The sequence below is a fragment of the Centroberyx gerrardi genome, chromosome 1 (genome assembly GCF_048128805.1).
Source record: "Centroberyx gerrardi isolate f3 chromosome 1, fCenGer3.hap1.cur.20231027, whole genome shotgun sequence".
Classification (NCBI taxonomy): domain Eukaryota; kingdom Metazoa; phylum Chordata; class Actinopteri; order Beryciformes; family Berycidae; genus Centroberyx; species Centroberyx gerrardi.
The window spans coordinates 16383616-16448977 of record NC_135997.1 but is presented as its reverse complement, the minus strand read 5'-3'; the positions used below and the strand labels follow the sequence as shown (position 1 = coordinate 16448977).

At 41.5% G+C, this 65362-nt stretch overlaps 2 protein-coding genes across 2 annotated transcripts; one reads left to right on the top strand and one right to left on the bottom strand.

Moving 5' to 3' along the window:
- Positions 1-6523: 6523 nt before the first annotated feature.
- Positions 6524-21019, top strand: crispld2 (cysteine-rich secretory protein LCCL domain containing 2). The gene is made up of 15 exons (XM_071905341.2): positions 6524-6661; positions 9394-9809; positions 11125-11243; positions 11978-12110; positions 13765-13880; positions 14374-14474; positions 14592-14786; positions 14911-14971; positions 15117-15183; positions 15273-15403; positions 15570-15613; positions 15733-15805; positions 16104-16179; positions 17455-17585; positions 18970-21019. Exons 2-15 carry the CDS (start codon positions 9498-9500, stop codon positions 19019-19021), a joined length of 1611 nt encoding a protein of 536 aa, XP_071761442.2. The 5' UTR covers positions 6524-6661; positions 9394-9497; the 3' UTR covers positions 19022-21019.
- Positions 21020-46032: 25013 nt separating this feature from the next.
- On the bottom strand, positions 46033-55346 carry hnf4b (hepatic nuclear factor 4, beta). The gene is made up of 11 exons (XM_071905344.2): positions 55223-55346; positions 53596-53758; positions 52840-52934; positions 50807-50913; positions 49908-50063; positions 49574-49661; positions 48980-49132; positions 47994-48251; positions 47739-47840; positions 47214-47386; positions 46033-46089 (listed from the first exon to the last, which is right to left on the bottom strand). Exons 1-11 carry the CDS (start codon positions 55344-55346, stop codon positions 46033-46035), a joined length of 1476 nt encoding a protein of 491 aa, XP_071761445.2.
- Positions 55347-65362: the final 10016 nt, after the last annotated feature.

Below are 65362 nucleotides of genomic sequence, written 5' to 3'. Positions count from 1 at the left end.
CTGTGTTGCTCTTTTCGGACTTTCCCCTTCTCACACATACTTGGCCATCAATTAAAACGAGGTACACAGCTGGGAATAGGGCCCTCTCGAAGGTGGTTGTCCACTTTTCTGCTTCTGACCACAGACATGGTGCAGTGGGAAATAATTTCCCCCATATTTCAATAGCAGCATGTATTTAAGAAACAGGTGGAAGAACTTAATTTAACCCATCGCTTACTTTAACATGTTTTTACAGAGGGTAGAGGGATTAAGTTCAGTCCTATAAGAACTAAATTTAATTTTCTCAAATTGATTTTTTTTTCCATGGATTGTTTTTACCTCCCATCTGACATGACATTCTTTATTTGGTGCAGATCTATTTTTCTCAATACAGTTTTTTCTTGTGGGCTTGTAAAGTTATAAACCTTTCCCAGGTAAACCAAAGGACAACGTCATATTGGCCCTGCTGCCTTTCCTGCAATTAATATCCAAACTTTATTTTGCCCTTGACATCCAAGGTTTTGTTGCCATGCCTCATCACACAGTCCACACGACTCATTCCATACATGGAACTGAGATGTTCTGTTTAGATGATTGATACTCCTTATAACTTAAATGTTAGTTCAATTGTGCTACTGGCTTTGTAGTCATTTCTACACTCATTGTGACATTGTTGGTTTGCATATTTTCCTTTCCCTTTGAAGAATGTTTGGAAGTTGGGACTTTTGACATGGACACCTTAAGCAGTCTGGCTTTCTGTTGTGCACATTTTTATCTCAGTCTTTTCTTATGACTGGTCAGGAAATGTGCTGGTGAAATGCTTCAATAATGTCTTTCTTTTCAGTATGTGCTCCTAACACTATTGTCTGCTGGGACTTGTTGGGATATTGACCTGAAAACAAAATCTATACTGTCTTTTAATTTTAAGCCTCCAGCATTCTATTTTGTTTATTGTTCAAATAAAGGATTGTGCAAAAAGCAGTTTGCTAATGAAGTGTAGTCAGAAGACTACTTGGCTTTCTTATAATCCTCAAAACATCTGCAGTCTCTACACCTTGGACTGGCCTACAGAACAATGTGCACAATAAACCAAAACAAAAAACTGATATGCAGAGTCTTGTTCTCCCCCACATTGCTCATTTGTCTCTCTTGTCCTGTCAATGTACAGTATGAATAGTATTTGCAGTATGTTGTATCTCTCCCTCCTGTGGTCTAGCTGGCTGTCTTTAGGGGCAGTGGGCGAGCTTGCCTCTGTTTAGTTTATGGGAAGCAGGCCCATCATTGAAAAAATCTGCTAAGTAAGGGTTTTTCTCCCCTTTGGTATTCCTTACTAAACTATAGTTTGGCTATCCGCTGAGATGCAGAGTGCGGTTTTGCTCTCAAACTTAAACATATCATCAAGTGTAGTATTTTCCTTGTTAATGTCACGACGCAACTAAAAGATCACCTTTTTATAGGCCCACAGCATGGAGGGCAAATTACAGCCCTGGACACCCACTGATAGACCACCTATACTCAGAAGTATCTCTTTCAGCCACTCTGAGGAATGATGGACTGTAATGGTTGCTTTTGCCTTTTTAAGACTCTTGAGTGGTTGGGTCTAACTACGCAGGACATATTTCTCAACACAAGCCAGTAATTTCTAATGGACACATTATTGTGGTGTTCACCCAGGCATAGAACAAAGAATTCCTACAGATTGGGGATGACTGTACATGTTATCTTGCCTTTATACAAGCCCGTTATTGTGCCGTTTTAGGTGATTAAAGCACTAGTGATCAAAAGAATTGTTCACAAGGAAGATCATCCCAAGATTGAGTGCTGCTTTGGAGCCACAAAGTCATCACACATGTATGTACGCAGCAGACAGGAGAACAATGGTGCCTTGTCGCACTTGTACGGTTATCTGCTCCCCTATCAATTCATCCTCTTCCAAGTGTATTGCTCAGCCTATCCACTTTCATGACTTGTACATTAGAAGGCAGGAGACATCCGTTTTCGCCCTGTAGTAACCTGTTCAAGGGTACCAAGTCACTAAAACGGAGAGAAAGGCACATGGTCTCCCTTAAAAACATGTTATATATGTTGAATGGCAGTTACTTCTGCCACGATTGTTGGCTCAAGAGTATCTCGGCCAAACAACTGGCCTTGAAGCTGGAATGCCAGGCATGCGCTCCCTCGTGCCACTTTTACATTAAACATGTTCGCAGCCTTCATGCTATACTGGCCTCTCCATACTCCACCTTCTCCCTACTCACTCAGCTTGTATGCCTAACACTCAACTAAACTGTCCTTCCATAAACTCTCAATACTCACAGGAGTTGAACGTGTGCATTCCCTGTTCCATTACAATCCACCCGTTGATTTGTTTTATAATCGGCCGAGTACACCATATGGTCTTTTCACTCCATCTCCTCTTTCTTCTTCTGCCTCTCATTTCCTCCCAAGGAGCTTCATCAATTTTGTGCCTCTTGTTTAGGGGTTCAACAGCACTCCACAGTTACTAAGGGAAGTAAACATTATGGCAACCAGAGTTTCAAGGACCTCCATTGCCCCTGTCCAAATAAACAGTGCTGTATGGGGAACAGCCCTGGAGTGTGTGTGTGTGTGTGTCTGCGTGTGCAGGGGGGGATGTGTATTGGATGGTGGGCACACGTAAAACTCAGCCTGTGTCATGGTTGTGTCCTCGGACTTGAACTTTACAAAAAGAGCACCACCAGGGTCCCACCTGCTCATCCTTACATAATGACAAAAAGTGAAAACGGATGGTCAAGTTGTGTAATGCTTCTTCTCTTGTCTTAACCTTCAACAGAGACTAATTGCAGAATTGTGAGTCTTAAATTTCCATCAGTTCTGGTCTGAATTATGTCTGCAAGGTTGGTGGAGATGAGTAGATGAATTCTGCTTCAGAGAAGAACGCCCTCTTCTGGACATATGATGTATAGCCATCAAGTACAGTCAGCCTGAATGTACTGGAAAATCTTCAGTTGACTTTAATGATTGTTTTTAACCTTTGTCACACTGTTGAAAGGACTACTTTAGGACCAAGAAGTGCAGATAGTTGGTTTGACCGTGGTTTACCTGTCAAAGAATTTTGTCAAAAGCAACCCTGAAAATCCACTTAAGCACACCATTCTGGCATCTTAGGAAACACAGTCTCAGTTGTGTTGTGATCTCAGAATATACACACATAGAAGCATACGTACATACAAGGGCTGGACAAAATAACAGAAACCTCACATGAAAAGGGGCTTTTAACTTTGCGGGAAGTACATCAGTTACAGAGGCAGCTACACAGATGAGTCATGAAAGCCAAATAGCAGCGACGGCTTAAAAAGGTCCGTCAATCACCACTTCTGTGTATGAGTTTTCCAAACATGTTGCAAAAAAACAGAGTTCCAAAGAGGCCAAAAGTCGGTGCCCACATAGTGCATCAGTCACAAAAACTGTTAAATTATTTAATGTGACAAGGGGAACAATTTTGAGCATGCATGAGCAAAGAGGAATGCTGGTCGCTGGTCACTCAGCAACAGTAATAGATGGACACTTAACAGTATAGTTGACAAAAATCACACTACAGCCTCAAAAATGACCACAGAATTAAATCAACACCTCTGTGACAGTCTCTACAAAAACTGTACGTCACAAGCATCACAAAGCTGGTGTTTATGTATGGGCTCCTGTTCGGAAACCACTTGTATCCAAGGCCACTAAACAAAGACATAACCTTGTGTAAGGAGCACAAAACAGTAATAAATTATGTTCTGAGGAGTCATCTTTCACCCTTTTTCCTACATCCAGATGAGTTTACACAGAGAAAGCCAAATGATGCCTTCAACCCACAACATCTGCTGCCAACTGTTAAACATGGCGGTGGATCTGTAATGGTAAGGGCAGCCATCTCATAAATCATTAGGATTCAATGATTGTTCTGCATATTCTGCAAGGAATATGGGGCTATTTTACAGGACCGGGAGCACCCGATGGTGCAGGCTCTGCTCACTCATGATGTTCATACAGTCCAAGATAAAAATGCCTCCATACCCACTGCTAAACACATTCAAGAGTGGTTTAATGAACACTTCAAATTCCTTCCATGGCCTCCCCTTACACCAGATCTAAACATAATTTAACCTTTAAGGGAAATTCTGGAGTGAGAAGTAGATTTCTATTTCCCTCATCCCACAAAGAAATAGAGGCTTTTCTTCTTGAGGAATGCTCTAATATCCCACTACACACAATTCATGAGTTGTATGACAGTATGAGAACTGAAGCTGTTCTCAAGGCAAAGGATGGCCCTTCTTCTTGTTCGGTACTTGATATTCATATATTGTTACGTTTGTCCACCACATGTCGTCTCAGAAGGCTAAGGCCAGAGTATATTATTTCCAGGCTTTTTGCATAGCAATGTAGAGACTGACCGAAGGCAGAGCTGAGCATCCTAGCTTTCCTCTAAGGATTACAGGGATCAAAGACCTATTTTCTTGTGTCTCAAAGATAGGGTCGGTCTTTCCTCGCAGACACTGTTATTTTCCTATGAACATCTGTCAGTAGACCGTAGTTACATCTCTGAAGGAAATTCAAGAAAGAAAGCAGATGGGTGTAACTCTGGGCAGACTTCCTGTTAAACATGTATTTTGACTGACTGCGGATCATACACTGGCAAAGTCCACGAGAAAAAAAAAACTTTCTATGTGTAAGGGTTCAGTTGTTGGGATTCCTTTTGAGTGGATGTGTTTTTGTAAATATGTGTGATGTTTCAGAGAGATATGAAGCTCATGACAGATAGAAATGTAAACTATTTGGGTCACAAGACAGCTAGCCTTCTGCAAGTTAAGTTAGGAGACATGCCAGTGACAACATGATGAAGCCTATTTTCAGCACATGAGGATCCTTGGTTTCCTTGTGCCAGCTCTCTTCCCGGTCTAGCAGGCCGGCCTCATCCTTATCCGCTGTAACACCTGTCATAACCTCTGGTGTATACCCTATATTTATACCGTGTTCATTGATGGGCCTTTCATGTGATGCAGATCCAAATGCAGGCCTGTTCACTTTATCTGGCTGGCACAAGCAAACTTGTTGCTTCTTTTATTCTTACTGTATGTTTACATTGTCTTATCATGACCCAAGACTGGATCCTTACAGCCACACCTCTATCTTATTCCACAGGATCTGATATGATTAGGTCTGTTTTAGTTTGGTATGTACAGTAGAATATTGCACCCCAGGTGCCACTTGGTTGGGCAACATTATTTATGATACAGCATTAGTGCTGTTTGGCAGAATCACAGTGAGGATGATGGCATGTCAGCACAGCCGGTTTGATGCGGACCTGTGTGCACCTGTAGAATTCCACCTTTGATTCCCATTTGGATGGTAGTCTAGCCATCAAAAACATATTTATGGATTCCCCATTTATCTACAGCAGGGGTTCTCAAACTTTTTCACGTCCGGACCCCAAAATAGAGCCGTTTTAGACTGCAGACCCCCATTTGATCATAGTTTTTCCCAGGGACACCCATCTAAGATTTTTATTGTTTGTGTATTCAAGGGGTGTAAACCAGGTTCCATAGAGGGCCGAGAGTGTGCAGGTTATGGTGTTTGATACCCCTTTGTCTATAGTGTCAGTGGGGTGATAACAGTGGGAAGAGTGAATCTGGTCAGAATAGTCATTATTATACATTCTCTTATTGGACTATCTAATGAATCTAATGAATTAATATCTAATGAATACTAATGAATGAAATCACCATGAACTTAAACTATTCAAATTTTCCTCTAGACCCCCTGGAATAACCCATGCAAGTGATCCCAGGTAGACTATACTGTAGATGCAAAAGCCATTATATCAAATGTAGACAGTTCTAATAAAACATACAATCAATTTTCAGTCCTTTAAAATCTATTGCTGTCATGTTTCTTTTACTGAATTAAACTGCAGATTATTCCCATCATTCAGTGTGTTTTATTGCAGCCTAAGGGATCAATAAAAAACGTAGTCAACTTTAATAGCAATCGTGGTTCTTTATTGATCCCTGTAGGGAAAGTAGCATCGCTCCAGGAGCTGCTGGGGCTTCAGTGTGTTGCTCAAGGACACTTCAGCAGGGCGGATGCTCGTCGATGCGGGGGGGCTTGAACCCGGTCCTCCGGTTGAGGGGTTCACTACTGCCCCACTTACACGATTGTTACTGTATTTACTGTAAGTGTGTCCTATCTGGCTCTTTAGATACACGTCAGAGTAGCCTAATAAAAGTCACCCAAACGTGATTCAGAGCAGAAATCACCGCGCGCGCTGCTGACTCGTATGACACAGCCCGGTGATTTACGTTATTTGTGTTTTCCTGCCGACATTACTCGTCAGAGAGCTGCCTGCTGTTTGCCAAGAACATAGCCTACTTTAGGGAGGCTGGCGAGTGGGGGAGTGAGAGGAGACTGAGTAAGTTTTATTTTTTTTTCTCTCTCTCTTCCTGAGGGGGTCTCCTTCGCTATATAAGGCTCTCCAAGGCGCTCAGAAGTTACAGAGTTCCTTTGCCCTTCAGGAACACCGCCAACAGGCAGAACAGCTCAGCAGCAGCAGCCAGATCCTCACACAAGGGAATATACCTTTACCAGCGGACCAGAGGAGGACACTTGGTGCGCCGAAATACCCAAGCAACTGGATACTTGCAGGGCTGAGATAGAGGTAAGAAAGATAACACACATAACACAGTTTTGAATGTGATATAGTATTCTGTTGTGCTGTGCTGAATGGGGTTTTTGAGTATTTCTCTCATGAAACTGCAGCAAAAATGATAAGATGGTGATGCGATAAGCTGTGCTCTTGGTTGGTGTTGCTAACATTGCATTGTTGGCCTCCACACACCCTCAGAGAGAGAGAGAGAGGGAGAGAGAGAGAGAGAGAGAGAGAGAGAGAGAGAGAGAGAGAGAGAGAGAGAGAGAGAGAGAGTGTTATGTGTGAATGAGGCTAAACCTGCCATCTTTCATTTACAAGCAAGTCAACTTCCCCTCCTCTTTTATGAGAAGAACAATTTAGATACTTAAATAGTGGATTACAAACCATGCCATAGTAAAAGAAGCTGTTGGCAAGACACTGCCATTCATTGTGAGTCTGCAATCATGCCTCAGTGGGGAAAATATCAATGGGAGTCCAGTGTTACCATAATGGAAAATATACACCTAATAAGCTAGCCAGCAAAGCAGGTAAGTATTTCAAAATGTACCTGCTAGATTCTAAATAAACTGTATGTGCAATAAGCCATATTTCAAATAAAATTAAAAAATCTACATGCCTGAAGGTGCTTGGGGCAAAATCCTTTCAGATCAGGATCCTTGGCTTAATGCCAATTTCTTAAAGTGCTCATTGGCATGTAAACATTATGTATGTTAAAGTCAGAATATATTGTGTGACAGGAGTTGTGTTTACATGCCACCTTGTGGTGTCTTTGGGACTACTGGAGGTCAGTCTCTCTTCAGCCATCAGATCTAGATGGGAGTCCAGCTGTGGCAAGAAGGACTCTGTTCTCATGGGCAGGGCAACATGTGCACGTGCATTATGTGTGTGTGTCCGTGTCTTCTGCTCCGTCTGCCACTCTGGTATAAAATTCATGAGAGCAATGAGAAGGGCCCAGACAGAAAAAAGCGGTAGAGGTTGAGTGTGAAAAGGGGCACAGGGAGCAGGGTGTGGTGCCTCAGCTGCCGGCTGGCTCCCTGTGCCCAGAGCTGGCACAGCGTGTTGACACAGAGCCGGAGCCAGACCTCAAGCCGCCTTCTCAGCCAGAGGGAGAGAGGTGAAGGGATTCAAGGAGAGCAACCAGTGCTAGGACTTGGTTTATTCTTTCTTCTCTGATCTCATTGACCGGCTGCTTCTCTTCTCTGCCTTCCTCTCTCTTCTCTCTGTCGATACTAATCTATTGATTATATTTTCAATTAATTTATTAATCATTTAAACTATAACATGTCAAATCAGAAAAATGACAAATGCCCATCACAAATTACCAGAGCCCAGAGTGATGTCTTAAAATTACTTACTTAGTCTGACCAGGAGCCAAAAAACCCCCAAGGTATTCATTTTTAATGGTATGAAACAGAGAAAAACAAGCAAATCTTAGCATTTGTGAAGCTGTAACCAGCAAATGTTTGGTATTTTTACTTGATAAATGACTAAAACCCATAATCAATTATCAAAATTTTAATCGATTAATTGTCTGTCGATCGACTAATCGTTTCAGCACTAATCGATGCTATGTTCTTAACTTTGTAATTTTGTTGTTGATGATTTTATTAATAATGTGATATTTGATTGATCTCTGTTCTGTAAGGGAATCCTCTTTTTGCTTGCCCCCTCCAAAGAGAGGTCAGAGGTCAGAATAGGCCCAGTGCGCCTGGATGTGTTAGGAATGCAGTGTCTTGCTCAAAGACAGTTCAGCAGGGTGAGCGCTTGCCGACACAAGGGCTTGAACCCAGATCCTCCTCACTACCCCCCCTGCTGCCCAGCTTTGTCAGGAAATAATCAGAGAGAGTCTTTATAGATGATGATGAAGGTGTTGTCAGGAAGAGCTGGACAGTATTTCTCAGTATCTTAGCTATGCTGCAACAAGTCCTAAGCAAAGTCAATGCTATATTTTACCAGCTGGTCATATGCCTCAAAAGGCCTGAATACAGACAGAATTTGCATTTCATTAATACAATATAGAGTTTTTCTTTGTGAGCCAGTAACTAGGCATTAATAATGGAGTTCAGTTGTCTATGGCAGATTTTAATTAGTTATTCTTTGGGAGCATTATGGTCCCATGGTAATAGCTATATTATTACTGTGCAGCAAGGCTCTTTAAAAGGCTTTGACTAAAATGATGATAACCAGATACAGAGGGGTGAATAAACTGAGCCTTTGCCTGATTGTTCAAATCCTTTGAGACAGAGTTTATCTTTCGGATATGGGATAAAACTGGTGGGTTAATCGTGCCACCATTGTGTTATTTGGTGTTAATTGGAAGAGCTGTGAAGCTAATCTCATTTGAGTTCAAAATTAGAGAATGGCTCATTAAAAGTTGCACAGTCTTGCTATGCATGTCATGATAATAATGTGTTGTTAGATTTAATTCAGTGAGGTTCTATGCTGTGTCAGTGCAGAGACTGTATTTGTTATGATTCTCACTCTGGAAATACAAATGAGAGAGGCAGGTGACAGCCATTGATGGAAATTATTGCTGTCCCATGCTTTGTACAAAGTGTGTATGAAATTGCACATGTCTATGCATGCTTGTGCATGTGTGTGTGCACTAAATTGAGTATGATGTTTGAGCAAGTACTTCCGACGTTAGCTTAGTGATCTGTTTGGCCATGTGTTAAAATCTGTGCTCTGCCTTGTTGGCTCACACAGTGAGGGAAAACTCACAGAATGTTTCCTCCCTGCAGGTTGTGTCTGGGGCACTGAGCAGCAGCAGCAGCATTCACACGAAACTACTGTGTACTGCAGTCTGAAAGTCCCGTCCCGACATCCAGACAGCCAAAGTGTCAAGATGACCTCTGCTGCCATGGCCTGGCTCCCTGTCCTCTCCCTCTCCCTCTCCCTCTCCCTGTCTCTCCTGCTGTTGTGTGCCAGAGACTCGGCGGCTCTCTTGCTGCCTGACTCCAAAGAGCTCAGGCAGCTGCTGAGCCGCTACCAGGAGGAAGCGGACCAGAACAGCACCAGCAACAGCAACAGCAACAGCAACACAACAGGCAGTAGGACCCGACGTGCCATCCGTTGGTCGGACCGCGAGGAGATCCTCCAGCTGCACAACAAGCTGAGGGGAGGAGTCTACCCCACTGCCTCCAACATGGAGTACATGGTGAGACATGCCCCTCTACCCCTGTTACCTTATTTTATTTATTTATTTAGCCTTTATTTTACCAGGAAGTCCCATTGAGATTCAAAATCTCTTTTCCAAGGGAGACCTGACCAAGAAATTGCAGCAGGGGTTACACAATAAACATGCAATACAGTAGAAAATACAAAAATAGTAAAATATGTACAATAAATATAATTAGGACATATTAGCATCAGTCTTTTGCTACACCTCACTGAAGGTCTGAATTTATTTTAATGTGTCAGCAACATTGAACCCAAAATGAGGGTTCGATGTTTGATATTCTACCTAAATGAGGGGTGCTGCTTTAATAAAACAACATTTCTCTCTGCTGGAAACATGATCTCATGATGGCGAGCTATTGCCAGCCTGCTGTGCTGCTTGCTCTTTTACAAGGGAGGATAATAACGCTGACTCGATCCTACCTGCAAGCAGCGCAGCGCTGGAGAAGAGAGCAAGGGAGGGAGGAGAGGAGGGCTGGGTCAAAGGAGGACAGGAGGAATAAGACCAGACAAGGAAAATTATAGGACTACGTGGCACATTAATGGGTGAAGTAGGAAAGGGGATTATCTTTGAGACACAGAGAGGGATGCTGAAAAGCACTGGGTCCAAAAAGTTGAGAGGGGCAGTGGTGGAAGAACTGGGGAGGAAAGTGTCTGAAGTTTTACTCTGCCTATAAATCTCAGGGAACAAGCTGTGTGTGTGTGCTTGGGGTTGCGCTGGTGTCTGTGCGAGTGTATGTGTGCATGCTTTAGCGACCACCAAAGGGCTGGAAATTTACTGAGGTGATGTCCTGTGAGGGGCCATGCTGTACTGAATCCTCCCTCCGTAGCGCCCCCTCCCCCCCTCCTTCTCATCCCTACGTGGTGAGAGTCAGGTGTCATCTCCTCTTTCCACCCTCCTCTCCACAACTGTAAAGAAACCCACTCAGGAAATGTGGATAATTCAGCTGTGATTGCTGGAGATTTGTAGTGGACCAGGGCCAGGCGCCAGCTGCTCCACTCAAATGTCCCCCCGTCTAAAGTTAATGTTGTACTTGTATCCAGCTCAGTTTCAACTCCTTGGGAAGGCAGCGCAGGAGCGGAGGCCTTGAACAGGTTGCGGTTAGGTAGCTACTGAGTCAGAACAAGTTGTGGATTATACAGCTGCATAAGGCCGTGCATAATCTCAAACCAACAGGCAGGTGAATACTGAAATGTGAAGCATATCCAATATCTGTTTTTACCTTATAAGTGAATTCCTTTTGATATCCTGGATGATGTGTGTGAGACGTTGTGTTGTTTTGTTATGTGTCCAGGCATGGGACGATGAGTTGGAACGGTCTGCCACTCACTGGGGGGAGCAGTGTCAGTGGGACCACGGACCTCAGGACCTGCTCATGTCTATTGGGCAGAACCTGGCCGTGCACTGGGGCAGGTGAGGTGCACTAACACACCGTTGGTCAGCTGTTCTATCTGTGAGGTGCATGCAGTGGGGAGTTCTAGTCTGTGCAAGTCTGTCAAGGTTGGTCTATGTGTGAATAAGTGTATGTGTGTGTGTGTGTGTGTGTGTATTGGAGTAGATACTGGACACCGCTGTCTGACAGTAGGACTCTGTGTATGACGGCGTGTGCCTACCTCAGCAGGTGCCCTTCCAGGAATCTGCCCTCATTCTCACAGCCCCATCCCTCCCTCCCTCCCTCCCTCCCTCTCTCCCTCTCTTTTCCTATGCCAGCAGCCCCGACATGGATTCCTTTTTTTCCTACTCTCCCCTCGACTGCCCATTTAGAAGCTCAGCACTTTTCAATACCGTAAAAAGAGATGTTTACAATAAGGGCTAGAATTGATTTGTCAGGCTGCGGAGCCATGTTTAGGTTTGCTGTGTGTGTGTTTTTTTTTCAGCCTGATTTGATTTCCCCTGTTATGGAGGGGAACAGGCTGCCGTTTTGTGTGCCAGGTCAAAACCAGACTCATCATTTGAGGCCTGAGGGAAGGGGAGGAGCAGGGAGGCTCGTGCAGTGTGTCTCAAGTCCAGCCAAAGCACCTGGCAGCTCCCTCCCTATTTCCCTTTTGCCCCTGGTACCTGGTCGGCCTGAGACTGAGTCTACTGTTTGTCTCTGTGTATGTGTGTGTGTGTGTGTGTGTGCGTGTGTGTGGGCATGCGCCTTACAGATACCGCTCCCCTTCCTACCATGTCCAGGCCTGGTATGATGAGGTGAAAGACTACACCTATCCCTACTCTCATGAGTGCAACCCCTGGTGTCCAGACCGCTGCTCAGGACCCATGTGCACCCATTACACCCAGGTGAGACAACATTAAAGGAGGAGAGTCAGTGAAAATAAAGTAATGGAGCTCAGGAGAGATTTTTTTACAAAGAGAACAAAACAGGATCAAAGAACTGCTAATGATTGAGTTATGAGCTTACTCTTAACCTGGTCAGTTATCTGTCAGCAGAAGGGAAGTGTGGCTCCCATGTGGGTCTAATTTTACCTTGAATTGTATTTTTCAAGTTCCCTTTGAACCATATAATTTCAACTATATCTATAACAGAGTCTGTGCAGTATCAGGTCATGTGTTTTCTCCTCACCTGTAATGCAGAACATATGTCACGTCACAGGTGTTGCTGGGTGCTATTTGAAAACAACATGTGCGGTGCAGCCTCTCCTTTTGGTGCATGATGTCACACAGCAGTGAGCAGACCCTAGATTGTGATTGCACTGGGGCCACAGTGGTGGAGGGACAGGGGGGTTAAATGACAGGCACAGAAATTGTAACTGGTAGAGAAAGTGAAAACCGGGATGACAAGAGTGAGATGGACAGAGAGGGATGAACAGAAAAGGAGAGGAGGGTAATGGAAACACAAGGGAGGGAACGACAGAGAGGGGATTAGAGGAGCGGAGGGGGAGAAACACGTTAAGAAGAAATGGGGACAAATCGGAAGAACTGGCCTCTTCTTCCCATAGACTTTACTTTGTAGCTGGGATGAGTTTGTGAAAACAACCCTACTCCTCCCTCTGCCTTCACCCTGAAACCCGATCACTGGCATCTGGTAGTCATTTCCAGACACACCAGACATCTCACTGCTTGACCTGGATTCCTTTGAAGATGCTGCAAAGAAGGGGACGATGCCAGACCTGAGCATCATCACCTCGCTTCTCTTTCGTTTACTGGAGATACTAATGTATCTGTGGTCCGGTCAGTCGCACTCCCCAACTACCTCTGCAGGGATAGGCGAGACCCTTTGGAGTTAGACATTACATTGAGCTTTACTACCAGCACTCAACACACATCAGAGTGCTGCCTGTGCTGACTCATTGCTTCCAGTGGCCTCTCACTGTCCCAGGAAAGAGATGAACATTCCTGAGAAGGGAGAGAATGGATGTTTGAGAGTTGGGAGGAAAGTGAGGAGGAGTTTTGGAACATGCTGTGTTATATTAGGTGTTGGATGGCACATTATTCATCTGTATCACCAACATCACTGGAGTAGCTTTTCATTTAATAAGGCTTTTTATTTGACGGAGGACAGTGTTGGGCTTACCCAGACTTCCCTTTGTTTGATCTAAGATCTTAAAAACTGCCATTTCTTTCCATTCGCATTTCTGAGTAAAAGGGAGTGATCATCGTGGTGTCACAGAAAGCAAACTGTTCACACTGTTCTGATGTGCATCTCGGACTGGGGCAGAATGAAAGACCAGACACTACCAGAAGCCCCTGTGTCCCCATTAATCTGACTGCCATTCCAGTTTGGGATATGCTTCCTCTGAAAAGACAGACAGATAGATAGATCTATGGGGGTTGAGAGAGGTGAGGCAAGAAGATCAGGGTGAAAGGTCTGTAGTTTATGGTGCTTCCTACTCTTTTCTGACTGCTTTTCTCACAGACATGCAGAACCACCTCATTCAGCAATTTTATTTTGTGCTAACACTGGCCATTTTTTTTTTAACTTTCCCCTTTACAGCTGGTCTGGGCAACCACTAGTCGAGTGGGCTGTGCTGTGCACGTGTGCTCAAGGATGAATGTGTGGGGAGACGTATGGGAGAATGCCGTTTACCTTGTGTGCAACTACTCCCCCAAGTAAGATCGATATTTCTCCCACATTCCACCATTGAACAACATCTCCGGTCTCTTGATTCTTGTTTACATTCTCTCTCCTTACAGTATTGACATATGCTACAGTGTGTGGGTACCTAATATAGCATTAGTGCAGATATGTGGTGGGGGGGTTGATTTTTGCCTGTCCAGTGTTCCTGTTCAAGTGTTTGTCTAAGAAGTATGTATGACATATTGGGGCCATTAAAATTCCACAAGAAGTCAGAATAGAAAAATAATGAAGGAAGGGGAAAGAAAAATAGGAGCTGAGCAGGCCCTTGTTTTCCAGATGGCCCTCAGGATTTAATAGCCGGAGAGACAACAGGGAGTGGTTTTATTAGTTTGTGGGACTAATGGCTATTAAGAGTGTTGTTCATATGCAAAGGGTGCTGGAGCAATTGCAAGGCCATGAGCGCAGTGACGCTTGAATGATGATTAATATCCACCCGGTCAAGCTGTCAATTGTGATCTTGTGCAGGGGCAACTGGATCGGTGAGGCCCCATACCAACATGGCCGCCCTTGTTCCCAGTGCCCTCCCAGCTACGGAGGGGGTTGCAGGAATAACCTCTGCTACAAGGGTGAGCAAACCCATATGGTTTTCATTCAAAGACACTAACATCGAGACATAGGTGTGAGATTTTCCTTTTTGGCGGGGCATATTACTGACCCGAACCCCCTCTGTTTTTCCTCTATAGACTCTCAGCGCACAGAGACAGAGGATATGAATGAGGTGGAGAAGCCTCAGGTTCCGCTGCCGCCTCGCACTACCACCAAGCCAGCCCCCAAACCCAAGCCCTCCACCCCGAAGAAACCGGCGTCCAGGCCCTCCACTCCTAAACCCACCACTTCCAGACCCTCTACCCCCAAGACTCCCAGCAACACCTTCCTGGGTAGCTACAGGGATTCTCACAAATAACCCCAAACTTCCTTATTTGCCTTAGTCTTTTTTTTATTTTTGCCTGTTTTGCACTAATGCTGTTAAATGTTTTGATTTCTTTGCTTTTTGTCTTACAGCTCAGAACATTAAGTGTGAGACTAGAGTGCGAGATAAGTGCAGAGGAGCAACCTGCAACAGGTAAGGTTATTTTAACAACGGTTCTTTATTCAGTTTCTATGTACATTATGTTCTTGTGTCTATTCATTCTTAGTCCAGTGTCCACACACTTCCTATCCAGAATCAACTCACTCACTCATGTCTCCAACTCATTCTCCAACTGCAGATATTATTGTCCTGCTAACTGCCTGAATAAGAAAGGAAAAGTATGGGGAACTCTCTTTTACGATGTGGTGAGTCTGTCCAACGTGAATCAAACATCTTACACCATACAATTATTTATAAATACACGTTTCTAACTATTCATTTTTTATTGTTTCAGCAATCAAGTATTTGCCGTGCTGCTATACATTTTGGCGTCATCGATAACAACGGGGGTTTGGTCGACATCACAAGAAAGGACAAGTTTCCATTCTTTGTCAAAGCCACAAAAAATGGCATTGAATCTTTCAGGTAGATGTTTGGTCTCAGTTAGTCACCTATGTTGAAATCACATTTACTGAACCAATGCTGATGAAATACACATTTCCCTGAAACCATCGTTCATGTTTTGTGCAATTGTGGATTTCTTGAAAACCAATGGTTTCCTGAGTCCTAATTACTGTGATGTCTTTTACAGTAAATATAAAGCGAGCAACGCATTTGTGGTGGCCAAAGTGGAAGGTAAGTGAAGCACTGTTTGTCGAAATTAACTAGAGCATGGATACTTCAAATGTATGTGGATTCACAGACAGTATATAGCTTCAGTCAAAAATGTATTAAGTGTCCTCTCTCTGTAACAGAATTGTCTGCTGACTGCTATACCACAGTGGCTGAAATCTGCCCTTTCAAAAAGCCCTCTACCAACTGCCCAAGGTGCCTTTTCCCATCCACCATGTTATCTCTCACTACAGCATGTAATAATTAGATAATCAAAGGTTTTGCTTTGTAAGACTGTCTTATAGCATATATATATATGTATATATACATATGTATATATATATATATATATATGAATTAAATATTTTAAAGCATTTACACTATAAAATCACTGGAATCTACGCATGCAACCATTAAAGTAAAAAACAGCTATGAAAAACATAACCTATTTGCCATTAATATGACCTTTTAATTATTTCTGCAAATTCATACTAATGTCCAATGTTTTCTTCAGAGTCTTCTGTCCAAACAACTGCAAGAATCAGCCTTCTTACTGGTCACCTGTGGTTGGGAACAACTTCTACACAGATGTAAGTACTGTGCTGTCTCCACACTGAGTATGTTCAGAATGAGCCTTTACATGGTACTGATCACTGACCACACTCCAAAGGTCAGAGGTCATCTTGATAGAGGCCATCCACTTCGGTCTCATCTTAGTAGTTCAGACAGAAAGGCATCAGTGTATTGGCTTTCTAGAGAGTGATATCTGGATCTGCGACATGATTTATGTTGGAGAGATTAGTGCAGTCTGTGCCCTGCGGAGCTCTTAGGAGACCGGGCAGGCTGTGATGCGAGGCAGCCACAGATAGCCTTTGAACTACAATGTGAACATGACTCGTGGAGAATGGGAGAAATGGCGAGGCGAGCCGATGGTTGCCAGTAATGTGTCTCCAAGTGCGGGGTCTGACCACTCATGGGTGCTTTCCCTTGGCTCGCTCAGACCGGGGTGCCTGTGGCCCAGAGCTAGAGCAGAGAGAGGGGAAGGATTTCACGACTGGTTTCTGCATCATTGCTCCAATGTCACCTAAGCCATGTTCAAAGTGGATTAGTCGGTGTAAAGTACCCTCCAGACTGAAGTTATCAGATGCACGATGCGTGCGTATTCACATGGACTAATTGTGGTCTCTTGTGGCTCAGTTTGGAGTTGCCAACTGGTGCGGTCACACGAGGTCGATGTTTAATGGAGTTTCACCTTGGATGAAATTGCTGACACTAGATGTCCAACTGGCCACAGATCAGAGCTTCCCAGAGATCTCCAGAAAGTCACTTTAACAGTTACATACTCACAATCACAACATCGTCAAGGAGCAATTTGGCTCATGGGAAATATGCCCAGGGGTGTATGCGGCAATTGCACGCACCCAGATGTTCTTCTACAACTCTGTAGAAGTTGGATGTTGGTCAGACATCAGAGATAAGCTGTGTGGTTAGTGTGGTTGGTGGGGCGGAGTGTATGAGCAGTGTGATCTGTGTTTAGACTAGAAAAATGAATGATGCTGCTCCAGACTGTTGATAAGAGCTTATGGTCTGTTGTGCTGGAGCCAGGCTTCTGGCTCAGACTGTGGAACAACTGCTTATGTTATGTGTGTGTGTGTGTGTGTGTGTGTGTCTGTCTGTCTGTCTGTCTGTCTATATTTGTGTCTGTGTCTGTGCCAGCATGTGTGTGTGTATCTGCAGTATATTTTGTACTGTAGTTGATAATAGAAGAATTACAAATAAGATTTGAATATAATGAAAAAGATGTTTTGCCATATTCTTATAGTCTTCTCTCTCCACTTCACTGCTCCCCCCCCCCTCTCCCACAGAGCTCCAGTATTTGTAAAGCAGCCATCCATGCAGGGGTGATCAAAGCGGATGGAGGCTATGTGGACGTTATTTCACTGGACAAGAAAAAGAACTATGTTGGAGTCCTGAAAAATGGCATCCAGTCTGAAAGGTACCACTTGAAAGGAAAATCTACTCAAAATCAATTTTAAAACCTGTGTTTCATGTTGTTGGTTATATCATTTGTAGATAGAAGATAATATTTCTCTTCACTGTTGTATTTGACATATTTGCCTGTAAAACAGATGTAGGACAAGTAGGCTTGATACATTGTTGAGTAAGCATTTAAATGATGGATCTTCAACTCAGTGATGATACAGCTCCGGTTTTCATTTTTGGCCTGTGGGAGTGTAGTAAAAGGATTGCATCAGAGTTGCATCAGATTAACAGAGGTCCCAACTTGACACAACTAAAATAAAATAAATAAAAATGAAGCTTTTAAAGTCTTAAAAGTGAAATAGACAATGGAAGCGAAAGTACAACTGTATGACTGTGAGAGCAGTCTTTTGATTGCCATACCCTTGATTTATTTCTCCTATAATACTCCATGTAGTGGGTGCCTGCCATGCACACCATGTTTCTCACATCATCCTCATGTCTGTGGCCTGGTCTAGTAGGCTGGCTTAGGCAAGGAAGCCCTTGTGGCCAAATCCATTGGCATGTAGGGTTGTAAGAGTAATGGTGTGGTTTGGTCTGTGGATGGGCCACACATGGGATCTTTGCTTACTTTACCCAGGCATTTCAATGGAGTGTGCAAAGTGCTGAATGGCCAAAATAATCTGAGTTTGAGTACTGTGAAATCTAATGCAGAACTCCTGAGGCCCGCTCGGGGCATTCGGATAGGAGGTCAATAGTGACAGTTGAGAGAGAGCTGAGTCCGTGGCATATGCCAACATCAAGTGGGGGTGGCAGGGTGGGCAGTTTGGACTGGCTTCTGTTGCTGTAATCACAGCCTATCCAATTACTCGAGGATGGAAATGCTGTCAGCCACTTAGTCAGTGCTTCCCTATATAGATAATTATCTGTGGTCTGATACCAATGGGACTGGCCTATCATGATTAGTGATGATGGCAGAGCTTCAAGGTCTCTCCCCTAATGAACTAATAACAAAGTCATCAAGTTTAAAAAAAAAAAGAGTGAGTAGTGGTAGCTGGAAAGGTCAGAGCCAGTAATATAGCAACAATGAGCCAGTGTTTGAGTCATGTTTCCCAATATCCCCAGCCCATCTTCCCTGCTGTGGGCCTGTAGATGGTCAGACTACAGTACATAATATAACATGCCATTGGTGGATGCTTTAAGTCAATGTTCTTGTCAACACCTTGATTGCATACAGTTTTAGTGTGGATGGGAGCACAATAAACGACAGACTTCCAACAAGTCACAAAAGCCACACTTTAACAGAGATGTTGTGCATTAGAATGTATTTTCTTGAGTTGACTGGTTTTATTTTACTCATGATCATTAAATATAAACTTACTGTATTGTTTCTTTTGCAGCAAGAGCAACACAGAGGGAGGCTCCTTCCGCGTCTTTGCTGTGAGGGAGTGAGTCTCCAGCTCGCTAGTCCGAAGACTGACAGAGTCTCCTCATCTGCTCTTGAAGAGCAGGACGTGCCCACAGGTTGGATACCATGGTTACGCATCTGTCTCTCTCTCTGTGCCCTACTATAAGGGGAAGCACAGCTTCCCAGCGGATTGATGGACACTTTTCCCTCTTAGTTAATAAACAGTAGCCATGATGGACCTTTACGTTTTTCTCAGCTTTTAACTCCAGATGTGGATATTTTTTAGACATATGTAATCTGTGAATACAGAATGTTTTGATATATTAAGATGCTTTGAACAGCTGGTGCTGAATCTGTGTCTTGACATTAGCTAGGTTTTGAATTAGACATGTTTTATAGAAATCATTATGTTTACATGGATGCTCTTATTATAAAATCAAATTATTGGTCTTCATACACAGGAATGTATACTGATCACACTGTATTTAATCATTTTGTACAGAATATATATGATATTTTGTTTGTTTTAAAAATGGAGTACCATATATTAACATTATTCTATTCTAATTTTGTATTTTATAGCCTTCCTCTGCTTATTTGGCAATTCTATGCTTTTCTAGTCTTTAAGATTTAGACTGTGAAACTAAATCTAAGTCTAAATCATATTTATAAGTTTAGCGGACAGCCCATGGTATTTCAATGAGTAGGGATATTTCGCCGGCTGGAAAGACCCAGAACCAGTCAGGCAGACACAGGAAGGTATGAAATAGTGTGGTAAATGGAAGTGTACAGGTGGCAGGCACTGCTGCTGGGAAAATAATGTTTCCCTTAAGAAGGCTGGTATTGCGTCCAGTGCCAAACATGTGGAGGTGATTTAGTGAAGGTGTTACACTGCTCAGTTCACTTTGGATTACATGATAGTGGGTGCAGATGGGCCTCCAAAATGGTGGCAATCGCAGATCTATTCAAAGACAATCACAGATAACAGATGTTGAAAATGATTAGCAGTCATATGTCAATTTATATTTATTAATGCTTAGTGCTTTCCTTTAATTCCCTAATTTCTCTTGTCTCTGTGTTTGGTTAAGTAAGATATATGGAAAATGCTAAATTTGTCCCCACCTAAGACAGATGAATGTGTCGAATGTTTCAGGTATAAAGAGATTTTTTTGTATAGAGAGTAGGCCGTGTTCTCAGGTGCGAGTGCATGTGCCAAGGTTTCTCATCAAGCAAGCTTAAGTTGCAGTTCATGCACTTTGGAACGATTGATATATTAAAATGTACGATTTATAATACACAGTGTGCGCAGGAGACAGAGACCTGACATGTCTATCACTATACTGGATTGAGGCGCTGACGCCATTGGTACAACCCTATTTTTAATACTTAGCTTGAAGCATCGACTTTTGAATTTTATTTTTTTTTTCTTCACCATACACTTGTCTTAATGTTGGTTTCTGAAATATTTCTGTATTGGCACTTAAATGCACAGGGAAATGTCATGTTAGCATGTTTAGCATCACTCACTTAAACCAATGGTACTGTAAATAAAGTAAATAAAATTCTGCTGTAGGGTTGGTGGGCGGGTTGGGGTCCTACATTACACCAGATACAAATTCATTATTATATATTACAGTACCATTAGCCAAAAGCAGGCTTGCCAATTTGCAGTCAGAAGTTTCTTTGACGATACTAACAATGCTAACAGAGTGTTTTCAGTGTAACGACATGCCGCCAAAATGTGACAAATGCCTGGACAAGAAAAATAGCACAACTTCAAAATCTTTCCTTTTAAGCTTGTTTCAGCTTCATCTCTTTTTTATGCTACCTCAGTCCTGTCGCTATGCTCGGTATTTAGGTCTGTTCTATATGGGAAGTCTTAAGGGAAATGTTAAAGGTTTTGTACAGTTATGGAAACTGTAAATATTATAATTTGTTTTTTTCTGAATCATCCTTTATGCCATGAGGTTATAATTAAAAATGTGTGAATTTGTTTTGACTGTCTGTTTGTATTGTTTTTATACAGGCAAAGGGTGGATTCTCTATTTTTTGCACAATTTGAAAATAAAGTATGAATTACAAATTCTAGAAAATACGTGCTTGTGTTTGATTAAAAGACCAGAGAGATGTGTGCAATGACTGAAAATGATAAAAACACTGTTAATGTGTTATGCTCAAGAACATTTTCCATTCTCTGCAAATGTTATGGGCCACAGTAGCATTCTGATAACTAGTCAGATCAACTCAACTGACACAAGGACTCATTTTTTCAGTTTTTGATGTTTTGTCACTTACCTGTGAGTTTGTGACTTAATGGTCCATAAAGCAATGGTAACACTCCTTCCTTCAACATTACATGACCAACATATCCAAGTGTCTTTTGATATGGTTTGCAGAATGCGCCGCACAGACAAAATTTGCAGGACAGAATGCCTCCCTCCCTCTAATTGTGCCATCCACTGCCTATGAATATTTTTGTCTTTGGGTAACAAATATCCAGTGTTGTAACAATACATAATTGAGGCATTGTGATTCTGGCTTGTTCGGCAAGCAGCCAGCTGGCTACTGTCTGACAGACCACAGGCATCTCATTAATTACTGTATGTGTACAGTCGACCAATCAGAGCATTCATTAAAATCTGGGATTATTTGACATCAAATACAGAGCATTGCATTGCAGATTGGACATCTAAATCAGTTTGATTCTGTTTACAGCCAAAGGGCCCTAGTCAAATTTCCTCAACGCTGACAGTCCTAATAACTTTACATTAGCATGCCCTTTGTTAAATAATACCATGAGACTGGGAAATGCAAATCTCATTGCACTGAACATTTATGAATTTTTGACGACATTTAAATTCACTATTCTACTGAATATAATGTTTCAAGTACATTTGGCACCCTGAAATGAAATGAGGGGACTAATAACAAAAACAGATGCAGTTCTTTAATTGTTCTTCCAATATAGCTGAACATAGCCTCACATTAAAATTGAAAGTCTTCATTTGAATTCACATCCAAAGTAATAAGCATGGAGCTAAAACATCAGCAATGTGTAGCTGTCCAACTTCTTATGAAGATGACTGTATCTTCAGTGAGTGAGCAGTGCATCACAAAAGATAAGAAAGGCTGCATACCCTCTGTGATACAATTCCACAGGTTTATTAAATGATATTTGACTAGGGCGGCATGCTAAAATCTCCAGCATGAACATTATGAATGAAACGGAGACCCAGGCCACCCAGGATTTGTCCGTTATCTTTGGAGGGAATTCACTGACCATGAACATGTTCTTAACCTGGCTCCGCTTCTTGTGGACAGAGTGGGGTGGAGTGGAACACATTCTCACCGAATTAAAGCAATCACTTTTATTCAAGAACCACAGCCATAATATACCAACGGGGTTGCTATTGAATGATTTATGAAGAAGTACACTCCATGCAGTGAGCTAACAATGGGCTGATGTTTCATCTAGGCCATCTTATTCTTGATCTTGTGATTTCCCATTCCACACTCCAAGTTGAAGTTTGTTACTCACAGCACAGTTTGTGATAACCACTGTATGTAGTGCTATGACAAAAGTTCTGTTTAGTTCCTGAGAAGAGAGAGAGAGATAGAGATAGAGAGAGAGATTAGACCAGAGCAATGTTGCAAGCATCAATAACTCACTCTGCATACCTCCAGGGCTTTTATTAGAGGCAGATGTTCAATTTCAGTTAAGCCCTGTTTGGACCGGGCCCTAGCCACCTTATTGATAAACAGCTGCAATTGGCCGATGTGATGACTGTTTTACTCCCATTGTCAATGGAGATAAAGATTTGTACTCACCATGTAAATCCCCAAAGTGTGAAGAGAAATAATGTGAGGGCTCAGTCCAAATTTGAGTTTGCCTGTCCTTTAATATGCTTTGAACACCACAACGCATCGGTTGGACATCACTTGCATCACATAGGCCTTAACAGCTGTGTGTTGCTAGTATATATTTGGCGTGTGTGTCTGTTTGTGTCTGTTCTGCTCTATAGTTCTTGGCAGTAGGGCAACAGGCTGGAGCTGGTTGTTTGGGCTCTGACGTGCTACAGGAGAGAGAAACCTCTCATGCTGTGGGAGACGGGAAGCCAGTAGCCCTCTCTTGTCTCTTGTGAGCCAGCCACTAAGGCTCCACCACAGGGCCTTTAGTGGAGAAAATGCTGCCTCAGCATCTCTGCCGCAGCACAAGCACAGCAGCACAGCAGCACCGCAGCTTTATCGACCAGCTGCTGCCTGTAAAGAACCTAGAGTTCAAAGGCAAAGGATGTTAACAGCAAACTGTCTGGCGGGAGTTTGGTGAGCTACGATTCTGCACTATTTACACATTTACATTTTGGGCATAGTTTTAGTGTGTGCCTTGGCAGATATTACTGACCTGTGGCATTGAGAATGTAACTGAAATAAATGCCAACTGAACTACAAAGCACCACAGAAATCAAAAGAAAATCACTTCAACTTATAGAATTTTTAATTATAAAGACCTACAGTGTATTTCAATCGTTTGGAATTAAAGTGTTAACGCTTTCCAGGTCCACAATTTCCTAATCACTTCCTAGAAAGGAACTGTTTAGTCCAGTCATGTTTATTTATATAGCACTTTATCACAAGCATGTCTCAAAGGACTTAACATACCATCATATACATGTCATATACTACATCACTATATACCATACTACATCACATGTAACTGTTAATTTCTTAGGAAGAACCATGAGATTATGTACTAATTAGAGAGAAAATAGAGGAAGAGTTCAATGGAAGAGTTGGGAAGTACCTGGAGTTGATAAGGCTTTACTGGAAAGGACTGCAAAACTATAAACTATTTATTGGAAAAATAAGAGGCAGAGGTCGATTTGGTAAGTTATTTTTGGTATTAGTTGAATTATTTATCTTTCATTTATAATCTTACATCTTTTGCCTGTTCAGCTGTCATGTTGACCATTGGAAGTGCAACACAAAGTTACCTGTTGACACCCTGGCTTAGTGCTGGCGGCCTTGTCAGCAATGAGCCACTAAAGAGTTGGTAAATTGGCCGACCAATAGGCTTTTCCTCTGAACTTTGAGTTGATGGCTACAGAGATGGAGAACAGCTGCATGTAGATGACTCATCATCCTGATTAACACACTAAAACATATCACTGTTTATTTTCCAACTCATTTCTATCTACTCTCCACAGATTAGACCCATAATTCAAAGTGACATAGGACTGTATATTTATCAACTAATTATAAGTTAAATAAATTAATTAAAGGTAAATAATTCAACTAATACCAAAAACAACTTCTTCCACCAATTTTCTATAATTATTTGAGTAATGACTTGGGTTATCAAATCGACCTTGGCCATTTTTCCAATAAGTAGTTCATAGTTTTGCAGTTCTTTCCAGGAAACTTTAATCAACTCCACCAAACTGACTGCTTCCATTTTCTATATAACTACTACATCATTTCATGGTTCTTTCTTAGCAACTCAAAAATAATTCTACCATTGAACTCCTCCTCTATTGTCCCTGTAATTAGTGCATAATTTCATGGTTCTTTTCAGGAAACTTCTTAAGAAATTAACGGCTCCTATCTAGGAAATTATTAGGAAATTGCGGACCCAGAAAGTAAAGCGTTACCAAAGTTTGGAAAGCCATGTGTGTGGCTGTAGTCGGTTAGATATTGAGTTATTACAAGACTTGTATGTTAGGAATATTGTTTATGGGGTTTCGGGAGGTGGCAAGTGAGGTTACTACACTATAGTCCACATACTCTGCAATTTCCACAGTCTGGGGAGGACCAGGATCTTGATCACTGGACGGAAACAAGTAGCATATTCCAGATAAGAAAAAGTCCGTACAGATCTGGCAAATTGCGATGATATTTTTCAAGTCAGGGAGGACATACAGTGCAGCGTGTGGTTTCAAGGAAGCCAGTTGGGATAGTCTTGTGTGGGGGAATTTTAGATTTAGAGAAGCTGGATTTAAAGACAATATCTTACAAAATAGATGAAGTGGAGACGTGGCTGATATTGTTATGACAGGAGTGTGTCTGGCCTGCTGCTCCTTCATAAGATTGTGGAAGATTTGTAGATAGAGAGGAGGATAAGGTCTTTACCAGAGCCATCTATCTAGAAAGAGTTATGCAGTTGGAATCACTAGGTTTACCCCTTCTGGCCCAGTCACAAAGTAAAAAATAGTTAGATCTTCAAAAATCATTTATCAGAATATTTTTGTTGAGCTTAAGGTTAGAGTGCAGGCAAGGTACCGCATCACTCGTTTATCACTTTTGAATGTGTAAACTAACATTTGAATGGTTGTCTGCCATCATAGGAGCATTTGGGGCTGATTTGAGTCTCTGTGCATCTGTACCCACCAGAAAGCACTTTGCCATTGCGCTTTTCAAGCTGACTCAACTGAATACCAGGCTGTAGGTGGATTATTTGGAGTGAGTAACATGCAGCAAATTATGTACCTGTATTCTGTCTGTAGTGCAATAAAACATAATGCAGACCAAAATAAAGATGCCAAGATATTGTATGCCGCAGCCACTGGAACATGGTTTACCCAAAGTAGAAACCATATGGCTTTGAGATTCCAATCTTAACACCACTAGACTGGTGAGGAAAACCATTACTCTTGCTTGCCTGATTTATTAGTGCTAATGTCTGTGTCTGGCAGCAATGTTAGCAGCTGTTCCCGAAGAACTATCACACAAACATTTTACTCATTACCACATAAAAAAAAGAAAAAAGAAAAATGGTAGCGCTTGCGTTTACAGTCACCCTAAGTACTAGGTATTTACCAGATAATAGGAACTAAACAAGTAATTAGAATACAATAGATTAGAATTAGAATAGAATAGAAAGTTACTTTACAGCTGAAACTATGAAGGTAAATCTCGGTTCATTTAACTGCATTGTAGTTGTCACAGGTTTAGGATGGTAACAGTCCCAGTTGAATGGCATAACTTTCTTAGAAACACCTTCTCTATCGCCTGCCAATTCCAGGAACTATCTTATAAGAACTGAAGGAGAACATGGCTATACAACAGGATTAAATGTTGCTTCCTTTTACAGTCCGGCTTCTCCATGCTTACTCTGTACACTGGAATGTTTCTTGCAGAACACATGTGGTACATTTTTCATTATTGCATTGGGAAAGGGTGTGGTAGGAACCTGGTCAGACTAAAGAAGCTAAGCGCTGCTTCCCTTTACAGTCCAGTTTCTGCTTTCTGAGTAAATTGGAATGTTTTATCTTTGCAGAACACACACGGCACATTTTGGTCTTAACGGAATGGAAATGGAATAAGTTGACCAATGTGCCAATCTCCCAAAAAATGTGGTGTATTCCTTTAACCAAAGGCAATGGTGTGGCTCTCTTTGTCATGCACACTGTCATTTTTTTTCCTGAAAGCCCCTCATCATTACAGGTAACTGTGCAAGAGACATTATTTGACAACTAAGGTTCACCATGCTATTATATGAGCAGAGAAAATCTGCTTTGATAAGTCAAATGACAAAAATTATGCATTTTCTATTTTTTTGGTGACGGTAGAGGAGGGTGTATTTATCAGTTTTTCTTTTTACAAAGTATCAAAATATCTATTCTGCAACACATAGGCCATCTTTGCAGCTACAAATAAACTACATGCACCAAACATGGACACCAATGCACAAATATAGACATGCATGAAAGTATTAAGCCCCCCCCCCATTGCATTTTCCATTTTTTTTTGTAATGATACATGAAATTGTGCAATATTGCAATAAATCCTCTATTTTAGGTTGAGACATAGAAAATGGACTGATGTCCTTGCTCTAATGTAATATGATTCATCTTCATTTATCTCTAGTTTCCTTAGCCTGTCATGGCCCGCAGATTTGTACAGTTGATATTAGAAACACACAAAGTGAGTACGTGACGACAAGCACTATATACAGTAGCCTACATATTCTACAAATATGGTAGTATGGATTTTGGTCTGTCTGGTAAGAATGAAAGTGAATTTGCTATAAAGTTTGCAAAGCAATACAACACCGAGTTTCAAGTGACAGCATCCTCCACTGATGCCTCCAAACCACTCGGAGCAATTCGTCTGATGATGCTTTAAGTAATGTATCCCCATAGCTTATTTGGTTTGGTCTTTTTTGTTGTTTCTCGGCATCAGCGCCCCCACATTGAATCTCTGGCTGTGTGCCCTGGGGGGTTGGTTTGAATATTGGCCCAGATGAAAGCAACCCCAAGCAATGGAACAAAGACCGCCTGTCAGAGAGATGATGAGGAATCTGTGGTGATGGTGCTTAGTCAACCAATCTTGACTGGAACAGTTAAAACCCGAGCTGCCTGGACTTAGATCTATAAGCTCCATGCATCGATATGAAACAATAATATCTCAATGATCTCAATGCTGACAGTGACACAGACAGTTCTTCTTTCTCCCTTGTGACACACTTCCATTCTGGGAAGAGTGTGCTGAAGATTCACAGCCCATAGATCAAACATTATGGCCTGTGGGCATTATGCTTCATTCAACAGGCGGCTCTTTGGTGGTAATGATTTAATACAGAGTGTGAAGTATAAAGCATCCATGTTGTGATGAATATGTGCATGGATGATGATTAACTAAAAGTCATCTATTCAAAATGTTTGTTTCTTTAGCAAGTGAGAAAAACACTGCGGTCTCACGAGCTTTGACTCTGAGTTAAAAATGAAACTCCCATCCAGCAGCGGCTCCTGATATGTAGGCGCTGAGCAGAGTAGGCACATGGTGTCCACTTGTGAAGAGGTGTATGTTTTTGCTTTGAAAACTTTATAAACTAAATTTAAGGGTAGGGTTAGGAAAAAAAATGTCATCCTTCAGTTTCAGAATTGCTGTGTATTTGTTGTGGAGAGTCAGGTAGTTTTTTGTGCTGCTTGTCAGGTTAAAATAGCGTGAAACAGGTTTTTGAGCTGTATATGTCTGTAAGAAAATGTGTGTTTGGAAGAAGTATGTGATAGATGATTTATGATTTATTATAAAAGTACAAAAAAAAACACATAAATCCTGTACGTCAGACAGAAAACACAACATAGTAGATAGAGTGCGCACACTGTATAGCTCCCAAAGGTGTCTTTTATTCACACCACTAAGTGATGTGTCATGCTAAACGTTACTTAGTGGTGTTAATATAGCACACCTTTGGGAGCCATACAGTATGCAGGCTCTATTTATGATGATTTACTGTAGACATACTGTAGTTTTCCTGGGCTAATGACATTTTGAAAATTCCTATAAATGCTAGTTGTTCTTGAGCAACAATTTGCATTAGCTCTCATAGGGAATATCACAGGATGTATTGTTGTGTGTTATTACATGAGACATTCTCACTGTCCGGGGCCCTTTGGACCTCAGAACCTGTGACAAATAATTCTAGATTTTTCAATATTCTTCAAAAGAGGGACACGTTTGGCGTCAGCTCCCACAATATCATATATAGATACAGTACAAATATTATACATACTGTATGTATTTGTAAATATTTATATTTTCCAACAACATTTTCAGTATTTGGAGCATGTTCTGTTGGTGCATACTGTACCTTACACGGTGGAACCTAACAGGGTGGAAATTTTGGGCCAAAGTTATAGTCATAGCTCCACGGGTGATGAATATTAAGCTATTATGAGGAAGAGATAATATCTATTAACATGTTTAAAAATGATAAAAATGTGATCAATTTTCTCTAGAACTTTGCCTAGCAGGATGGAGCTTTAGGAGTGGGACAAACAGGTTAACATCCTAAAACTCTTTGAAACAAATGAAAATGAGAGTTAACGCTTCACCTTTCACCTTTGACTTCCTGAGGTGATGTCATTGCAAGAATAGGCTCTTTTTTTAAATTATTATTATTATAACTAATTACTAATGCAGTGTGTAAAGTGATTTCAGGGACAATTGTCAAAAATTGTAACCAATATAAAAATAAATGCATATCATGAAGAAATATACCGGTATGTCTAGAGAGATTTTAACTTGGACCACAAAATTATGACTAAATATGTGAAGCATTTCATTATTTTATGGCTATTTTGTCTTTAAGAAGTTGTAATTAGTTATTTTCTATTGAAAAGAACGTTGTCAAAATGCATAAAATTTCCTTTAATGTCCATACATTGGTGTAAAAAAAAAAGATGTAAACCTATAATTGAAGCCTTTTGACATTTCCTGGGGAGAGAAAAGGCACTGGATAGTGGGAATGACCCACACAATACATTGCATGCAATATATTTTCAGGACTTATGCATTTTGTATATGCGCTTTTATGTTTTTTATGTTTTGTCTCGCTTTTAACTGACCTTGTCTTTTAAACTTTGAAATGCTCCTATTAAATTACACTTTGATAAAATCTGTGTTTTTTATATATTTACTTCTTTTTTAATCTCTGTAAAGGACTTTGAATTGCATTCATTTGTATGAATATGTGCAATACAAATAAATTTGCTTTGCTTTGCTTTGCTATTAGCTCATGCACACAAGATATTTTTTGGATTAAAGTTTAAAGTTAGCAATTTACCAGCATTGCTTTTCTCTGTGATTGAGTGAGTCCTAAGTGATGGGGTTTGGTGAAAGACCTCATTCTCTCCTTCACATGGCTTCCCTCAAAGGATTCCCATTAGTGGAATATTTGGCTAATGATGGGTCCGTGCACAACAGTTACATAAACCTACTCTCAATACAGCAGTCTAAATATAAAGACACGCAGGGAACCTCGCTTCAGAGAACAAAACAAAGAGCACGCTCATAACCCAGTTTTGTTTTCCAACTTCACACACCGCAGCCGACTCGTGATCACGCGTTGATGATGGCTCTGCTGCTTATTGTCCTGCTTAGTGAGCATATGAATCCAATCTGTGGCAGAAGAGTGTTTGTTACTGCTTTGTTCTGTGTGGAGCAGAGTGAAAAGTGGAAAAGTTAAGCTGAAGTAAACAAGGCTTGAGGGGCCAGTGTTATTGTCTGTTTAAATAGCTCTATCCTCAGAGGGTTTGAGCTAGTACACAGCCAGTGAAGCAGAGGAGAGGGAGAAGCTGCCTTGGCCAACCTCTAGCTTGTTGAAGTTTTCTCTCTGCGAGAGGCTCTGAGAGTTTGGATGAAACTGACCCTGGCCTTCTATGGACTCTTAGTTTCTCCAATCAGTCTGATGTCCTGACAGGAATTATCAAAACAAGGCGTAAACATTTACCCTCACTGAGAAGTGAGGCATGGTGGAAAACAGAGAAAAAGAAACAAAGAAACTTAAGAGGAAGAATTGCTGAGTCCCTGGCACAGCTTAGACACAGGAGTATGGAACTCGTCTTCATCAGTTACATGGCACTGTTGAGGTATTTGAGGAGATATTTGAGGGAAAACTGGGCTGACTGTCTTGGTATACAGCAAATGCAAAGGAACTCTACACCTGGAGAACAAAACACTGACACACCGGGCCTCAGAAAGCAAACTTAAGAATTTCACGAACAAAATAGCGACTTTTATGTCCTTCTCCTTCTACATTTACATTTTACATTTTAGGCATTTAACTGATGCCGTCATCCAGAGCGATGTACAATGAGTGTAATGGTAGAATAAGCTAATATTCCCTCACCAAAATGAAAAGCAACCAGTTGTAAAGAGTGCAAGACTAGCGGCCTGGCAATATTCCTGTTACGATAGAATGATCATGAAAGACAGAACTGCTGGGAAAAGAAATAAAATAGTGATTAAGGAGAGAGATAGAAGGGATTTTTTTGGAAACTGGCTTGTGGAGATTTTTCCTTGAACATGGCAGCATTTGTGACACAAATTGGATTATGTCCAGGTGCTCTTACAGTATGGTGTCAGTGAGTAAATACAGTGGTCGTGTTCCCCTTTACGTTATATAACACTGCTGTCTCCAAGGCCGTGTGTCACGTACTGTAGAGTACAATATGAGTTGGATCACGGAGGATTGGTTCATAAATCGCCCCTCTGGCACCCGCTGTCTCTGTCAGGCTCTTTCCAAGAATTGAAAACAAACACTTTTGAAATTAAGAGCTACAGTAGCTGCATCTCCACCAGGTATGGAAAACTAACCCCTACTCATTTGACCTTTCCCCGTTCTGAGAAAAACGGCTTCCCTACCTGTAACTGCTAACCTCAACTTTATGTGACCATTAATTATGGGGCACTCAATAAAGCACACAGCGCAGATGTGATGTATCCATCACACTTGCAGAGGCTCAGTTTAAGTTTGCATAGGTTATATAACAGGCGACGTTAAGATGTGTTGTGCACGCACTATAATGCGTTAATCTCTTGAAACGGGCGCAAGGATGACCATGTTATTATCTTAAATCTGGTCATAAATTCAGACCAAGTTTCCACTCCAGATATGGCTTAAACTGGGGTGGGGTGAATGAGCTGGTTAGACCTCCACCACGCTGTGTTTTATTGCCACGGTTCATAATATTTAATATCAGTCTGGACTCTTTGGATCTGTTTTCTGTGGGGTCCCATTAGGCCACCATGCTCAGTATTCTGCTGCAGTACTGAATGACTCTAAAGGTTCTTCTCATACCAATGGAGGAACGTCCTTTTCATTCGCCCATCTTCAAATTACGATCCTCAGGTTATTACCTTCAAATGCAAGGAACATTCATTGTTATTTATCATTGTTTTAGATTGTTTTCAAGTTTCCCGTAAATAACAACTGGCAATATCTACTAGTCAGGGATTTTAGCAAAATGAATTAACGTCAACATATTCCCCTGTCAAAATGTCGTCAAACTCTTTTTACTAATGGAATCAATTATGTTCAAGCAATATTCCACTTAGTTTTAACATGGGGGTTATTCGGCACTTGACCGCCATGAAAACCATAATATAAACTAATCACCAAGATCGGATGCAGCTGGGATGAGTTTGTGGCATTTGGATTTTTGCTTCCCATTCATTTGAATGAGGCCACGACAATAGCCTGAAAACTTTAATATTTTTTAATATATTCAACAACAGATCCCACTTTTAAGACAACAAAGCATCCTGGGTCCGTCGTCATTTTGCATTTCTAATCTTGGTTTACACTAAAATTAGTATTTAAAAATGAAAGTAGATCCGGTCTCCCAAACAGGAACTATCTCTCCTAAATGGTATCCCTCCGCTATGTTCTCTTCTATCAATGAAAATGCTACTCGGCGAAATTATGTTCTAAAACGCGGGATCTGTTGTTGAATCTGTTAACGAATGTGTTAAATGTAAGTTTTCAGGCTGTTTTCGTGGCCTCATTCAAATGCTACAAATGCTACAAACTCGTCCCAGCTGCATCTGATCTTAGCGAATAGTTTTATATTCTGCTTTTCATGCCGGTCAAGTGTCGAATAACCTCCATGTTAAAACTAAGTGGAATACTGCTTTAAAGGCAGTTATGTTAATAGCTTCCCCATTGCAATCTAAATTCTTTGCCACTGCTGTGCCATTAACGTGGGCTCTCATGGAAAGGATGTCTTATCAACCTTTGCTTACAAAAGCCAGTTGGAATCAGCATCTGAATGGACGCCCTGAGGCCACTTTTCCCATGTTACTCAGCAACGTCACTATGCTGCCTGCGTAGTGTTGGCACTTAGTGCTCATGCCAAGACAAATGTCACTCAGTCTGAGCCCCCCTGTCCCAATGGCATTCTGTGCCAGCTTGTGGTGGATTTGTTATACTAGACTTTGAAAATCCCCTGCACTCTGGCCTAGTAAAGTCCCCTCTTGCACAGTGGTAGGGGCTCTGGGAAAGGTTTGGTTCCCAGACAGAAAACGCAATGCTGGGAGTGAGACAGGTTTTCCAGGCCCGTTGGTGGCCTTGTCTCTGGGGGTTGGAACAGCTGATTGGTAGGTGCTGTGGAGAAACCACTTTCTTTTTGATTCTTATGACGATAATTCCCACTCGTTGTCTCTTTTTACACAAACTAGAGTTCCCCAGACCCGTACAAGCACTGAAGAGCTTAGCTTGTGTCCATGTGGTTCTTTGCGGAATAACACCAGTTTAAATGTCAGCTTTGTTATTTGAGGCTCATATTGACTTGCATCTCGGTTTACACATCAGGGCCAGACAATTTTGATGAATGTTTGTCATGTTTACCTTTGTCTCTGCAATTATGCATGATTTTGTATGAACAGCTTTCATTCTAAAGGAATGTTTCTCCAGCTGTATCTGGATTTCATTTGACATGCACTGTTTCTTGTTAAGAGAGCCATCCAATTTGTTATCATGGTGTAAAACACAAACCAGAGGCTTTTCTCTTTTTTCCATTCTGTAATTTATAGTCACTAATTATGATAGTGGGTGGATGGCTTTATTTGTCTTACATGTGCATAGTTATATTTGAAATCAGGTTTAGACAACCAGTCTGAGGGGGAGCAGGGAGGGGAAGAAATTCATGTTCTTGTCTCTCCAAGAACCATAAATTATGTTGTGGGAGTGGTGGTTGGACTTTGACGTCTGAGCTTTACTCACTGATTGTGGCATTGTCTCTTTGCAGTGAGTAGTAAGCAGCGAGTAGAGATCAGACTGCTGACACAAGCACTGAGACATCCCGGCAGCCTGCTGACGCACATCAACAGGGACCCATGGCTGCTGCTTCAGCCAAGAAGCTGCTTTCCTGGAACTCATGACTGCTGTCTGTGTGACTGACAAGCGGTCCTCAAGGTGCTGCTGTTACTGCTGGAACGGTCCAGAGCATTCTGTTTCTCAGCAAATGTCCCTGTATGTCTGTCATAGTGTCAGCTTTGCAAGTTTACAGTGCCAGAAGAACTACAGGTAACATTTTACTTTACAGTGGCCTTATTCCAGTCTATTAACCTGTATATTAATCTGTGGAAAAGTATTGTAAGTACGTAATATTACTGTGTAGGTACTTGATGAAAATCTCCCTAATACATAATGTACTTACAGTGGTGTAACACACCATCAAATGGTACTATGCGGTACGCACACAGGAGAAGTTTGCCTTGAGGGCTTTCTCCAAGAAAGGCTTTCTGACAGAAATCCAGCCCCTTTCTTCCAGCAGCCAATAGAATCAAACGAAGCTTCAGCTAATGACATGCAGCTTTCCTATTTAATTAAACAGCTAACTTTAATAACATTAAAGCTAGGGTAGAAATGAGCAAGAATTTGAAAGTACTCTTTCAAATTCTTGAAAGAGTAACTCCTCCCTCCAACCGAGGCTCATGCACGTGCATGAGGGGCAAACTTAATAAATTCAAATCTTTCATGCAAAACACTGTTCTGCTAGCTCAATCTAGTTGTAACTAAAACATTTGCCAGCAAAAATTATTTTTGTAGATTAGTCAGTACTACGGTTAGAAACACACACCTAGGTCAGGCTAGGTTCACTCTGTATTAGAGAGAGAACGCCATCTGGGCAAACTTGATAAATTCCAAACCTGTTATACAAAACACAGATCTGCTAGCTCAGTCTAGATGTTACTGAAATATTCGCTGGCAAAAAGATATTGTTTACACATAGATTAGCTCCCACAGTGTCAACGCCATAGCTACGTAGCTTCCTAACACCAATTGACTGACCTGAATGTGGCTCCTGGCTGATGATGTCTTGTGCAGTGGGGAAAATAACTGGCTTCCTTACACAACAGGTTTATTCCAGTCCCAGTGTTTGGATTTATGGCTGTTTCACCTAATCTCTTCTGTGGATATATTTGTTTTCAGGACTAGACCGTGCACGTGTGATTGACAGGTAGGGGCGGGACGCCTCCTTGCGGAAGAGCTGCCCTGATTGGTTGTTAATGCCCGGTCCTCCTGAGATTTTGGAGTGGCTGATTACAGGGCCTGGGACAGCCACAGAGACTGGATTTTTTCTTTTTTTTTTCACAGAGCATTTGATTTATTGATAACTGTCAGGATGTTAAGAGAATTTCAACAAATACAACCAAACCCTAACCCTAACCAAAAATAAAAATAAATTGCCTACCCTAGCTTTAAGACAACTTACGAATGAATGAGCCTGGAATCCGGTAGCGAGCGGGATGTTTGGTGCAGAAGAAAGCTGCATGTCATTAGCTGAAACTTCGTTTGATTCTATTGGCTGCCGGAAGAAAGGGGCTGGATTTCTGTCAGAAAGCCTTTCTTGGAGAAAGCCCTCAAGGCAAACTTCTCCCGTGTGCGCATAGGGTACTATGCGGTATTATGCGGTATTAGGCAGTAGTATGCAGTAGTATGCGGTATTATGCAATATTATGCGGTACTATGCGGTGTTTCGTAGGACCCCATTAGAACAGTTGCATTGTTGTAAGTAGGCCTACATAATGTAGTAAGGAGATTTTCATCAAGTACCTACACACACTTTTTTATAGGTTAATACACAGGTTAATACACTGGAATAAGGCCACTCTAAGTTAAGTGTTACCGAACTACTCAGATAATTTACTTCAGTAAAAGAAGAAATGGTTTCAATAAGTAGTACTTAGAAGTCTTGATTTCACAATTGTACACACAATAAAGTGAAATGTGGGAGAGCAGTTGCTCTTTTTCGTGCACATATCTCCATATGGGGTAATTCCACCAATGTCAGTTGCTCCAGGGATCCATTGCGATCACTAACATGCAGGCTTTTCTTTTATTAACTACACATTTACTCATGTATTTCTTGAGAACATAACAAAAGGTCATACCTCGCTCTGACACATAACAAACAATGGTAACACAGTCTTTCATAACAGGAATAAGGTCATTGCTCATGCAGACCTTGATCTGGTCTATGTTATGCATTCTTCTGCAATACACAAGCAACTTTGTTGGTCAATCTCACCCTCAAATCAAGGCCCAGGATACATTAAAAAAAAACATCAAGGTTCATTTGTTGTTTAAATGTTGGAAGTTGTTTAGTCTAAGTCATCAAAATGTATTCAAGTAAAAACTGAATGTGAGTGATCACTATGGATCTACAAGGCAAGTGATATTGGTCGTTGACTGTTTAAACTTCTGTTTCTTGTGTATTTTTGTGTTCTGTGCTTTTTCTGACTTTGTAGTTGGAGACTTGATTTGTCTCATACAATTATAAAGTGAAGCGCAATGAAGAAAAACAAATCCAAGGCACTCCTCTGTAACAGAGGAGTGCCTTGGATTTATTTGTCTTCATTGCTCTTGTCTGAACACCCCAACTTCCAATGAGCACCTCTCTGCAACACATTGAAGCCAAGGCAGCTTTCCTCCTCTGGGCCAATAAAGATTTTTAAAAAAAAGAAAGAAAAAGAAAGCCACAGTGCCATATACACTTTAGGGACAGCTTACTACCGACAAAGTCATACCAACATAGGTTTAAAACGTGATATGTGTATCATAGTACACTACAAAGTTTAAACAAGCCTCAAAGCTTCAATGTTTCTATACAGCTTCAACTTCTTTTGTAGATATGGAAAAATATCTCAACACAGATGCAATCTGCATTACAAATGTTGCTTTCATTACAGATAAAACATCTTGCATTACACTTACAAGTCCAATATTATACATGCAACCTCTGAATACATACAAATACACATCCCACAATGCAGATACATATTTGCAGATACATACATATTTGTGGACGGATCTGAGTTCTTTGGTATTTGTGAATCCGACAGTGTCTTGGCACAGAGCTGAATTTGGAATGAGACTCAGCCACAGACAGGGACACTGACCAGATAGATAGTATGTGACCAGTCACCAGAGAGATGTAGTGGTTTAACCCCTTCACTGCACTCTCTCTCACTGTTTACAAGAAAATAAAACATAGAGATACGCATAATGACATGTCAATCATTGATATTAAACTTGTTTGATTAATGTATCAAATGCATTTAGTAAGATCAGTGAAGTTGAAAGTGATCAAAAATTCCATTATTGATCTAAATGCATGAATTCTATCCAATTAGGTTGATTAAAATTTTGAATTCACCATTACATGCTAGAGTTGTAATTTTATAGCTGGCAAAGTAACCCCAAAATAGAGAGATGTACAGGGGCATAGACAGTTCAGGTGAGATGCACTTCCTTGGCTGCATTTCAAGTACAATACTGTAAGTGTGAAAAGTGTATGTGCATATAGAAAATATAAGTATACATTGTATATGACCTGTTTCATATTTAATTACATTGCAGCATTCAATCCCCAGTGTCTGAAATTCCAGAGGTTATGAGGCGATGGCACTGTGGATCTAAACGTTCATCATTTTTATAAACCTTTATTTTGTAGGTAAAACTTTCTTCTTCCATCTAACTAATAACTAAAGTAATTTCCTTTGAAATATAGTGGAATAAAAATACAAAATCTTCCAAAAATGTAATATTCAAGTTCTTGAATAAAAGCAAGCAGTTAATTTGATAAATACTCTTTCTTTCATCTTCATGTCATCCCACTATGATTTTCTTTTTCAACGTCTGTCATCCTCTTCCTGCTTTCTTCTTTCCATTGCTCTGCAGCCATAAGCCCTTCCCAGGAAAAATAACATAACTTTTATTTAGCATTGGCAGCTTCAGTACTTTTGTGGATTCTGCTGTCCTGGATATGCTCTATCTTTGTGCCATCTATCATTCTCTCCTCAGAATTAATGAGTCTCTCAAGTGATTATGTAACATGGAAAAGAAGGCAGTAAACAGTCTTGTGTGTCTGTAGTCCGTCCAGCTAACAAATTGCTTCATATTTCCCAAAATTTGTTTTCATTTTTTGCAAAGAATAAATTGTTTGAGTGATACTGTTTGTGTTGCGATGCTGTGGTGTTTATATTACTACTATATTTACTACTGCTTCAGCTACTACTGCTACTACTACTACCACTACTTGATGTGATTTGATTGATTTTAGATTTTATTTGAGTGTCTTTTTCCAAAAACTGGTGACCCAAGCAGTCAACAAACAGGATCTATATCAACCAAACATATACGTAAAACCTAGGGGTACAAAATATTCTGCCTGTTTTTCCAGGCTCGCTTCAAAAATCTCTCCAAAATAAAAACGTCTTCTTTGAAAAGCCATTTCAACTGCTAGTCTACTACTACTACTACCACTTCAGAGAGTTGCAAAGAGCTTTACCGACAATAAAAGCAATAACAAATTAAAGTACAATCAGTCAAACAGTAAAAAGACAGACATGAATTAAAAACAAAACTATAAAGGAATAAAACAGGCATTCCAAATACAGTAGAAATAAAACAGACAAAAGTAAAACCAGCCACATAACAACATGTCTACCAAATCTGTTTTAAGATATGATTTAGAAGATTTTGACAGCCTAAGCTCCTGGACGCTCCGGAGCCTGGAGGCCCAGATGGCATAAACACTGATTACTGATTAACTTCATGGAAAGTTTTGTTTTACACTGGAGACAAAATGTCAAGTTAAGTTTGTGATTCAAATAAAATGTGCCCCTCATCCTATGTGAGACATCTAAAAAAGAAAACCAGATGTACAGAATAGACATTTTCCTCATCTTCTGAAAACAGTCAAAACCAAATGGTTAAATCTTATAATATTATCCTTTTGATTATAGAAGTCCTGACATTATCCCAGATGACAGCCTCATATTAGTACTAGTAGATATGATAAGAAGGCTCTTTCTCTTGCAAAGTTCAAAAAATTCGCCAGAGAGGATTTAATGTTTTTTGTTCTGTACTGTAGCTAAATCATCTGTACAAATAAAGAGTTGATTTAGTTCTATTTTCCCTGGTGAGGTTCCCGGAGTCGTAGGTAACCATCCTGCTTTGGCACTGGTAAGTGTTGAAAGGAGGTGTGCAGCTAAATCAGGGCACACTGTGTATGTTTGGGTAAGAACAGTGTTATCGGTGGTAAGCCAGGTCCAGGACCAGGTTATTTCTGAGGCAGAGAGATTAGGGTTTACCTTTGAAAGTGCCAGGTGTGAAATCTAAAATCATCTCAATTTGGTTTGACTGCCACACAGCTGTTTGTTGCTGAACTTAGATTGCAACTTCTGACATTTGTGTATGCTCTTCCTTATCCTCACTATTAGGGATTGAGGAGCAGTGACCTTCAAATGGCACTCAGAGAAAGTCATTCATATTTTATTTAACTCTCCAGAGACTTTATAATCCGCGGGTTCAGAGTGTGAGGAAAAGACCAACCGCTTCACTCGCTGTTAGACGCCACGTCTGCTCTCCAGCTGTATACCCGATGCACCCAGACCACAGCATTTTAATGCTAGCTCCATCACATTTGACGTTCAGGAAACCCAGCACCAGTGACCAAATTGGAATGCCTCCTAAACCATGATATAAATTTACATGTTGCATTGATTTAGGGAGACTAATGCACATATTGGAAGACTGTACACACCAAAGGGAACACTACAGTAACATCCCATACAGAAAAGATGATCTCGTGCCCTTAATTTCTCTGTATATTGTGTAAAAACGGTGCTTTTCACAGTGTGCTTTCCTGCAGTGGAAAAACCCGTGTTGTGAGGGGTTGTGCTGAGGTTTTGTCCCACTGGAGTGTCTCTATGTAACCAGGTGCGCTGAGGCCTCCCCTACCACATTCACAAGGAAACAGCTCTTGCAAAAGTTTCTCGCCTCTCATCCAAACTCTCCTTCTTAAACTGCATCACACAACCCCAGGGGCCATCCACAGGTGTGTGTGTGTGTGTGTGTGTGTGTGTGTGTGTGATTGACTGCCCTACTTTGTACAACTCATTCATAAGTGGAGTAACTAGTCTGGCTGAAACTGTGCATTGTGGACTTGCTGGAAAGTAAATAAGGAAGAGGCTCTGCCTTGTCCTAGTAAACACAGCTGTTCCTGCGTCCCCAAGTCACCCCTCTCTGTCTGAACCGTGCCATACGCTTTTGCTCAGAAATCCCCAGGCCGCACAAACCGTGCAGGTCAACACAGCAGCAGATTCTGAACTGCGTTAAACAGAGAGTTAGTTTAGAGTTCAGAGGCAACTCTAATGATCCATGCCCTCTGTGAACGCCCTCTCTGCGCCTGATATGCTTTTGGCAGGGATCTCCGTATACACTTACAGTATAATAGGAGACATGGGCCAACAGTGGGGACCGATGCATCCAGCCCTGAATCACCAGAAATTTGTTATTAATATTATTAATTTTAACCTTTCATTCATTCATGTAGTTCATACTAGCATACAATAAATCCAGTGTGGAGATTTTTTATGTTTATAAAAGCCTATGTTTATGGTTAACATCTAGGTTGTTGTTTGTTAAATACAGCAAATTATCTGTTTTTATATTTCATTATTATTAATAGGTCTTTGTAAAACCGTGAGTTTATGCTGTAATAGCTCAACAATTTATGGGGATTTTTAACATTTCACTCAACACCATAGATGCACTTACCGTTTAAGCCCTGCCCACTTCTAGTTTTATTCAAATACAAATAATATTATTGGTTGAACAAATACAGATACAAATACAAAGAGTTGCATCTCTCCACACCCCTTCTGTCCAGTCACAGTCTTCTACTGTTGGCCACTGAGCAGCTCCTCCGGGGGCATCTGATAGTAATACAAAAGCCTTTGTTTTATTGCAGATTGAATTATAATAAACACTGAAAAAAAACAACTTTTGTTTATAAGGAAATATTTTCAGTGTACCGGAACTTCCACTTTGCATCTACGTAGTCTTATTTTCTAAATACTCCGAAAGTGAGTCATGGACCACAGCTGCACAGGGGCGCTATGCGATTCCTGAAAATTATGTTTGACTGAGAGTGGAAACGGAGATTATCAGTATGATGTCACCATGATTTATTCCAACTCCATCATTGACTGGTCTCTATGATAATATGAATCACAGAGATATTTCACCATTGTTAAAACCATTTGAAAACCCATACATATAGGTGACTGTTTATTCTCAGTGGGGAACAGGAGACTGTGAGACTTTCACCTTTATAGTAATCTAACCTGTGTCCTTAAGCGATTATCTAAGAGGTCAAAGGTCAGGAACCCCAAGACCATGGTAAGACCTGTTGTTCTCAGTCTGAACTCGTTATCTAAAATGACCTACAATGACCTCATGGGTTATCACAGCAGTGTAAATCATGGCTCAAATAAAAATCTTGAGGCCTCGCATTCATTTTTTTGAATTTGTCAACATAAGTGGGGGGTCATTTGGATATAGTCTTGCCATTAAAAAAAAAAGTTCCAAGCTGTGGACCACAAACTGTCTTTCCACACCATAAGCAGAAAATGGTTGGACACCTGAGATCCTCTCCCTTCCAAAAAGCCTAATGTATTGTGTTCAATTGCAAGGTCAGTGAAACATAAAGAACCATTTTTTGTTGTTTTACCTTGTTGTATAAAGTGACCTGGCGAGACCTCAAGGATTATAACAGCCTCGTGAAACTTTATACGCCCAAACTAGAGACCTGGACCACTCATAAAAGGGCCCATAAAAGTTTGCTTAGGGATGTTCAAGATAAAGGGGCATTTGAGGCCATTTTATATACTGCATTTGGACCACAGAGCTCTAGTAAGGATCACAGAGTTCCACTTTATAGTTCACTGATCGAAGCGTAGAGCAGCTTTTAAAGCCTAAGTTTGCTCGAGCATCCCACTTTTCGTCTCTGTCTCTGTCACTTAAATGGTGTAAAATTACTGGAAAGTACAGTACAGAGTCTTTCAGAGGACTAGAACCAGACATTCCTTTTGCTCCTGAAGTCTGCAAACAATTTGGACTGATTTGAGGGTTGAATGCATCTTTCCTTTGTTCTGCTTCACCGTAAAGAAAGAGGTTTTCAAAATGACTCTCAAAGAAGATGATTTGTGGAGGACTGGCAACAGAAATGATCTTTCCTAACATTGCTTTAATGCTACAGTAATTACTCGTGCTTCAAACTTGAACTGCCTGTTCAACCTTCAAGTGTTACCTGTGGTCGCCTCTCTTTACAGGGTCCCTGATTGAAATTCAGGCCACGGAGAGAGCAGCTCTCTGCACGGCTATATTTAGGTAGAGCGGTTTCCTGTCATAAATCCATAACACAAAGAAGACTGCTGTCGGTCTCAGCTACCTGAGAGAGAAGTGAAAACATCTGGATGATGGACTGCGCTGGCCTGGTCGGAGAGAAAGACACGTACTGTCTCTCTTCACCGGCTAACAGACGTGTTTAGTATATGATGAATATGCATGATTAACAATGCTTAGTTCCTCTCCTCCTATCATGGAATCATGTGAAAGGATAATGTTGGAGAGGGCATCGCAAGAAATCACTGTTATCAAAAAATGGTGCAAAATGTAATTAATGCCCTGAAGTGTTATTAGTGCTACAGCTACTTAGTACTACCAGTCAGAAGTAGATGTTCAGTAGTCATATCATCATCCCATTTTCTCGCTGCTTTGACATACGTAGTTAGAGACACTCAGAGCTGCGCGAGGCTTAGTGTGAGGGCTACTATGGAAAATCCCTGGTTGTAAGAGACGAGAGCAGTGTGGCAGTGCTGAACTGGAGTCAGCAGCATTTAGGTTCCTATCCCACTGTTGGAGGTCTTGTAAGCCATGTTTCCTGCCTTTCTGGGCACCGGAGAAGAGCAATGACAGCAGCTAAGTCATCTTGTTCCATCGTGGCCTCCGGGCTTTTCAGTCTTCTGGCTGCAAACTGTTGACCCACGACTTCTCTTTTTCTCTATTGCATCTTCAATCTCTCTGTCTCTTTCTTTCCCTCTTCCTTGGTCGGCCTGTCACTCTTTCCAAGGCTCTAGCAGGATCATAATTGCCCTTTTTCTTACTGACTCTGAAATATTTACTGTTGTTTTTGTGGGCTGTGGGGATGTGCCCGTACTATCCCGCAGATTAGAAAATGGGACTGACCACAATATTGTTCTTACATTTCATTCTCTGAATTTTTAGAAAGGCGTCTCGTACAGTACAGTAGGTTTTCGAGTAATCTGTACTGTATGCTGTTTACGTGCCACTTTTGGTGCTTCTGATGGTAAAATACAAGGTTCTTATGACTTTAATGAAAAGCAGCTAGACAGTGATTTCATAACTTGGAGAGATGGATGTTTGATTTTAATCACCTCTGACTTGATGATGTCAACGTTTCATGGTCAGAGGAAATTATTCAGCCTTGGTGACGTGGCTCGTTTTTCCCACTGCCGTTTCCACACTAACATAATCCCATAACACTGCAGCATGGATACGTCGTGCGCTTCAGTAGAGCGAACCAAGACAAGCAGGTCTCACTCTTCAGCATTTAGAGATTACACAATGGTAAGTTTATACGCCCGTAGATGGCCAAGTAGCTCCAAAATGTTTGGCAGTGTCGGGGTCCAAACACTCCACAACAGACAGCTGGTCGGCGCAGTGGAAAACGGAACTGATATGAAGGGTTTGTATATTGTAGCACAAAAGGACGGGGTCAGTACAGTACCGCCGCAGATAAAATCCCTGGCTCTGCACTCCTCTCACTCAGGATGTGGAGGATGATATTGACTGCTGAGGGTTTGAGTTGTTCACTTTTTAGCACAGATCGGTGCGCTCTCTGCTGGGCTTGACAGATCAATAGACCGCCAGCACAGCAGGCCCCTGGGAAAGAAACCAGCATCACAGCAGCAGTAGCAGTGTCACCGTTGAACCTCTTAACAGTGACAAACAATGAAACCTGAGCATGAGAAGGAGCCCATTATCAACTATCTCATGTTCTCGCTTTAAAAGCCTACTTAATAGTTTGAGTGGGAGAGAGAGAGAGAGGGAGAGAGAGAGAGAGAGAGAGAGAGAGAGCGGGAGAGAGAGAGAGAGAGAGAGAGAGAGAGAGAGAGAGAGAGAGAGAGAGAGAGAGAGAGAGAGAGAGAGAGAGAGAGAGAGAGAGAGAGAGAGAGCATTTTCCTCTGTGTTCTGAGGAGAGTCAACTCAGGTAGCAACCAAACGCATCTTTGATACTACACTGACAGTAAAGTCAGTCCATGAACAAGGCCAATTATTTGACAATTCAAATAGACAAGAGTGCGTGAACATTCCCAGTTCAACTCCTCACCCCCTCCAACATTTATATTTACTTATTTTTTGCCTAATCATTACTTTGTAGTGATGGTGAATCGCCTGCTTGTAAACATGTTAACTGATACTGCTACTTTCTTTATATTTTGTGACGTGCTTATCTGCTTTAATGTGTTTTTTTACTCTATTGCTCTATTGTTTGGTTGCTTGTCTCTCGCATCCTCCTCCTATGATGTGCATTGCATGGTGTCAATGCTGGGTTGTGTGCCGCTTTGTATGGTCCCATCTTTTGTTTTGCCTTTTTAATACTAACACAACATCATCCTCAGGGAGGACAGTGAAACATGGCTTAGCTGTCTAATGATGGTGCATCTACAGACATTTTGATCAGTGTGCATAGTTCGTTTATTTATATATTTATTTAACCTTTATTCAACAAGGTAGTCCCATTGAGATTATTACATATCATGCTGTGTTTTATTTCTGCCTGAAGAAGAGAGATTACATGGAGAATACATTTGTTTACAGAAGGAATGCCCATTATGCACACTTTCCAGTCATGTTCTTGTTTCCAAGTTTCCTTCCACAGGAGGAAACAGATTTTACTTCTCAATCCTCCCTCTCCTCCTAACGATGAATGCAGGTCAACACAAATCACTTAACCTAAATCTCAGACACAACCCAGAGCCAAGGGCGGAGCAATCTGAAGGTGCAGACATGGCTACAGCAGAATTGCAAAGGCTGGCTGTGTATCAGAGATGATGATGGGCAAGCTGGAAGACCCACTTTTGTGCTGTGAGGGCCACAAGTTTGATCTAAATTCACTTTGATTTTGTTCAGCCAGGAAAGCTTTGAGGACAAAGGTGAAGTGATGTGGAAAAGTCCAGCTGTAGTACATGCAGCAGGGAGGCGACAGCACTTGAGACAGGAGGGCAACAGATAGAGGAGAGTGCAGCCCCGCAGCCTCTCCCACTATATCGAAAAATAGCTTTTCCTCACCAGCCAGCATCCCATTCCAACCATGAAGGAAAAGATGGGCATTTCCTTGAATATCAGTCAGGTAAAACATAGAGAATACATTCAATTGACTGAGAAACACATCAATGTCTACCATAATTTCATTCATTCATTGTCCCGCTTATTCCTATTCAAGGTCACAGGGCGCTGTAGCCTATCCCAGCATACATTGGGCAAATGGCAGGGAAACCATCTGGACAGGTCACCAGTCCATCACAGATAGACAGACATTCACATTTGTACTATGGGTCTCCGATCCACCTGATTTGCATGTTTTTGGCGCACCCAGAGGAAACCCCCGCGAACACGGGGAGAACATGCACACTCCACCCAGAAAGGACCCGGGGCAGGAATCAAACCCGGGACCTTCTTGCCATGATGCATATGTATGAATAACTTCTCCACAAAATGTATTTATGTGCATAGTTTTTGTAGTGTAATAGTTTTACAAAGCATCTTGCCCTCATGCCATGGCAGCACAAAGTTGAAAGGAACCAGGCTGATCTATATGATCTAATGTATACGGCCGACAAGAGCATAAGCCAAGCACATGTATGCTGTCAGTGAAATGTAAACTCTGAGAAGACTTCCACCCTGTGAGGAAGCAGCTCTTTTGCTTCCAATTAAACTGTACCACTTAACTTGAAGTGATTATATAATGTTATATAACTTCTGAGAATATCGGTGATTCCCCCAGTGATTGGGTACAGACTAATAGCTCATGTTACTGAAGCTGGTACAGCCTCTGATGGAAAGAGAACACGTCACTATTTAGGTAACCTTAATTCCTGTAAGTGAAGGCATGAACATTTTTTAACAAAGGGCGCGTGCTCGGTCCTCAGAACAGAGGGATTAACAACCAGTGCATTATTTAGATTATGTCCGCTGCTGTGGATATGGTTGCCATCGCCGTCAGACGGGGAGAAAGGATGGATTTCTTTTTCTGTATGGATTCGGTATTTTGGGTGTGAAAATAAACACACGGGGCGACTAGAAAGAGTGGGCCTTTCATTATGCAGAACACCCCTTTTCCACCCTGGTGAGTCATAGCGACCCCTCTGAGCCTCTCCTGTGCAGCCCCCTCATCCCTCACATCAGGTCTTTATGCTCGTTAACTTTCACTGGCTTCTGCCGTTCAGCCCCACCCTACACGAAAGGAAAAGAGTGGAGATTAAGGTGGACACTGTATCCACAACCAATGCTCTTGGATCTTGGTTGCCTGGCAGGTGCTAATCACTGTCTCTATTAGCATGGCTCCAACAACAGATCCAAACAACAGTATCCAGTGCTTACGTCTGATTAATGCCACTCAGTTTCCATCAAAACAACATTTCTGGGATCTTTTTCACATCCGTTTTGCCAATAGTGGTGATTTATCAGACCCCTCAGTATCAAATATTATTTTCAATTACGCAATGTTGCACTGTTAAGCCCCACTTGGTTCTGTTGTGGAAATGTTGCTATGTCTTCATTCACATTTCCATAACATCTTTAATCACAAACAACATAGGTAGAGTTGCCATTTACAAAGAAAAGCGTTTCAAAAAGAAAGGCGAAAGGAGTTTCTGAACAGGCTTTGTGCGCCCTCTGCTGGCAAGTTTTGGGAACAGTCCCTGCACAGTTGTAAAATAAAGATACGGTTCAATTCTATGTACAGGTCAGACATAAAGGTACAATTAAAATCATTTGCTGCGTGCATTATGCTTTACATATATTTCAGTGCTTCCTCCTCATCCTCTCTCTCTTATACTCTCTCTCTCTCTCTCTCTCTCTCTCTCTCTCTCTCTCTCTCTCTCTCTCTCTCTCTCTCTCTCTCATTCACTCACACACACAGCATACATTTAATGACAATTTACCTATTGGCATGTGTCAGTTGTTTTTCTTCTGCACTGCCCCTACATGTAGGTATTACTGTTTATATGTCACTCCATATGTACATGATGTGCTGAACATGTGTTTTTATTGTTTACGTTTTTTCTGTACAAAACTAACTTTTAGCTCTGATATTATAAATCTAATCTCATTATAAATCTAATCTCATCATTGTTCTGGTCACTACTATCATTTGTGTTGCCTAATGACCAAATGAACACCTCATGAACCTGAAAAGACATTAACTAATACAGATTAACCACCAGTGTCACCACCAGGGAATAAAGAGCCATATTGGATACATGATTGACATACTGCATAAAGTTTTGTGTATGTGTGTGTACGTGGGCTTGTGTGTGTGTGTGTGTATGCTAGACTGTGTTTGTTCTGTCTCTAGCTCGCAGCACTCCTCCACTCTTTGGTGAAGTGGCTGCTGCTTGTTGAGGTGTTTGTCGGAGGCAGGTGTGGACAGGTGCCACTGGTATGCCGTGGGCAGATGCTGTGGGCTCACTGGCAGCTTCACCGTGTCTGTACACCTCAGTGCCAGTCTGTGTGGGCACCAGGGAAGCCACTTGGAAGAGCTGTGTGAGACAGACAGACAGACATCAGCATTGGCATGTAACACACATGAGGATTCAGTATGTTCCATTGCAAACACACATAATGTGACAGTTTAAACAAAGTCAGAAGTTCAAAAAATTCCTCATTCAACAAAACTGAATCAAGTTTCATGGAAGCAAATCTCTAGACTAGACTAGAAGACTTGATGAGGCCTCCCTTTGGGTGGTGATGAAGTCTATGAGCTCACTTAACTTTATTTGACTTGTAGCGTTATGAGAACACACAATACTACACTAACTTTTACTTGCGTGGAGATGTTCAAAAGTGTTATGGTAGAGGTAGTGGATTTGAGGGGTGCTCACATGTGGGGACAGGAAGGATGACGGAGGTGAAGTTGCTAGGCAAACCTCCATGTTCACCTAGTGGGTCTTGAGCCAGGTTGTTGTCTGAAGGGAGGGGGAAATCTGGAGCAGACCCTATTCAGAGTCAGAGCAGATGGACACTCAACATACTCATCAGTGTATCAGTTCAGTTTAGATAGGCCTACCAGTTCAAACCTTTCTTCGTTGAGTGAAAGCACATGTAACTCTTTAGAAGTAGCTAGCAGTGACTCCTACCCATGCATGCTCCCTGCCCTGCTTTGGCTCCCTCCCCTAGCAGCATCTCCTGCAGCAGGCTGTCCATCCTGGCTTCCCCCAGCAGCTGTGCCAGGTGGAGAGTCTCCACCATCTGCCAGGCCACACTCTGCAGGGGAGGCAGCATCAGCAGGAGCTCCCCAAACCGGCCTCGCTGCTCACAGGTTGCCTCATCTAGCAACACCTGGGCCTGGAAACGCAGTTGCCGCACCATCTGAGGACTCTGCAATCCCGGACAGTCTGCGAGACACAGGTAAAGAGGCATGTACTGAAGAAGAGAGAGTGTAATGTAAAGAACGGGCTATCAGTGCACTGAAGTAAAGCTTGTTTCTGTAAATTATCTTCATTAAAAAGGCTGAAAGAAAGGTATGATCAACGTAGACAAAAGGAGTATGACAAGATTATCACTGTCTACAGAGTCAGAAACAGAGAGGGTAGAGTATACCTACATTATTTTACCGAATTATCATTTTATATCCCAACAAAAACAGGGTATAACTGTTTGAGGAGGAGAGGATTGGGGAAATGCTTGAGTAAAAGTTGATGCAAGAGGAGATGGAGGATAGACTTGTTTATTTCTGCATGGTGGCTGTCTTTGTCTGGCTCTGGGACTCAGTCTGCTGCTGTTGAGTCAGTTTGGCCATTCAGTCCTCAGGTCCTTTGGCCCTCCAGCCTGGCTCTGCTGCTATAATCACAGCCCCAGGTATATGGGTCATAAAGTCCAGCAGGCAGTCAGCTCTCCCTGACTGCCAGGACCTCACCACACCCTGATATTATTAGTAGGTTTCCCTGAAACATGGTGAAACCAGACCACCCAGACTAACCTACAGGTGCCAAGGACAGAGAAAAGAAAGAGACCCAGGAGAAAACCATGAAGCAGAAGATTCCTGGCAAAGTTTGTGTCTTTGTCTGGGACGACAGATGAAGTCACGGGGGAAAACAGCAACTACAGAAAATCACTGACTGACCTGGGGCAAAGAAGACGATGGTTCTGAGGCAGGCAAACTCTTTGTCTGTGATGTCCAGCTCCCTTAGAGGCTTGACCAGCTCCTCCTGGATACGGAAAGCCACTCTGCATACCTCTACCTCTGCACCGCTCGGTGGGATCACAAAGTCATTACCTGTTCAACAAACAAACATAAAACACATTCCAGAGAGAGAGAGATATTTTAGCATAAACCCCAGCTGTGTAGGTATTATGTTATTTGCAAGTTACAGTAAGAATACAATTTACTACAATATATGCCAGAAAAAATATTACATACAGTACTGTGCAAAAGTCTTAGGCACCCTATATTTTTTATATAAATTTTGTCTTAGAAGTGTATTTGTTTTCTGCATTAGTGTGTCAGTAGACTGCTCTTTATAGTAATTCTTTTGATATTTAGAAACTTTTGAAATTTTTGAAAGCATCTTCTCTTTATGGATTCTTTTAACATGTGTCTAAGACTTTTGCACTGTACTGTAAATGCATAAAATTCAAGTGTTTCCCTCTGCATTTAAACCCAATGATGAAATGATGAAAAAAGGACACAACCAGTAGCAGGTTTTATCTGTGTTACCTAGAAGGATGAGACTGTTGTAAGGCAGAGAGCGCCTGGCCGCCCCTAGGATAAGATGTTCAGCAGAGTGTGCTCGTAACAGCACTACCTGCAGACACACACACACACACACACACACACACATACACACATACACACACAGAGATCTGATGTCAACTACAGCTGAAAAATGCAAACAGCTAGTGAACCAAATCATCAACCTGAACTGAAAAATAATAACACCCAGTGAACCAAATTACAACGGCAGCTGCTGTTATTGTAGTCTGCATGGACAGGTGTAAGTCAGCTGTTACTATAAACAGTCTTTTGGCTGGCTGGTCAGTCTCCTCCATACCCTGTCGTCTATCGGGAGGCTGCAAAACTCTGGGATGAGCTTTGCCCATTCCACCAGCAGGAGGAGCTGCTGCTTCATGGACTCGAACACGTCTCCCACGCAGGCTATCTTCTTGGTGTTGATGTCACAACTCATAGGCGAGACCGGGGCTGGGAACTGAGAGTGGCAAAGCATAATGAGAGTTCACAGTGGGCTTAGGTGATACTGTAATGTGGGAATGAACTGTAGGGAATGTGTGTGGATGTGTGTGTGTGTGTGTGTGTGTGAGTGTGAGTGTGTGTGTGTGTGTGTGTGTGTCTTCACAAGATGAAAAGGGGATGGGTAAGGTGACGGTGAGGATTTTGCTAGGTTTGTGAGGTCTTTGGTGCATGCTTAGACCGTTGTGAAGGATAAAGAGCAAGATGAGGCAGGTAGAGTAAGTTTTTTTTTTTCTGATGTGGTGATCACATCACATCAGGAGATATCACATGATGACCAAGATGGAAAACAACCCAGCCGCATTTAGCAGTTCGTTTGTCAATCATCCAATTCAATTCTGTGCATTCCTTCCACATGCAAAAGGGGATATCTGGTTGTTATTATGCATTTGAAGGTAATTGAACATTGGCACACAATCCCAGACCTAGCGGTGCAATTAAATAGGCTATGATTAGATGGGGTCCCTGGGCAATTTTGTCGTTTCTAAGAAGTAACTGAATCCAGCCTACAGCTACAATCTCCACGGAATTGAATAGCTGCCTGTCTAAAGTGCAACCTATATCCTCTCCATCTCTGGCCTTTATCTACATGATTCTCAGAAACAGATAAGGACTCTCTTGGCTGGGCTGTGTGGGAAATGGAAGTCTACATTTCCAGCGCAGGACATTGTATCTGTGAGTTTTTAAGCGACAGTCTGGTACCTGATGCACACTGGCCTCGGCCTGCAGCAGCACACTGATGGACAGAGTGCCCCCCCCCTGCCCCTCGGCTCTGTGGCTGCTGATGCGGTCTCGCTCGTTCTGAACGGCTGGGGATAAAAGAAGGGGAGAGAACCATCAGGAAAGTTTCTTGGCGCGTCCCAAACCTCCAAGTATCACTCTTGCTTTCCTCCCCTGTCTCTTTCTTTCCTCAAACATCTCCTGAAGGATGCATCCCAAAAGTCCTACTCTTTTCCTCCGCAAGGTCCTTCTATCCTCTGTGATATGGAAACTGATGTTAATGCCTCCATGTTGCCCACTTCCCAACTGTCGAAGAAATGAGAGAGGCTGCTTAAAACAAATCCTAACCATGACATCAAGTGTCATGGTCTCAGATGTAATATGATCGAGGAGTTGAGGAGATGTGAAAGCACGTCTTTACACTGTTATTCATTGTTTAAAAACATAAACCCAAAATATACATTCTTTATGCGGTCTATACAGCACATATCTGAATACATTTTGACCAAAAAGCTCCATTGAGTGGATAGCTCTCAGCTTAAGGTCATCATTAGTTCATAAACTCATGTCCAGAATGTTTTACAGTTTTCTCTTCTCTTCCTCTCCTCCTCTTTTCTCCTCTTCCCCCCTTCTTTTACTCATCGCCTCAAAGTTATTCCCTGATAAGAGAGAGGTGGTAGTGGCGGAGGGGAGGGGAGGAGTAGTGAAAACTTTTGGGATACACCCTCTGGCTCTCTGCTGCTCCAGGCTTTACTGTACATGAAAAAAGTGAAAAGAGTGAATCAAAATATATAGTATCAACGAACATGATATTTTTTGGCGGTAATGTTTTAATCCTCTTGTGTAGATGATGTAGATTCTGATGGTGATGACAGCTTGTTAAACGTGCCGGCGTCAATAAGGTGTGGGACTGCATGTTAGGGGAAGCTTGATGGTGTGGATTATGTTTAACAGGGGAGACAATCACATGTTGACGACCCCTACGCGAGAGTCATTAGGAACAGAGCAATCTGGATGGCCTCAGCCTGATTCCAATATGCCCCCGCAAAGTCAGACAACAAGACGGAGTCTCAGAGCAATCAGTCATCAGAGCTGTCCTCTCAGCAACCAATCAGGAGCCTATTAATCAAACTAGAGGAGGAGAAAGAGCGAGAGGCTCCCTCTCTGCTTCACTGACATGGCCCTGCGTGACAATGTCACAAATGAGTCTTCTATGGAACATCAGTTAAGTGATAGATTGGAGTAGTCTGAGTGCAGACAGTCAGAGGGAGAGGGCTCAGAGGGAATAGTATAAAAAGACTGGCTGCCTGAGGTGGTTTGTTTAACTGTATACTTTTGTGTTTCCATTACTGCTGTACTTGTGGCATAATTTGAAAGTGAAATTGCTGCATGTTATGCAAGACACCAGACGAATTAGCGAGGTAAACATTTGAATTAGTAGTCCTGACCTTCACTTCAGGGGGTTATAACTTCAGTTTTCTCTTTTATGTAACATTCCCCAGGATGGCTCAGAGAAGCACGTCTCTCTTGAAAACTGCAGAGCAAATATTTGCCCATACTCAGCCATGTTAATTATTCATGTGAAGAGACTATTCATGGCTCTTCTAATCCCATCTCTTTTCCCTGGCTATCTGTGGCAGTCAGTAGAAGATAAGACCCACGGTACAGGGTGCACACATGCACAAACGCACACATGCGTGTACACCCACACAGACACTCACTCACTCACTCACTGTTGCTGAAGAGACAGACAAAATTATCTTTTCCCCTATTGTAAAAAACCCTTCTAGACGCTCAATCCACTGAGGCAGTGTCTGTCACCTGGCAGTGGACATGGTATGCATCGTGACTAAAAATCGTGACTGTGAACTGTCATGCTTCCTACATACATCAATAATATTTATGCAGGTCCTTGTGGTGCAATTACATTTTTATAATTTAAAGAGTGAGGTGTACAGTATGCAATGAAAAAATAAATGGATATACTGATTAAAAAACAGCATCATGCCTCTCACCTTCCTTTCTCATTCCAGCTCTGAAACACTTTCGTAGCCTGCAATAACGACATTGGTTCCTTTTGTCTTTGTCCACAACACATTGCCTGCTGAACCTGATGAAAATGTATATAAGCACAGACACATAAATCCTTTTATACCTGTTGTTTTTTTACCAGAATTTGTTATTTGTAAGAAGAAGACACAATTACATGCTGAACATTCTGAAGTTTAGGAATAACTTTCGCTCATGTATTATTGGATATGTTGTTCTTGAGCATTTACATGTAAGGACAGATTCCTAACAACTCGCTACACACTCGGGGACACTTTTCAATGTGACCTGAGACATGACAAGTCCTACAGTCTGCATGTCATGGCTAAATCAACTTCTCACATGGGAGAGTAAGACTCTACAGCTATATCTCACCATTGATTTTGAGTCCTCGGTCATTGCATATGGGTTATTGCTTCCTTGTCTGGACAGATCCCAGTGACAATGACCCTCAACTTGCTTTTCTATTGTTAGGTGAAGCTTCTTCGATGACATATCTCACCTTACAATGGGTGCTAGCTTTACCACCATGAGGTTATCATTCACTTTGACTTGAAGACCTTTTGAAACTTCTCCACTTTACTGTCAATGCTCTTGGTCAGTATTGCCTGCCACAATGAGTTTATTGCAATATGTTGAAAGATATTAAGATATCAAATGAATACAGTGTCCCTAATCAGTGACCTGCAGTATTGATAGATTCTGTGTCACATGGGTCTCACCTGCAGGTGTAGGTGTGGTTGTTGCGGATACTCCTTCTGAAAAAACCCTTGCAGCCGTCACAGCTAGATGCACCGTAATGTTTGCCTGTGGCCCTGTCTGCACATATGGAGCACAAAAGCCTACTTCCATCAGGCTGCGACAGTGGAGAGGTGGGTGCTGACACTGCTGACGCTGTCAATTAAGAGATAATAGGCACATCAAAACTCCAGAGCTCTGATAAGATACAATACTCCGTGCACCGTATTCATTGCCTGAGGAAAACATTAGTCAACTTTGAATTGGAGACAAGAGATATACAGTAGTATTGTAGGAGGGATGGGACACTGTGTGACTTTTAAGACACGGGCCCCTTTTGTTTGGCTGCCAATGAATAAATAAACATCTCTGAGGCTGAACTAACAAGCCCCACAAGCATCTGAGACAGATCACTTAGCCCAGAGAATATCAGCATTGTGTAACAGCAGATAGGCACCTTGTCAGAGACAATCATTTATGACCCCCATCATCAACTAAGGCGAATAATGAATCTTTATTCCACCTCTGCGAAGAGAAATAACCTTGCAGAGGCACAGAACTTTACAGAAACGTGCTGATTGTGAACTTATGCTCTACAGGAGTCACCAGCGTGCTGTTTCACAGGTCTGGCAAGAACAGCGCTGGTGGTGATAATAAAAGCAGGCTTATAGGTAGAGATATCACTGCTCTCTGTGACTGCCAGAGTCATAGGCCTCCAAGGAGCACTGCTGCTTATTACTCAGAGGAAGAGGAAACTCCCCATTTAATTAAAGCAGTTAGAGGTCAGTGGCAAGCCAAAGTCCACAACCCTCCTCTGGCTAATTTTACATTGGGAGCTCTGTTTAAATTCAATCTCCCTCCGTGTTGCTCTAAATTGCATCCTGTCAGTGTTTGATTGCTGGAGGATTGTCTCTCTTAAAACCACTGACCGTCAAATACACTCTCTTGGTGTAGTGTTCCCGCGCGGACGCTTGCACGGACATGGCCCCAGGCTATAATGTATGTAAATTGCATACTTAGTTTTGGGAGATGGAGCAGCCAGGGATTACAATTTAACAAGGAGAATGCTTTTTGTGGTCAAAGATCAGTTAGATTGAATTAAGAGATTAGAATACATCTGCCTCACAGTTATCTGCGTTTGAAGAGCAGGCTGCTCGTAAAGTCTCTCTCCCTTAAAAGTGCCAAGGAAAGGCCCTGATTCAGCACAACAGAGCTCTAATTATAATGACGACTGAAAATAAGATTATGGAGTACGAAGTAGATCAGGGGGGAAGTGAGGTATTTTGAGCACTCTTCTCCTTCTGAAAATAATGACTTGTTCAGCATGTTGTGGGGTGAGAGCTGATGTCATTGCAAAGGTACTTTTGGTGTCTATGTCATTAGAATATCAAATATGCCTTATAAATATGCCAAATATTACTGTAGGGAGAATAATATGGAAAAACACAACTGGGCTGCACAGGACCTGAGAGAAAGCCAAGCCAATACAAACACACACCAAAAAATATTCAACCATGGCAAATCAATTCATGAAGACTCTTTTGGTATTGCTGGTATTGGTACAGTATCAGATACATTACAGTGAATGGGGTGAGGTTGCTATCATCATACCTGTTGTATTTGTCTCCACAGGTAACACCCTCAGGTTGTCAAACTCCACCACGGTGCAGGAGCCTTCAACGGTGGTGCTGTACTGACTGGAGTCCAGGTTTAGTATTGTCCCAGTCAACTTCATGGTTCTGCTGAATATGTTTAAGCAGGTGGGACTAGGTCCAGCTGTATGGCTTGGTAGAGCTTTGATAAATGCCAACCTCCACTGACATCCACAGTGACTTCCAGATCATGCATTCAGCGCACTTCCTCTTTGTCACAGGCCTCCAAGTCTGGAGAAAAATCCTTCTCCTTCGTCACAGTTTTCGCTTTTTGTCCCCCTGATCTGGTCTCTGGGTGTTAAAATCTTATGTTCTTTATTCCGTCGTCTCTGTAACTGCTGTGGTGGATTGACAGAAGCTCCCTAAGTGTCCACTCTAGTGACTTATAGTCTAAAGAGACCTTATAGATCCTAAACTTTCCTCCAGATGACTGCGATAGAGTGAAAGAGGGGGAGAGAAACGGACATTTTTGGCCCACTGTCTGTTTGCTAGTTTCTTATCAGGGTGAAGCGTAATAAAGGGGAGGGTTCAGAGGCAGGTAAACATGACTCACTCCGAGGAACAACAACAGCTCACACAGTCAATGAGAAAGACATGAGACTGTGTCGCAATATCTCCATGACTTATTTAAGGAAATAGAAATAAAAAAGAAAGTCATAAACAAAAGTCGATGAAGTATAAGACAAGTCCAAAGGTCAGGCCTGTTATTCATGATATGTTAGCTGAAAAATTACATGGCGTTTCAGTGCCTCGGACAATCAATATGGCAGTAGCAGGAGTGATAAAGAACAACACAAACAGAGTGGGAGACTTGTGAGATGAGTATGGTGCTTGATTAACCATTCATTTTAGGCTTGAGGAAAGTGATATTGTACAGTACCATGCCTCATCTCAGGGGGCACAGGTGACATTTGGTTAAATTGTAAGGCCGTTGTTGTCTCCACAATCTTGAAAAAAAAAAACCGATATTACTTTCATAACGGGGAGGAGCTCCACTCCCTCGTTCACCTTTGCCCGTGGGGAGTGTGCCATCAACTGTTTGGTGTTATTGATCAGCACTGGAGTGATAGTACATGTTTGCAAATAAAAGCCTCCTAGGCCCCTTTGATGCAGATAGCACAGGTATGTGAGATAGTTTTGCTGTCTGTCAGAATATTGTTCGAGAAGGATCCTTCAGAAAACTCACCACTGTAAAGTATGAAAAAATGGATAAATACCTCATATTAATGTTCTTCAACTTAAGGGGAAATTCCATGGCATCTATACAATTTGCAGTCTGGTTTAGAAAGAAAACACTGTATGCTAAATTTCTGAATGCAAACATATCTGCACTGTATTGTGTCAAAATTATTTTATTTTATTCAGTTATAATGGTAAATTCACAAACTCAACAGGCAATATGATACTTCTTAATCAGTTTCCACACATGCCTTATGCAGACATACAGTACAGAGAGGATTTTTTTCTTGGCTACTTTCTAGAGAAGCAGAAAGAGTATTCCAGATCTTGGGTATGTGAGTCGTGTGTATAGGGACAGGAGTTTTGAAAAAGTGAAAGACAGGGATAAAGGTGAATGTGGTCATACCATTTTTTACAAATTATAACAAATTATATGTCAGACCACATATGAGCTTTCCCAGTACTGATATCCATCATACTTTGGTGTAATGGGATTTCCTGGGTGAGTAGCACTCCTTCCTTGAATGTCACGCTAGGCCGCAGGTCAGACCTCCCCTGGCAGTGGCTCTCACACTCAAGCTTTGTTTAGGTGATTGATAGATCATAAAAACCTGTAAGTCGTAACAGGACTGCAGAACGGGCTTCTCTGCCCTGTGAGATTATATCAGAGAGGGATTAAAAATGACCTATGAATTTTGATTGTCTTGCCTGCGCATCTAAAAACATTGCCTTCAACATAAAAATATATAAACTATAAAATATATAGACTACTTTCAAGACCTGTGCATTCACTTTTGAGTGAACTAAATATGAATAATTCACACAACTAAAAAAATATCAGTTCATTTATGGCTGTGCAGCAGTTAATAAGTATTAATTGAGTTGCTGTAGGCCAGGAAATCAATGGTATAGATGAACGACATCACTCAAGACAACAAAGACAACAACTAACCAGAATTTTCTCTGTCCACTAGGGAGAGACAGAGTACACCATATCTGGCCAAACTTGGCTTCAGTAAAGTCAATGCAGGAGCCAAAGAAGCACTGTGAGCCATGAATGCTCTCTCTCTTGCTACAGTATCAAACTTAACAGGTCCATATGAGAGCCAGTATCTTTATGACAACTTAATGACTTGATGTTAAGTTGTATTTGAGTGAATTACACACTGTCAGGACTGTGGTTTGAAACCTCTTTATTCAAATGTATTACCATCTCTTCCTGCATTTTGGAGGTAGTTTTGTCTGTCTGTATTTCAGTATTTTATGCATTTTGTGATCCTGAAATATTGGGATTTTGGAAGGTAGTGAAGAAGAGTGCAGCAGAATCTGTCAGGATGAGTCAAATTAAATTAACTTTTTGATGTACAGTGCACACATACACAAATACTCAAAGGGAGTGCAGGACACAAGACTGGGAGCAAAGGAAATACCTTCATTTCCAGTAAAATGTTTTAGAAGTCAGTTTTAGAAAGCCTTCCCAAACAGAAGTTCAAACCAATGAGTCTTCTCTCCCGCTGTCACCTGACCTCGGCTCAAAACAGGACAAGTGATTTTCCCTGAGCTGTGGGAGATATTAGTGCTAAGACTGGGAAATAAAAATAATTCATCGGCAGGGCTGAGAGCCGAAGAAACATTATACATTCTCACTTTGTTTGATACTCAGTGGATATAAACATTCAACTGCTTAAAATGATTTTTCACCTTGGTAGGATATTTTTATGTCTAATAGTGCATGCTGCAGTGTACATGAACAGTTAAGCTCTATCATTAGCCGCCTTGGGGATCCATCACTGCTAGTATCCAGTTTTATTCAGACTCGCTATCAATAAATGCAAAAAGTTAAAATTGATTCTTGAAAAATAACACACATAACACACAAAAAAGCATACTATCAAGGTCTCACAGCCATAGGTGGTATATCTGTATGCATTCCACCAGGTTTTCAAAACACAAACAAGTAAATATAAATGAGTACGGGATACTAGGAAGACTGGTGGTTACCTGTTCATTAACTCATATGGAGATATACTATATGCTAAAAAGTATGAACCACCAAAGTATGATATTGCTTTGATGTGTACAGAAGCACACAAAAGACTTACTAAAATCCATCAGTATTAGCAGGGATTCTCAGCTACTGTAAAGAGATGGGAGCAGGTGCACATGAAGACTCTGGCGCTCATAAACACTGAGCCACTCCATTCTCTAGTCATTTATTACACCTTGGGAGAAAAATGCTGCCGTCTCTCCTCAGCCCCTCTCCTCCTACCTTGTCACTCTGACACGCCATGCTGTCTGCCTGTCAATCTCTGCGCTCTGACCAACGCCGAGTCTGACCCTCACTCACATAAATAATTAATGTTATTCCAGAATTACAATAGACATATTCCTGGCTGCTTCTCTAGTTATGACTCTATGGGTAAGACAGCAGTGCTGCATAACAGATACTGGTAAAACAAAAAAACAAAATGAATGAAATGAAATATTCTGCATTTATTTATTCTTTAGATAGGAGCGTTTTCTGAGGAGCGTTTCTCCAGTCCAAACAAGGTCTGACTCATATGCCCGTGTGAATCTGATTAACATGGCAAGATCCCAACTCTCCATCTGAATACTAATGCAATGATATAAACTCAGACATTAGTATGTTGTACAGTAGAAAAAATACACGAAAGCACAGCCTTTGGAGTTTTATTCAGAAAGTAGGGGTAAAAGTAAAACAAAGCAGCAAAAATTGGTCATAAAAGCATGGTAAGCGTATGATTTAGTGGGGCGATAAAGAGTGGAAAGGTGGCCATTCATCATAGAGGCTAGCTCACTGGGAGAGGGCCTGTCACAGACACCACCGGGTCTGGGAGGCATTTCGAAGACAGGCTCCAAGAGAGCCTGCAGTTGCCCCCAGAACCTGTTTGGTCCAATGTCTTTTCCAGATGGACACAGACAGGCCGTGGATGGGTGAGGAGTGCTTTGTCTTTAGCCCTGCAACTCCATTGTCACGGTCATATTGAGAACTGGACGTTGTTAACTGTACAGCAAAGAACCAGACTTAAGCAAGGCTCATCTGGTTACCAATAGGAGGGAATGTAATGGGTCTGACTTGCAAACGGTTATGCATCAGGATCCAAATTTGACTTCCGTGATAGATGCAATCCATTGCATCAAATAGCAAGACAACAATGACAAAACATCAAAGAAAACATGTAACCAAATCATTACAAGGATGTAGCTAAATGTAAACCCACCTCAGTTTATCCACGTTTTTATTTGTGTTAACTATTAACAGTTAACTATTGTTTTATGGTATAAACTCATATATCAGTAGTGTCAGTCAGGGCAAGTTAATAAATAACTTTAAAAGAAAAAAACTATGAGAAAAAATTGAATAGCGTCACCCAAAAGCATAAAAAAGAGGAATTCAAGTGATTATGACAAACAGTAACTTCAGCCAGTTCTCTGTCAAAGTGCTCTAGTAAAAAGCTCCAACAATTACAGTCCAGCGGCCATGCAGCTATAAAAAGTTGCCCAGGAAAACTAAGTACAACAAATATTTTTTGGAGACGCAATGATTTGGGCTTGTTTCATAATTCCTCAACTCTGATAAGGCGAGGGGCATGCCCAGGTCAGATGTGCAAGGTACCAAACTTCCATCCATGCAATTATAGGAGAGAACAACTAAACATTTCTAAGTATTTCATCAGACAAAGCATTAGGTCTCATGATGATAATAGTGAGATACTGGTTGAAGTATTGAAGACAGATGACATGGAAGATGTTGCTCCAGCCTCGACACAGAAACAGAAATTGTAGCTGAATGAAAAGAAAATTTCCTTTGGAATTGCCATGAGATTTTCTACCTGTCAATCATGTAGGCTGCTGCTGTAGGATGATTTATTTGTGGGATACATTTGCAACATTTACGAAGGTTTTGAATGGGTTTATGAAAAGAAGATGAGACATTTTTGGGGTCTGTTGGAGACTGGAGCTTATTGGTTAAAATATGACTTATCTCCAATGCTTATTGAGACAAGCTACTTTGAGTCTGGACATTTATTGGAAGTTTGTTGTGTATGTAGGCCAAATAAAGGAGTATGTGCCTCACTTTTGAATATTTGTTTACATAAGAAAAAACAAGTCAAGTCATGTCAAGTCCGACTATATTATACCTAGGAGAGAAATTCGAGTGACAGCAGCATCCACATTGAAAAGATAAAAAATACACATGGAGAGAAAAACAAATAATAAAATACCAAAACCCCTAAAGGTCATGAGCCAAAGAGACGACCCCCAACACACAGAGTCACAGAGTTTAGTTAGAGTTCAAGTGCTAGTGGTACTGAAAAGTGCATTTGATTTCTCAAAGACTTATTAAAGTCTAATTGCAGCCAGAATTAAATTGCCAATTCGCTTAGTACATACAGTATATTGTGCTGTCTAGGTGCCTACTCCCCCTCCTGCTGTCTCCTCCATTATCTGTTTTAACATAAATAAATCATTAATACTACATTCATTTTGAGACGTTCATATTATTACCGTAAACAACTGAAACCATCGCTGAGAAGACTGGCAGCCTCTACCAGCCTCTAGCCTCTACACTGCTTTTTACACTGTGTGTCACTGAGTTGGATTTGCAGGAAATCTGCTGTACTGCTTTATGACACAAAGTGAAATTGCTTATGGGAAATGCGGTCTTAATTTTGAGAAACACTGCCTTGAGATAGAGATGGCTACCAATCGTCTCAACCATGGTCTCATTTGTTTACGGTAATTATACTAAGGCGACAACGATATACTTATGTTTAAAAATGCTACACTTAGCGCAGAGGCAGCTTAGTTTGACAAAAAGGCCACCCCCCCTTATGTGGGAAAGTGGTTGCACCCACTCCGTAACTCTCCAGGGGAAAAAAAAAATCGTTTCTAACTTTACTTGCTTACTTTAGAGCGTGAAGTTCGCGTACAGAGTCCACGTCTGGCAGATGGGAGTTACCATTTTAACACAGGTATTCATAAGTGACATTGTGTATCGTTCAACAAAATCAAGAGACAATTTAATGGATGCATAGTCTTGTCCAAAAATGATACTTGAGCTCCTTATAGTGGTTGGTTGTAGGCTAAATAAGCTAGCTAACACAACTAGCTTCTTGTTAGCTACTGTCCAACGCCATGTTTCAGTTGATAATGTTCTGTTACATCACTACACGGCCATCTTGGTAGGAAGATAACTCTAAGTGATTGTAATAAATTAACAGGTGATTATAATCAAATGACAGCCAATGAGTTGTGTATGTGGTAAAGCACCATATTGGTAGGAAAAACATGGGAATACTGTGAAGTCTCATCAGAATTAAGCAATATTCACAGGAGGAATGAATGCAACATGTAACTTTATATGTTTTGTTGCATCTGGAGAATAGCCAACAGTGATGTGACCTTACCTTTTCACCCTCTCTGAAAGTTCAGCACCCTGCCCCCAGAGCACACTGCCCCATCCACTGAAGACTCAGAAATCAGCAGGTAGAGCAAAAACTGTTATTACACAAGCGAACGTTGCCAATGAGTGTCCATAGCATTTTAATTTTGTTTGTTTCAAGGACTCTGACAGATTTAACATCTCAATGCTGCATGTGTCTGTGTCATGGAGTTTGACTCAAGTAAAGTGAATATAGATTGTCTATATGCAAGGCTTAAGAAATATTCTTTGCGTTTTACTTTTGGATATATAGGTATATTGTTTATGGTGCTTTTCCATTGTCCTCCTGATAATGTGACCTAAAGAATATTCACAAAAGAATGTCACTGGTAACAAGCATCTGAAAATAAAAAGAAAAGAAAACATAGCTGTTTTAGACAGTGTAGTAGTACTGCTGAACTATGACAAAAGATAAAATAATTTTCACTAAAAATGTTTAATACTCAGATTCGTAGCAGACAAATTTAATGCACCTTAAACTAAGGGTCTTTTGTCATTGCACTGTTGACCTGTAGTGTAAATAGTAGTACAGTTGTGAGTGAGATGAAGCAGAAGAATAGTGATTCCCTCCCTGCATGTCATGGTAAAGAGCTACTTTCTTGAGTTCAGAAGGATGTGGTTTCAGTGGGTCTTCAAAGGATGTGGTTTTGCTGGGGTCAAAACGGCTGGAAAGGGTGCCCTCTTTCTTGACATGAGCCCCTGCCCCTCTAGATGTCTGTGCACGGCCCTGCACTCACCACTGCAAATTGTTATGAATTATACTCTTCTCTAAAATAGTTTATTTATAATCTTGGAATAGATACTCTCCCCAATCCAAAATGTGGAATATATTTGAAGGATTATTAACCTCACAAACTTCTGAAGGTTTTTTTTTTTACATTGCTGGTTTCCTTACGCTCACTCCATCATAGTGATGGAACAAATTGGTGGTATGAAAGCCCATTGTTTCCGTATAGTGACTCCTAAAGCCAGATCTGTTATGGTGATTATGGCCTTATGTAATATCCTTTAAAGTTGCAGGGTCACGGTGTCACAGACATATGCTAAAATGTCTTCAAGTGCTGTTCATTAAGTCTTATAAAGTTGAGGTCACTACATGTGGGTGGAACAGACTGCAGCCAACACAAGGTCATGAACAACTCATGTGGAGATCCCCTTTCTACCCCTTTCCCTGTCAGAATTGGTAAAATCTGTCTTTGTGCGGCCTTCTGATGATGCTTTCATATGCCACTCATCTGTTTTAACTACTTTTGTTACGTCAGTAGGAAACCCAGCATCCTAAACACTATTAGGGCTTTGTGTTTCAGCTTAATTATTTAATAATTAAGTTAATAACTGTCATTTTGAACCTTTACTTTAGCATATTAGCTGCCTCTAAGGCGTCAGTGGAGAAAATGTGATTTGAATACTGCACTGTGCATGCATCTCACTTGTTTTCCTCTCTCGTGAAAATGTACAACACCTTTTTGAAATCCGAGTATGTCCACGATTGCTAATAAAAGGGAAAACACATGCAGGGCGCTCTGAAGAATGATTAAAAAAACTCCTTCTGTCCAAGCTCCTCTGTGAACCCGCTTTTTAATTAAAACCACTTGTTCCCAAACTTGTAGTTAATGTTTCCCATTAGTCATGTTTGAGGGATTACAGACAGCACCAATGAAAGTCAAAGATTAAATGGAAAACACAGATGTGTGAACAATGCGGCTTGTTTTATTGCCATCACAGCCATTTAGTAATTATGAAAAATAAACCTGCATTGACAAGGTTTCCTAATTCCACTCACAAATAAAGATGACATGTCTTTGGGGGGGGGGGGGGGGGGGGGAAGCAGAAATTGTGGCAAAAGTTTCCTGGCTTTGCAGATCAGCAGGGGAGGAAGGGGGTTGGAAGATTTCTTTAAAAAAGTATCCTTCTTTTCCATCCACATTATCAGCGCCGCCTAATAAAACCTGGAGGAGTTTGACTATTAACGGATCCATGTCTTTCCAGTTTGATGTTGTGTTAGCTTCAGTTATAATAGAGGTTGACATTATTTTCCTCATACCCACACTTGTGACCATCGATTATGAAACAATGTAAGTGGAAACAGAATGTATACAAAGTGTCACTTTTTATGAAGAGGCACCATGATCATACTCTTAAAGCTGATCTTTGTTTAACGTGGCTATTCTGAACAAGCTTATGCACTGGGATGTTTACCATTTTGCCTTAATTCAAGTCAACAGGCGGAGGCACATAAAAGGCAGAAGTGCTGAGCAACACTTTAATTGCATCATCTAGGCAGTGAATAACTTTCATATGGGATACGCGCAGGCTTACGATGGGCCCGCTATCAGGTTTAACATTCTGTGGCCTGGTCTATATGCATTGTGAATTGTTAGTGACCCTTGGCCCAGGGTTATTATCCCTGTCATGCAGGCCTCCTGGTTTCTTCCCCAAATGTCTCAGGACAGACGCGAGGGCAGACTGGATTACCTCTACCCCTCCCTCATTTCCTAGTGCCCTTGTCTGAAACATCATATCCACACATGCTGAACTTGGCAGAGGATCAGTCAATTTGAAAAGCATGCCCTTACATTAATTAGGTGGTGCACAGACACAGTGCTACCTTAGGTATATGTCTTTAATTATGTGCCCCATGTTTGACCTTTCAGAATGTTTCTTTTTTAAAGTATTTTAGACGTCCTACTGAGATGCATAAAATACACATGCATCAGCAGTGTGATTCGGCATTTAAAATGCAGTGAAGAGTATTATTCAACATAAGCGGGGGGTAAAACATTCTTCTTTAGTGCTTGCTTCTTGATGAGAGAGAGTGGAATAAGTGAGGGATGGAACAGCAATTCATTTTATACTGTATCCAGCACTAGAGGAAGGAAAAGCAATAATGAGTTTGGTCGTTGGCCCAGTATGATTATTAAGAATTGCTACCGATAACACACAGTGTATGAAGTATATCACGGCATTGGCATTTGTAATCACATCTTTGCCTTCCCCCTCTCTTTCTGTTTGTGAATTAGCAGCCTGTCAGTTCCCCAGCAGATTTGCAGAGAGGGAAAAGAGAGGAGAGAAAAAAAGAAGAGAAATGACTCTGTGCAAGAGGTTCAAAACCAGGTATGAAAGTAATTTTTTTGCTTTTCAAGACTTCGGCATATTTATGGGGCATTACTGTAGGAGCGGGCTGTTTAATGTTATTTGCAGAAAGCACACATTGTTCACATCAAGCTTACAAAAGCTGAAGGCACAGCCATGTGAGCCATGACCTCGGAGCTACAGGGCCAAGCTGCACGAAGCAAATGGGGTTCAGCGTTTGAGAGAGCTCCACACAATTAATAATGGAACCAGGTTACAAACATAAAAATTGTTGGAACACTGCTTGTCCTGAAGCTTTGTGCGAAGCAGCCTGAGGCACGCACGCAAGCCCCGACTGGAGAGCCGTGATATGATGCAATA

Bases quoted from the DNA above. Each gene is read 5' to 3' on its own strand.
- crispld2 (XM_071905341.2), top strand. From the start codon at position 9,498: ATGACCTCTGCTGCCATGGCCTGGCTCCCTGTCCTCTCCCTCTCCCTC. The intron at 9,810-11,124 runs GTGAGACATGCC...TTATGTGTCCAG, and splicing joins CCTCCAACATGGAGTACATG to GCATGGGACGATGAGTTGGA. The intron at 14,787-14,910 runs GTAGCTACAGGG...TTTGTCTTACAG, and splicing joins TCCCAGCAACACCTTCCTGG to CTCAGAACATTAAGTGTGAG.
- hnf4b (XM_071905344.2), bottom strand. From the start codon at position 55,346: ATGAAGTTGACTGGGACAATACTAAACCTGGACTCCAGTCAGTACAGC. The intron at 52,935-53,595 runs GTGAGACCCATG...CATTTTCATCAG, and splicing joins AACCACACCTACACCTGCAG to GTTCAGCAGGCAATGTGTTG. The intron at 50,064-50,806 runs GTACCAGACTGT...TGCCACTCTCAG, and splicing joins CCGAGGCCAGTGTGCATCAG to TTCCCAGCCCCGGTCTCGCC.